The sequence below is a fragment of the Rutidosis leptorrhynchoides genome, chromosome 6, assembly GCF_046630445.1.
Source record: "Rutidosis leptorrhynchoides isolate AG116_Rl617_1_P2 chromosome 6, CSIRO_AGI_Rlap_v1, whole genome shotgun sequence".
In the NCBI taxonomy this organism is placed as follows: domain Eukaryota; kingdom Viridiplantae; phylum Streptophyta; class Magnoliopsida; order Asterales; family Asteraceae; genus Rutidosis; species Rutidosis leptorrhynchoides.
In genome coordinates this window covers 69,947,773-69,999,999 of record NC_092338.1, presented here as the reverse complement: position 1 = coordinate 69,999,999, position 52,227 = coordinate 69,947,773, and the positions used below count along the sequence as shown (strand labels likewise).

The window sequence follows — 52,227 nt, the reverse complement described above, 5'->3', positions numbered from 1 at the left end:
GTGGAGGACCACATTTGACAAAAGATTGTCTCAGTATTGAATTAACAATGGAACAAAGAGAGAATATTTTATACATAAACCAAAGGCCTGGAAATAATTATCAGAATAATTATCAACCGCCAAGACAGATTTACAATCAAAACCAGAATTATAACCGAAATATTCCATACAACAACCAACAAGGTCCTAGCAATCAACAAGTATCCAATAATACTTACAATCAGCAAAGACCTAATTTTCAAAACAAGCCACCACAACAAACCGATGATAAAAAGCCGAATTTAGAAGATATGATGACGAAGCTAGTTGAAACTCAAACGCAGTTTTTCACATCTCAGAAACAAACAAATGAACAAAATGCTCAAGCATTTAGAAATCAACAAGCTTCTATTCAAAATCTAGAACAAGAAGTGAGTAACCTAGCAAGGTTAATAGGTGAAAGAAAACCGGGAAGTCTACCTAGTGATACAAATGCTAACCCCCGGAATGAAACAGCTAAAGCTATTACCACAAGAAGTGGTACAACACTTAAACCACCGAAAATACCTGTAACTTCTGATGAAACTATTCCTACTCCACAAGAACCACAACCTGATCAAGATAAGGAAAAAGAACCGGTAGTTGAAAAGGTTAATGAAGATAACACAGTTAAGATAAACCTTATGTTAAACCATATCAACCACCACTTCCTTATCCGAGTAAAATGAAGAAAGAGAAACTTGAAGCCGAGCAATCCAAATTCTTGGATATGTTTAAACAGATAAATGTAAATCTTCCTTTCATTGATGTGATTTCAGGAATGCCTAGATATGCTAAATTCTTGAAAGATCTAATCTCAAATAGAAAGAAAATGGAAGAACTCTCGGCTGTTACTATGAATGCTAATTGTTCAGCAGTGCTGTTGAATAAGATACCAGAAAAATTATCTGATCCAGGGAGTTTCACAATTCCATGTTTTCTGGGTAGTCTTAGTTCAATAGAAGCATTGGCAGACTTAGGTGCTAGTATAAATCTAATGCCGTATTCACTATACACTAAACTAGACCTTGGAGAATTGAAACCAACCAGAATAAGCATACAACTAGCCGATAGATCAATAAAATATCCTAGAGGGATAATGGAGAACATGCTAGTTAAAGTTGGTACTTTAGTATTTCCAGTAGATTTTGTTGTTTTGGACATGGAAGAAGATTCTCAAGTTCCTCTCATATTAGGAAGACCATTCTTAAACACGGCTAAATCAATGATAGACGTGTTCGGTAAGAAATTGACCCTAAGTATAGAGGATGAGAGTGTTACCTTTTTAGTTGATAGAGCAATGCAACAACCGCAATCTGCAGATGATACATGTTATTATATTCAAACTATAGATGCACATGCAGAATTATTAGAAGAATTTCCAGAATTACAAGGAACAGGAGAATGTTCTTTAGGAGAAGGTAATGAACCAATTGATGAAGCTGAAATGTTAGCCACACTTATAGCTAATGGATATGAACCAACAACAGAAGAAATTCAAATACTAAAAGAAGAAGACAGATATCGATACAAATCATCGATAGAAGAACCTCCGAAATTAGAGTTAAAGCCACTTCCAAACCATTTGGAATACGCTTATTTACATGGTGAATCTGAATTACCTGTAATAATATCGTCTTCTCTTACTGAAAATGAGAAATCACAACTCATTTCTGTGTTGAAAGCTCATAAACCAGCTATTGCATGGAAGATTCATGATATTAAAGGAATAAGTCCTTCGTATTGCACACATAAAATCCTTATGGAAGAAGGTCATAAAACGTATGTGCAACGCCAACGAAGACTAAATCCTAATATGCAAGATGTAGTTAAGAAAGAGATTATTAAACTGCTAGATGCAGGTCTAATTTATCCAATCTCTGATAGTCCATGGGTAAGCCCAGTTCAATGCGTACCTAAGAAGGGTGGCATGACTGTCATTACAAATGAGAAAAATGAGCTTATTCCTACTAGGACTGTAACAGGATGGCGTGTATGTATTGATTATAGAAAATTAAATGACGCCACCAGAAAAGATCACTTTCCCTTACCTTTCATAGATCAAATGTTGGAAAGATTAGCCGGAAATAGTTACTATTGTTTTCTAGATGGATTTTCCGGATATTTTCAAATTCCAATAGCACCCGAGGATCAAGAGAAAACCACATTCACGTGCCCTTATGGTACTTTTGCTTACAAACGCATGCCATTTGGACTTTGTAACGCCCCTGCAACCTTTCAAAGGTGTATGATGGCGATTTTTCATGACATGATAGAAGAATGCATGGAAGTTTTCATGGATGACTTTTCAGTCTTCGGTGATACATTTAAATCATGTCTAGTTAATCTGGAACGAATGCTAATTAGATGCGAAAAATCAAATCTAGTACTTAATTGGGAGAAATGCCATTTCATGGTTAAAGAAGGCATCGTTCTTGGACATAAAATTTCAAAAGAAGGAATTGAAGTGGATAGAGCTAAAGTAGATGTAATTGCTAAACTTCCACATCCCACCAATGTTAGAGGAGTTAGGAGTTTTCTAGGGCATGCCGGTTTTTACCGACGTTTCATAAAAGATTTTTCTAAAATTGTCACTCCTATGAATAAACTCCTAGAAAAAGATGCTCCATTCATCTTTTCAGATGAGTGTATCAAATCTTTTAATATTCTTAAAGAAAAACTAACTAATGCGCCGATTATGATAACACCAAATTGGAATCTACCATTTGAACTAATGTGCGATGCAAGTGATTTTGCAATGGGAGCCGTTTTAGGACAAAGGATTGAAAAACGATTTCAACCTATATATTATGCTAGTAAGACGTTACAAGGAGCACAAACAAACTATACAACTACTGAAAAAGAACTCCTTGCTATTGTCTTTGCTTTTGACAAATTTCGATCATATCTCGTTCTAGCAAAAACGGTGGTCTATACCGACCATTCTGCTCTTAGATACCTATTTTCAAAACAAGATGCTAAACCAAGATTAATCCGTTGGATCTTACTCTTACAAGAGTTTGATATTGAAATCCGAGATAAAAGAGGAGCAGAAAATCTCGCCGCTGATCATCTTTCTCGTCTTGAAAATCCCGAATTAGAAGTTCTAAATGAATCGGCCATACAAGACAACTTTCCTGATGAATATCTATTGAAGATAGATTATAAAGAAATCCCATGGTTTGCAGACTATGCAAACTACTTAGTTTGTGGATTTCTTGAAAAAGGATTATCGTACCAAAGACGAAAGAAATTCTTCAGTGATATAAAACACTATTTCTGGGAAGATCCACATCTGTTTAAAAGTTGTCCCGATGGAATAATACGCCGATGTGTATTTGGAGATGAAGCTAGTAAAATTTTAAACCATTGTCACACAGGACCAACAGGAGGGCATTATGGGCCTCAACTAACAGCAAGAAAAGTTTATGAAGCTGGATTCTATTGGCCTACAATTTACAAAGACGCACACCTTCTTTGCAAATCCTGTGATGCATGTCAAAGGGCCGGAAAAATAAGTCAACGTGATGAAATGCCACAAAATATCATCCAAGTATGTGAAGTATTTGACATTTGGGGTATTGACTTTATGGGTCCATTTCCAAAATCTCATAATAATCTATATATACTCGTAGCCATTAATTATGTATCTAAATGGGCGGAAGCACAAGCTCTCCCAACTAACGATGCACGAGTTGTAGTCAACTTTTTAAAACGTCTTTTTGCAAGGTTTGGAACACCGAAAGCTTTAATAAGTGATCGGGGTACTCATTTCTGTAATAATCAACTTGAGAAAGTTCTTAAAAGATATGGAGTAACTCATAAAATCTCCACCGCATATCATCCACAAACAAGTGGACAAGTTGAAAATACCAACCGAGCTTTAAAACGTATTCTAGAGAAAACCGTAGGATCAAATCCAAAGGAATGGTCCATTAAATTGGAGGATGCACTCTGGGCTTTTAGAACAGCCTACAAAACTCCAATTGGAACCACACCTTTTAGACTTGTTTATGGAAAAGCATGTCATCTTCCAGTAGAAATTGAACACAAAGCATTTTGGGCTTTGAAAACATGTAATCTTGATTTACATGAAGCCGGACGTCTACGATTAAGTCAACTAAACGAATTAGAAGAATTAAGACATGAAGCATACGAAAATTCGTTAATCTATAAAGAAAGAATGAAGAAATGGCATGATAAAAGAATCAGAAGTTCAAAAGAATTTAAAGAAGGAGACAGAGTTCTTCTTTTCAATTCACGATTCAAGCTATTTCCTGGAAAATTGAAATCAAGATGGTCTGGACCATTCATAGTCAAAAGAGTTTTCCCATACGGAACGATAAAATTAATAAATTCAAATGGGATTGAATTTAAAGTTAATGGTCACAGAGTTAAACATTACATACATGGTCCGATGGAAGTCGACAACGAAGTTAATCACAATTTCGACACCACAGCTAACTAAGTGTGGGGAGAATCAAGTCTTTAAAGGATAATATGTATTTCTGTTAGAGTTAGATTGTCTGTTTTCATATAGTTCTCAAAAATGGAACCCGAATGGTCTTTCCCTAGCAGACCCTAAAGAACTAGTCTTCTCCCCCCATTCTGAATTTTTATTTTTTTAGGTTTTTACAAAATGAAGACTGCCTGTGAACTAAACCATGGTCTAATGCTACACGCTTTGATCACTAAAAGAAATAATGACATACTACCAAGTGAAATAGTATCAGTAATCAGAGAAAGAATGGACGGAGTTAGAAAAGAATCCAGATGCGAAGATAATAAGTTACAATTTGGTAAAGGAAAATCAAAATTCGCAGCGAAAAGAAGAGCACGACACCTAGAACGATGTCACAAATGCGGAAAATGGTCACATGGAGGTAAATGTTCAAATAATCAAACCTATTCAAATACCGAATTTGTTACTTTATGCAGAGACGGACCGTTCATATGTTTAGAAGAAAAGACACTGAATGCTCGAGGTTACGCCTATGTAGCCATGGAAAACCAATTAAACCGACTATCTTATGAATGTGATAGATCATATAACTAAGAAATCTATTTCACAGGTATGTCTGTACAGTTTTTATTTTTATTTTTATTTTTTTTTATTTTTAACCTTTTGATAATAAACGCTAATTTGTTCGCTAAAAAGTATTAAATTGGTATTGAATAAAATTAGGTTTGGCGACCGAAATTATTGTTATCATTCAAAAATTTATTACATCACTGCGAAATTTAACGTTTATTCTTAAGGTATAAATATCTTTAAACAATCAACCCAAAATATTTCAAAAATTCGTCATGAGTTAAATTAGGTCTTGGAACCGAAATTACTTTACCGAAAAGAGGGGCGCATATTTTTGATAATATTTGATTGATTAAAGTGGGATAAAAAGCCAAAAAGATTTTTAATTTTATTTTTACCATGTTTTTATAATTAATATTTAAATCTTAAATTAATATTGTAAACTTTGTAAAAACAATATATTTAAAATTGTAAATATTTGAAAAATTAATATAAGTTTGGTATGAATTTATAATATGAATTTTTAAATTAAGTTTGGTGTGAATTTTTAATTTTTAAAATATGAATTTTTAATTTTATGCATTTCAAATTTTAAGTTTGGTGTGAATTTTTAATATTAATTTTGAATTTTATATTTAAGTTGTGTGAATTTAAAAACAAAAATTTACTTTATCTCATTAAGTTAAAAATATGATTATTAAAATTCGTCGTAAGTTGAAGACTAGGTCTTTGAACCGAAATTGCTTTACCCAAGGGAGGGACGAGAACTTTTATTATCATTATTTTTAATCTTATTGAATTAAAGTATGCCAAAAACATTAAAAAACCAAAAATCTTAGCTTTTAAAACAATCGCTACAAAAAGACAAATTTTAAAATTTTGTCGAGGGACGGACTAGGACATCGATCCGAAACGACCTCGTCCTAAATAACAAAGGAAACAAAATTTTAAAATTAAGTACTTAATTGTTTTATAAGTTATTGATTATATAAAAAAAAATATATATATATATCAAACTCCGCGACTCGCGGAGTTTGAAGGGTTATTCACCGCGACTCGCGGAGTTACGAAAAATCAGAAAAAAATAAAGAGCTGGAACAGATCAGTTCCAACCCCAAAACAAAAACATACTGCGAAAAACTGCACGCAAAAACCCGAAAAATACACCCCAAAATCACAATTTTTAACCGTTAATCACCAAATTTTTTACTAAAATCATGTTGAGAAGGATGCTATCTAGGAATTACTCAAGAAAAACGGTAAATTTCTACACCTAAACACCATTTAATCCGAAATTTGGTGTTCTTGAGCAATTTTTTTCCCAATTTGATTTTGATGCTTTTTAGTGTAATTAGGCTTAAATTGTTTATGTATTATGCTTGTATAACCTAGATTGATGCTGTTTAACATGATTAGAAGCCTTAAACTTCAAATTTTGAGTAATCTAGGGTTTGTGTTCTTGAGCAATTTGGGGCTTTTTGATATAAACAGGTTATGGCCGATTTTTGTCATGAATTGTTGCTAAATTAAGTAGTGTAACATGTGTAGGTAGTTAAATGATCCAAACTTTGAGCCTAAACATGATTTTGAGAATTAAAGTGGACTTTTTCAAGTCTAAAAATTCATGAACTTGATTTTTGAAAGATAATGCCATTTGAGACTTGTTTAATTGCTAGTAATGATTATTTTGACATGTTATTTGAGTTGAATGCTTATGAACTTGGCGAACATTTTCGTATATGCTTATTTGAAAAAGTGTAAATTTGATAAAAATGTGAAAATGAGCTTAAGTTTGATATAAATTGATCATGTCATTGTGATTATTTTGATTAATGATTTTGCTGACACTAATGCATATTTGGATGCACAAAAATTGTGAATCTTCATCCCAAGCCCGTAATGCTCCTGCTGAGAATGCGGAACAACAGGAGGTGGATAACTACTACAAGCCGGATATACCTCATCCAGTCATGACCTTTTCTGATATGCACTTGGAAGAGTTGCACCCGAACCTGAGATTTGACAGACTTTGGATAGATTATCCAAAATATCAAAGGGGTTTGCATACTCTTCATTCTAAGGTTGTTGAGGTACCAAGGGTCATAGAATGGGGACCCTTAGAAGCTGTAGAATTGGCCGGGCCAATTAGGGAATTACTTGTACAGAGGTATGGTAATTCTACTTTTAATGACTGGGTACGTTTATTCACCATGCGTAGACCTGTATATAAAGTATGGTGTGAAGAATTGTTATGTAGTATAGAGTTGAATGATCGGGTAGCTAATTTAACCGATCGTTCTTTTATTAGATTTTTGTTAGGCGGTTCGATGCGCCACATGTCTTTACTGGACATGGCTCAGGCTTTACGTATATATACGCCTGAGGAGTTAGCATCTGCCGATTGTAGAGGGTTGATACTAAACGGTAGAAAGATAGATGAAAATTTTGATACACACGGTGTGTGGAGTCAAATGACAAGCCATCACCGTTTCAAAGGGGGAAATTACTCTTATTTGGATATAGATAGAGCCGAATTAAGAGTGATACATAGGTTTTTAGCTAATTCGATTACACAAAGGGGTAAGAACAAGGAAAAAGTAAATGAACAGGATTTGTTTTACCATATGTGTATTCGAGACCCACAAAGCGCTGTAAGTATACCATATTGTGTGGGTTATTATTTATCAGCTATGGTTCGGGGGATGCGACCGCATAGCATAATAGGAGGTGGTATTTTTATTACTTTGATTGGTGAATATCTCGGTGTGGATATAAGTCGGGGGGGATTATTAGTAGAAGAACCAGAACCCCGCGATACTATAGGTTTAAATGTATACCATGGTGCGAAAGTTTTGAAGAGGCGAAATAACGCCGCAGTACAATACCATGGTAGACATCCACAGGTTGAGAGAAACCAACAGCAAGGTAATGTAGGAGGGGGGAATGAGATGCAAGAAATGCAAAGGTTTATAGCTTCTCAGGAATACGAAAATGCTAGACAGAGAGCATTTGAAGATTGGCAAGTTCATCAGAACCAAATCATAGCTCATTGCCAACATATAGGTAGAAACTATATTCCTACACCGAAACCGATCTTCCCTCCCTGGACTATAGAAATGCAACCACCGTATCCTACGTATAACCCTGCCGAAGAATTCTATAGCACCTATGGTTATGCCTGGAACCCCTATTGGTACCAGTATCATCCCTAGTATATTTTTTTTTTTAATTTGTAATTATTGATACGTTTAATACTTTTGTTAATATTGTAATCATTTTTATAATTGTCTAACTTTTATTCTTAGATTTTAATAATTTTTGAATGTGGGGTAATATATCAAACTTCAAAAATATGTATATATGTTTGCAGTTTATCTTATGTACACAACAGGGTAAAACAACGCATTTTCAAAGACTGGCATTAAGTTCAGCAAAAGCAACTAATTTTGACGACAAGATGCAAAATAAATGTGAAATAACAACAAGACGGAATGAACAAATGATGTGCACCATTTATCATTCAGCAAACAAACGCCAATATATTTGGAAACTTTGGTAAAAATTTAATCATTTTCACACAAATCACCCTCAATAATTTAAATTGTTACTGATTTCTTGCAAATGAGGGCATTGCAAGATCTTAAGTGTGGGAAGGGGTTAAATTCTTTCGGATTTTAAAATTTTTTACTTTATACACTTGGTTACCATTAAAAATACTAGTAAAACAGTAGTTGTATTAGAATCTAGTGCTCTCTGATAATAAAGAACAGCCCTAGTCTTATATACTGACTACCCAATTCTAGTAAAAATTTTCAAAATTTTCAATTAAATGAACTCAAAATCATGTTTATACATATTTATGAACGATAAAACTAGGTTTTAACACCGAAATTATTGTTACCTCGGAAAGGACATAAATTGAGAAACAAACTAAAATGTTAAAATTTATTTAAAATGGAATAGAGGACGATAAAAAGGAAAATAAAAGCCAAGTGTGGAAAAATTTACCAAGTTATCTTAAACATATGTCACATATATCTGTAACAAATAACTGAAAATACTTTTGCTTTGGACTAAACTAAACTGTTTTACCCGATAAAAGAAAAGAAGAGATGGATCTACACGATGAATCAATTCCATCATTAAAAGGAAGTAAAGTCTTCCGAAAAAGACACGCGCTTCTTGATTTAGGTCATGAAGTTGTCGTCCAGACCAGCTGTAGGTTGACGAAAAATCTAGAAAAGTCATCACTAAAATCAGCAGGAAATCCACGAACCTCAGCATTAAACAGGGTCGCCAAGTGGTCAGATTTATCCTAACCATGAGAAGGATTTATCTCGTACAATGGGGGGACACCATGCAAATTAGCTGGACAAGACTAATGAATCAGATCCCCAGAAAGGATAATCTCCTTAAAGATTAAAAATCAGCTTTTAAGACTAATATTACTCAATCCTAGAGATTGACCTTAAAGATTGAGAATTACAAACTCATGGAATTCAATGATATCTAAACTCGAGCTTGAACGAGAAAATATTTTGATCAAAATTACAAACCGATTTATTTTCTGAAAACCCTATTTTCAATGCGTTCATTACCATTGAACGTAAAATCCTAGGAATTCACCTGGAATTCATTAGGTCACCTGAACCAAATCGGGTGTCAACCGTAAGAGCGGTGGTTGCATAGCATGGTCAAAGACAGGACCTTGTGCCAGACCGAAAAATCATAAGGGTGAGCTTTACTATTGCTCCTACCAAGGATAGTAATTGCGTTCGACACGTTATAGACCATAATTAAAAGCATGTCAGGGGACATAGCCTTAACAGTTGCTTGTTCAACGCTTTCCTTTACAACCGGACGGTAGTTTACCGAAAGGTAATATACGGGACAAGTGAACTGGACGTGTTGCTTTCCAAATACAAGGTTAGCAAGTGGGTGACACAAAACCATAAGTTTTGAGCTAAAATTTTCAAATCTGAAACCCACCAAACCCACAAAAATATTTTGAAAACACCGGTAAAGGGTTATTCCGGAAAACTTATCTAGGGTAAAAACTAGATTTCAAAAAATCAAATGTTTTCATAAAGATCCAATTTCCTTAATGGATCTAAATTTTTATAGTCATGTGGGACTGTAAACCATATCGTTACTACCATTGTTTATACCACCGTATAAAAATCACTGATGTACAAAGTGTGAAGAATAAAGAAGTGATTCTAGTATTTTAAGACGATATTGCTTGAGGACAAGCAACGCTCAAGTGTGGGAAAATTTGATAATGCTAAAAACGAACATATATTTCATAGCATTATTCCTCAAGAAAGACAAGCTTTTAGTTGAAATTGTTCTATTTACAAGTGATATTCGTTTAAATAATAAAAGGTGAAGACAAAAGACAGATTCGACGAATTGAAGACGCAAACGACCAAAAAGCTCAAAAGTACAAAAGACAATCAAAGAGGTTCCAATTATTGATAAGAAACGTCTCGAAATTACAAGAGTACAAGATTCAAAACGCAAAGTACAAGATATTAAATTGTACGCAATGACGTTCGAAAATCCGGAACCGGGACCAGAGTCAACTCTCAACGCTCGACGCAACGGACTAAAAATTACAAGTTAACTATGTATATAAATATAATATAATATATAATTAATTATATTAATTATATATATATTATATTTATAAATAAAAACCGTCGGCAGAGAAAGACTCCAAAGTTGTGAGCTGTGATTTCAATCTCCGCGACTCGCGGAGTTTGAAGGCAAAAATGCCGCGAGTCGCGGAACCCCAAATTCAGAAACCCCCTATAAAGCTCGCGCATTCTGATCGTAAAATATCATCTTTTTCTTCTTCTTCTCATACGTAAAATATATATATATATTTATAATTTATATTTTAATTTTAATTTTAATTATAATTCTAATAATAAGGGTATGTTAGCGAATATTGTAAGGGTGTAAGTCGAAATTCTGTCCGTGTAACGCTACGCTATTTTTAATCATTGTAAGTTATGTTCAACCTTTTTACATTAATGTCTCGTAGCTAAGTTATTATTATGCTTATTTAAAACGAAGTAATCATGATGTTGGGCTAATTACTAAAATTGGGTAATTGAGCTTTGTACCATAATTGGGGTTTGGACAAAAAAATGACACTTGTGGAAATTAGACTATGGGCTATTAATGGGCTTTATATTTGTTTAACTAAATGATAGTTTGTTAATGTTAATATAAAGATTTACAATTGGGCGTCCCTATAAATTACCATATACACTCAATCGGACACGATGGGCGGGGTATTTATATGTACGAATAATCGTTCATTTAACCGGACACGGGAATGGATTAATAGCCACTAGAATAATTAAAACAGGGGTGAAGTTATGTACAAGGACACTTGGTATAATTGATAACAAAATATTAAAACCTTGGGTTACACTCAGTCGACATCCTGGTGTAATTATTAAACAAAGTATTAAAATCTTGTTACAGTTTAAGTCCCCAATTAGTTGGAATATTTAACTTCGGGTATAAGGATAATTTGACGAGGACACTCGCACTTTATATTTATGACTGATGGACTGTTATGGACAAAAACCAGACGGACATATTAAATAATCCAGGACAAAGGACAATTAACCCATGTGCATAAAACTAAAATCAACACGTCAAACATCATGATTACGGAAGTTTAAATAAGCATAATTCTTTTATTTCATATTTAATTTCCTTTATTTTATATTTAATTGCACTTCTAATTATCGCATTTTTATTATTATTTTATCGCAAGTTTATTTTATCGCACTTTTATTATTCACAATTTCATTATCGTTATTTACTTTACGCTTAAAATTAAGTCTTGTATTTATTTATTATTTTACATTTGGTTTTAACTGCGACTAAAGTTTTAAAATCGACAAACCGGTCATTAAACGGTAAAAACCCCCCTTTATAATAATAATATTACTTATATATATGTATTTGTATTTTTATAAAAGTAAACTAATATAGCGTTAAGCTTTGTTTAAAGATTTCCCTGTGGAACGAACCAGACTTACTAAAAACTACACTACTGTACGATTAGGCACACTGCCTATAAGTGTTGTAGCAAGGTTTAAGTATATCCATTCTCTAAATAAATAAATATCTTGTGTAAAATTGTATCGTATTTAATAGTATTTCCTTATAAAATTTAATAGTATTTTGTATACACCCCCTACGACATCAGTGTACCTGTAACAATAATTAAATTTACTCTTCGATAAATTATTTTGTAATAAATGTAACTTGTAAAGTTGAGCGTTGTGGTCATTTGCTTCTATAAATCAGTGGCTCTTTGTTTATCAAAATATATTATTTTAAATCAGGACGTTTTATGACTAAGTTATATATATTTATATTTTCATTTCGAAATATAAATTTGAACTATTTACTTAATATAGTTTTTCAAAACTAATAATATTCAAATTTATATATCTTGAAATAGTTTAAGTAATAAGAAATATTATTTCGTAACATTTGTATTTTTAAAGTTTAAAATTGATATACTTTATTTATATAAAAAAATATTTACAAAGACATTTTAATATTCCAATTACTTTATATTCCAAATCATTTTAACACAAAGGTTATAATAGTAGAAGTTGTTATGTCATAAGACGTTTTTAATAATAAAAGTCTATTATATCGAAAAGACGTTTTCGTTTAAGAAAGTAAAATCATGTATGAATCATATCAGGTTTCAAGGTTTTAATTTCCATTTTAATCATGACTCGAAGGATTAAGTCTAAAGGAAAATCAAACGTATGGAATCATCTTAATGTAAAATGTCGATCTATTTAACTTGTCAATATCTATTTTCTAATTTACCTATATTCCCTAAATTTCACTTTCACAATACATAATATGTAGGTTAATTAATTTTATCTTATCAAAGTCACGGGGCAATTATTGTAGGGCATGCATTGAAAGTTAAGTAGGAATTTCTACTAACCCTTGTCCAGCTATCGTTAATTGACATATTTGTTCTTACTCGTAGGTCACTAATTATTCCGAATACCGTTAAAAAGGAAAGGTTTCCTAAATCAAAGTGGACCTCTCAACAGAGACTCGTAATCATAATTCAATGTATCTGATAATTCAATCATTTGATATTATCTTCTAATTCCATCGCTAATCATATTGAAACAAATACGTTCAGGTAAAGTATTATTCGTTTAGTACTTTGTTAATGTTTCAAGTTAATATATACACATATACCTATAATCATATCCGTTCATTTAATGGTTCGTGAATCGTTGGAATTTGGTCATGGTTAAATGAGTGTATGAACACAGTTTAAAATTCTTGAGATTCAACTTAACAAACTTTGCTTATCGTGTCGGAAACATATAAAGATTAAAGTTTAAATTTGTTTAGAAATTTCCGGGTCGTCACACTAGCCCTTCTTTCAATATAGTCACCTAGCCCTTCTTTCAAATAGAGTATTAATTTAATTTAATATTAATTATTATTCAATTTTTTGACAAAACATATATTAGTTGATATCTAGTTCTATATATTGTTAATTTATATTGATGATATGTTTAATGTATACATCATAACCATTTATCGTTGCACATATCTCCCACCGCAATGCACGTGTTATCTTTACTACTAAAACATTATTAAAGTTTAGAGTGAAGCCATGTTATGCAGCAACGTGCGAACATTTTTAGACTTGTTTTATTATCTATTTCTTGAAACACTTATTTTATAAAATCAATATATGATCACTTATTTTAAAATAAAAGAAGTATGCAATAATGTATACTAGTCATTGGGTTTGCTCTCAACCTTATAAAATGTTCATTGCTTAATTTTTCAAATCTTCTGTTTCCCTCACACCCTTATCACCACAAACCACCCTTAACCACCACTATTTCGCCACATTCATCCTCATTTATTACGCAACTACTTCCCAATTTTCATCAATTTTTTAAACCCTACTGCAATTATGTCTAAACCAGACTCGAGCACCTCCCAACCCTACACCACCATTTGCTTCCATTTTCAGTTTCGGCATTCCTTATTCACCGGAAATCGCTAACCCGTCTTCGACGACTTTTAGCGATTTCTTGACACAAAACCTTTTCCCTTTCACCTCCTTCTCGCCCCTTCCTGGCGTTTCATGACCTGGTCATACTACTCCAGCGATCAGAAATTCCGCTACTACAACTAATTCTCTGGCGAACAGAGATTTCGATTTCACTGTGGTCGACAGAGATGTTCTTCAGTCAGAGGTAAATCACTCAAATTCAACCAACGGGACAGTTTTTATAGGGAGACTCTTAACACGGTCAATCGACATATGATTGAATCGGTTTTTTCAAAATTGAGTGGTATTTCGGAGATCAGATTTTGGCCCTCACGGAGGTATGCGTTTGTCACTTACGTTGAGAAGGCGAATGCTTTAAAATCCATAGACGAGTTAAAGAGATCTTGTATCTTTGGGCGGCCAATCTCTTTAGGAAGATCAAAACAACCAAAATCCGGCAACTATGTTGAGCCAAGAGTGCCGTTAGCAGGTGTTCATTGTTGCGAAATCTCTAGAACGTGTCAGTAAAGAACAGTCCCTTTCGGTTGCATTTGATTTTGTGGTGAGTTGGATAGTTACAACAACATCATTAATTCTCTAAGATTTTGCTTTGATATCACCACTTGCGAATATCAGGTCTTCCTTATTTCGTTTTGCCTGGATCGAGATAAGAGAAGTAGCCTGATTATTTGGTGAGGTAATTACCATGGATAATCTGTCTTCGAATTTGGATTGTGTCGGTACATTTTTAGCTTTTATTAAGTCAGCGAGCGTTAAACATATACATGAATTGGTCAAGGCCGATGTCGAGGATTTGTTTTGTTCTAGGTGTGATTTTTGGGTATCCTAGATTTCGGATATGCGTTGTGTTGCTCATTATGTTTTTCTTACTTTCGATCACAAATTATTGTTTTCCACCAATCGATCTGTGGTTGCAAGTCATCTATTGGTAGATGAAGATGTTCGTTGTGTTGGGACGATATGTTAGTAATGTGATGCAAGTGATTCATGTTAATGAAGAGAAGGTGGTTGATGCTTTAAACTGACATTGTGATGCTTCATATAGTGGTCAAGTTGAAGTTTCTGGGAAGGTTTCGGATTTGTGTGTTTCAATGCAAAAGAGTGATTCTCCAGTAGTTGCTTCTGTTCGAAATGAGATGACAAATGGGCTCGGGTCTGGTTTTATATTTGGGTTTGTTGACGAGGTAAGTTTCTCTGCTTCTGGATGTTGTTTACTACTGGACTACGCATCGTTCCTGTTGTACCTGCCGCTGCTTTGGGTTCTTCTGGTGGGAAAGCGGTTCCATCGGATGAGCCCGGTTTTATTGAACATTCTTCGGCTCAAGAGCAATTCAGTTTACGATGATGTGTCTCTTTGTTTAGGGGTTCCGGGTTCGGTATGTAAGCGATTAGGTTCCACGGTCCCAGATGGACCTGTTAGATTTGATGAGATTAAGAATAAAATTGGCTATAGTAGTGGTGATATTAAGCATAAAATGGGTACTAGAACTCGAGGTGTTGAAAGAAATGTTTTAGAACCAATCCAAGAGGTTATTTATATTAATGATGGGTAGGAGGCGGAACCATCATATTTAATTAAGTGGTTGGTACAAGCTTAAATATAACATAACATTTGCAGAAAGATTGGCTCGTAAGAAAAAGAAGAAGAAGAAGAAGAAGAAGAAGAAGAAGAAGAAGAAAGAATAATTTTTGGCTAAACGTAAGGTACAGTCGAAAGAAGATAGGCCTTTACAGGTGATAATTAATCGTAGTGGAAGAAGTTATTACGACTGCGAGAAACCCTCGTGAATTTTTAATTTTTTTTGTAAATCATGGTACGTTTTAAATAGAGATGTTTCAAGAGGTTTACTTGGCGAAACTAATCCGAAGTCAAGAAAGAAGGCGAATGAGGCATCTAGTTTGGGTACTTATAATCTTAAAGACAACTTAGATGACATGGATTACGAGGACGCAATTTAGAACTTTTTATTGAGGTCTCAAGATAGTAGAGATGGAGCTTCATCGGCAAACCTGAATGGAAAAATATCTGTGAAGGCTTTCGCGACATTCGATAAAATGATGACACATTTGGCCGAGGCGAGCCAAATGGGTGATGGATGCGCCAATGTGGTATCTTATAAGATAGAGATGGTCCGGGAAGAATATTTTGAAAGAGACGGTTAATGGTAAGTTGAAAAGGGCGAGACTTTGAGGTTGATGGTTGGGTTCGTCTCATTTGCTTTTCGTTTGTTGATTTCATTTAGTTCATTTGGTTTGGCTCATGTTATTTTCGTGTAGTATTTGGTTTAGTATTGGTTAGTTTGTTTAAGATTTATCGGGCTGTTAGGAGAGGCTCATTTATAGATAGTTTCGTTTAGTTAGTTGCTTTCTATGTGCGAGCTGCCCCTTTTTCCACCGAATAAGAATACAAAAGTACATCGGGTTAACTCGAGACTAGAAAACGAAAACTTATCCGCTATCAACAGCTTAGCCAATCCGATCAAACAAGCATTGCAACACAAACCAAAACCTAACGACAATAAAAATCAAACCAAACGACGAGTCAAAAATAAGTAAAAAACTCAACAACATCAAAAGAATAACTAAGGAGAAAACCAGATGAAACGACGAACTGGCGATCCAGCTTGACTACCTTTCCATCAATCTTGTCTCGCCTAAGGCCTTTGCCTGAGCGATTTTCGAACCTATAAATTAAGACGTTTGACGACCCGAAATCAACCAAAATAGCCGAGGAGGAAGGCAAAACGCCCTTACGAACAAGTCCATAAAAACCGACACCTATCTTGTCTGCCTCAATAACCTCCGTAGCGTCCTCATTAGACCACGGATAATTGTGATTGTAAGGTGGAGTGGATGTGGTGTACATTTTGGGGCAAGCCGCTGACATGGCCATGACAGGGGAATGAGGGAGTTGTAATGGGGGGATTTTGTAAGGGCGTTTGTGGGTGATGTGGTAAAATCTGATTGATATTTGAGGTGTAAATAAATTAAAGTTGGAGAGATAAAGTATATAGAACCAATCATGGACTACCACCTCATTGTCACGCTCTCTCTCCTCAGCGTGTTTTGCCGACAAACGCCCGGGCACAAACGCCCCATTCCGGGCGTTTGTGGGGCGTTTCTCGCGCCATGTAGGCCAGATAGGGATCATAAACGTTGCATTATCTATGGTTTTACCAACTGAAACCTTTTTGGAACGCACCTTATTCTTGCATTTACCAACTTCTTTTTACCACGTTGACATCCTTTATGATGTACTCCGTAAGTAATACAATATAGTGCACATCGTTAATGCCATTTAATAAATAAATAGATACAGGGTTTGGTACATTTCTCAATTAAAATCATGATACATTATCAAAACCTTTTAGTTGTAAGTCATTATCTATGAATTATTAGGTGGATTTCATTATATTTTGTTGACTGAAATTGGTATCATACATCTTAAGTTTAGATAATCTTATAAAGTTATATGTATTTCTTTTTTAAAAGGCAAACACACACACTCAACATGATATTTTATACGAATATATACATAATGTTCAATACTCGAACCCTTAACTTCATAATCAGATATGTACTTCTATACCGCCAGACCAATGGCTCTTTTGTATTATGTGTATTTCCTTCTATATATACACTCATTACATTGGAGATCCTACACTATATATTTCATTAAAGATGACTTAACTATCAACTATCGTCTATATTTGACATTGTTAAGTTAGAAAACCTTATGATTAGGTTATGTGTATTTCATTATATATAATATAATACACTTTGTTTATTTATTTGGAAACTCATATATTACTCCGTATATATTACATTACAGACACTTTAACTATCAACTATCAATTGCATTATATCGATCTACATCATGGAGTCAATATATGAACTTGAATGTTCATAAAGATAAGATCAAGTTAATTACTAGTGCTCCAATGGCATTGTGAGTGAGGAAGTGATATCAAATCTAACAACAGAAATATCAAATCTAAAAAATGTGCATTATGAGTTAGGAAGTGATACATAGACAGTTTCTCTGACCCTATATTAAAAAGAGAAGCCATTTTTGAGTATACATGGATTTCCGGCCCGCTTTATTAGCCTACTAATCCATGGACGATTTTCGTTTGAAGTCATCGCGGGTGAACCTTTGTGGCAATGAGAAGAAATGGAAAGTCATTTCTTCAATCTAAGGATACAAAAAATTAACCCTCTATTTATCCGAGAGTAAAAACAGCTTGAAGATGGCCAACGAATCATTGCTTCAACGGCATCCCCTTCACTTTATGTGTTGGGGCTGGCGGTTAGGTCATGGGTTCGAGCCTCGCTCTGCCCATCCTATTTATCAATCTGCCTGAAATATGGATATCCAGATTGACCTCAGGGGGGTTTTCTCCCGGATCCATTCAGGATTCAAACCCGGTCTGCCTGCCCCTCGGGATGGTTAAAGGATCGGGTTCCTGTAATGCGATTCGGGTTTCCTCCCGAACGCGCGTGTGTGTGTAAATGATGAGTGTCGTTGAAATAAATGATACACTGATGCAAATCTTGCCGTTCAAAAAAAAAAAAAAAAAAAAAAGCTTGAAGATGAACTTTTTGAAAAACTAAAGGGTACCTTAACAATGGTTAATATAAAAAGACGATTCTATAGTTACAAAATAATTTTAAATAAAAGGTTTGCAAATTAAATTGTCATTATATTGGTGATCTAAGTTGTATCACCCTTTCTCCTATCACTTCTAATCTGACAAGACCATACTTAACAGGGCGTCGGATGAGTTTCGTCAGATGAGGTGGCGAAAATTGACGATTTTAACGGGGCGTCAGTTCTGACGGACCCCGGGCGTCAGTTATGGCACTGACGGAAAAAAATGTCACTGCTGATATGATGCGATTTCATTGGTTGACAAAACCATGCCGTATTCAAACGGCTATATAGCCGTTGGGGGTCTTTTTTATTATTTTTTTCAATTTATTTTTTCTTGTTTATAAATACCTTACCATATCTCATTTTTACACACCAACACATCATTTTCTATCATTTTTTATACATTATAATCTTAATATTTATATAATTATGGCATCGTAGTTATTTGGTTCCGATTCGGAGGATGTTCGTATTATTCAACTTATTCAAGAATTGGATGAAGAGTCCGAAGTCGAGTCCACGCCTCGTATTCCTAGAGTTCAGATTACATTCCAAGAAAACGTGAGGATGTCGCGCAACGATTGTGGAATGATTACTTTTGTGACACAACAATTTTTTCGCCCAAGAAATTTAAAATGCGTTTTCGTATGCGAATACAATTATTCCTCCGAATAGCGCAAGATAACTACCTTTTCTAATAATTCTATTCCCGAACATTTTAGTTTTCTAATGAAAAGTGTTGATGCTGCGGTAGGCAGTCGTTTACTACTTTACAAAAATGTACTTCGGCTATACGCCAATTGACTTATGGAACCAGCGCCGATATGTTCGATGAATATTTACAAATGAGTAAGCAAACATCAATGATATGTCTAGACAACTTTTGTAAATGTGTCATCGATTTATATAAAAGGCATCAATACATAAGATCTCCACAACACATGATGTTGCACGATTATATTGTGCACACGAGGAGAAACATGGGTTCAAGGGTATGCTCGGGAGTATCGATTGCATGCATTAGAAGTGGAAGAATTGTCACGTTGCTTTAAAATGACAATACATTATGGGTGATCACAAGAAACCGATGATTATCCTTGGAGCAGTGGCATCATATGACTTATGGATTTGACATGCTTTTTTCGGGATGGCAGGTTCCAACAATGATATAAATGTTTTGAATCAGTCCCCTATTTTTGATGAACTAAAGAACGGAACATCTTCATCCGCACCATTTGAGGTAGATGGTCATCAATACACCAAAAGTTATTACCTTGCTGACGGTATATGAAAGGACCCGTCCTAATCCATCCGGACGAAGCCTTCAACAACTGATATCATCACGATGAACTGACGTCTAAATGCCATGAATGACTCCATGTAATATCTTTAAAATGAGCAAATGCACAGCGGAAGATTTCTTTCACACCTGAGAATAAACATGCTTTAAAGTGTCAACCAAAAGGTTGGTGAGTTCATAAGTTTATCATAAAACAATAAAATTCATCATTTTGATAGACCGCAAGATTTAAATCCTGCATGGTACAAATGGGCCCGAACCCTATACCCACCTGTAATGTACATGCGATATCTTTTAAATACAGTACACTTTTCTCGTGTACGAAATCATCTTTTATAAATCTTAGTAACCGTACACATATCTCGTGCACAAAAATAACATACACACAACCTGTGTATAAAATCATTCTCTCGATACATAACATTCATATCAATTGGTGGCAATTATCATGTCCACATAATTCGATGGTGGCAATTATCATGTCCACATAATTCAATAATAATTCGCAGAACTTCTGTCTGCATAATAATTCATTCGAGGAATGTTTTGCTTGTGTCTATCTCGTCAAACATTTATAAAAGCATTTCATGTATTCGCAGTTCAAACTATCTTTCAAAAACATTTAAATAAGGCAGTTATAAAAACAGCGCATGTATTCTCAGTCCCAAAAATGTAAAGAGTAAAAGGGAGCAAATGAACTCACTTATTGTATTTTGTAGTAAAAATACATATGGCGACATTAAACAAGTGTAGGATTGGCCTCGGAATCACGAACCTTAAAAGCTTTCCCTAAAAAAAAATGCTTCAGACAGGGTTTGAACCCGAGACCTCTCGCTTAAAGACCCACACGCTCAACCCTTGCTCTATCCCAATTTTTCTGATTTATTATGCAACTTAAATCTATTTAAACCGAACCATCGACCCAACATTACATTCGGCCCAACTGCACAATTTATATTCGGCCCAACAGAATATTAATTGAATCTCGGCCCAACTCATCAAATCCCACTTACTAATTTCGAAAATAGCCCAACATAAATATTAATGATCCACGGCCCAATAAAAAAACAGTCCAACATAAGAAATTCATGGACTATGGTTAGCTGGTATCCTGAATCGCAAATGGCATCAATTATAAGGAGAAAAAAAAAATAAACGCATGCCTTAATCATCTTTACCTCATCATCCACTATCATAAATCAACATTATCACCAATATTCTATTCCCTTCCCCAACAATCACGGTCCTTGTTATCTTAATATCACCATCACCTAGGATCTTCAAATTTAACAAAATAATAATCATCTCATGCATGTCGGCCATAAAGGAACTTGAAAGTAACAGCAACTTAATTTGATTTAAGTTTATTTAAATACCACGAGAATTTGGAAGAAATTGGGCTATTGTCGAATAAAAAAAAATAGAACAAAAGGTATGCTGGGGCCTTCTTCGAATATTAGAAAATTTGGAATTCATAGTGGAGACCAAAATTAGTTGATATCATTACAGCTCACCCATATCCCTTTATCACTTATTTAACTCAACACTATCATTATCCATATATTAACATCATACCTTACCTCATCTCCATCCTGCTTCGTAAAAAAAAATATAAACATACAGCGGTTTAAACAGAAATGGATATGCGAAGTTGCAGCAGTCTGTTTAGGTTTTTATGGCAGCGTAACAGTAGATTGTTTGTTTTGTTTTTAAGAGAGAGATGGAAAAAGATGAGAGAGGGAGAGAGAAAATATTCCAGGTGATAGAAGGAGTTGGCGGTTCCATGGTAGTCGAGTGGTGGTTCGGTGTAACACTCGAACAAGATCATTAGTTCGAATGGGTATTGGCTTGGTTGATAATCGAACAGGATCTGAAACAATCTTTAAAAGGGTTGTCGATCGCAAGGTATAATATGCAACCGTAGTTTCAACTATATCTCAAAGGAAAAATGAAATAGAAGACAGTTTTTAAATAGCAGCAGTTACCTTGATTAATTAACAACAGGTTTTGTTGATGGTGGCCGAAGGTTGTAGCATAATCGTGTAATGGTGGGTTGATGATGGTAAGGTGGTGTCATGTTGGTGATTGAAGAAACCGAAGTGAAACACAAGGTGGTGGCGATGGTTGATCAAATAAGTTTGAGGGAGGTTTTGTTTTATCTCCCTTTTTCTTTGTACACTCAATAGAATTAGTGATGTTATAGCTAAGTGGTTGATTATACATTGTCAGAATTTGTCCTCGATTGTTTTGTAGTGAAAAAAATTGTCGACAGGGAATCTCGAGCAGAAGAAGAGTTCAAGAGGAAGAAATAGATGAAAAGACAATGTTGAAGTCGATTGGCAACTGATTTTGTTTGTATTGATAATTTGATATCAACGTATAACAAACTGGAGACATGAAATTTTTATTTGATAAAGAAGTGTAACGGATTCGTACGATTGATATATAAAATGTAAGTAATGGGTTAGTACTGTACTCAGATTCGATTTATAAGGTTTTGTAGTAAAGCTTTGCCGATACCAGATATTCGATTGGTACAAAGAAATAAAAAAAAAAAATTAAAAGATGATTATGACTCAACAGAATTGTTTGTGTATGGAATCGTTCAATCAATCCAGCAGGCAAGATACAAAATTAACTACAGCATGAAAGCTATATGCAACAGATTTAGATTCCAGTTCGTACTCCTATAATTTTATATATATAAATAACATTGATATTTATTAATTATAATTATATTTATGATAATTAAACTACTAATATTAATAATAATAATAATAATAATATAATAACTATAATTAAACTTGTAATTTATTAATATTACAATTTATTAATTATGTAATATTATCTTATATAATTACATTTATTTAATATATATATATATATATATATATATATATATATATATATATTTATATTACAAATAATTATAAATCATATATATATTTATTTTAATGGTATCTTAACTATTTTATTTATTATTTTACCTTTTTAATTCCAATTGATTAATGTGTATTTTATTAATATATCTTTACATATTTATTTACACACAATCGTTCGTGAATCATCAGGCATAGTCAAAGGGTAATTGATTACATGAATATAGATTTCAAAATTTTTGAGACTCGACATTACAGATTTTGCTTATCGTTTTGGAATCATATAAAGATTAAAGTTTAAATTTGATCTGAAATTTTCGGGTCATCACAGTATATATCCCGATTGAGGGACACTTATCAAAGGAATGTTGTGTCCCACATATGAGTCAAGGATTAATTTCACAATATTATAAGCTAGTGCTCGAAAGGACATAGAAAGGGCATTTGAGGTTCTTCAATGCTGGTTTCATATTTTAAGACTTGTTGCACGCACTATGAAAGCAAACAAGATGCTAAGAGTAACGGAATGTTGTCTCGTTTAACATAATACTCCTTCCGTCCCATATTAATTGTCCAGTATTCTATTTTGGGATGTCCCAAATTAATTGTCAACTTTCACAAATAGAAAAGAATAAGAAACTTAAGTTATATTATGTCCTTAATGTATGTGGATAAGATTAAAGGAGAAAGAAAAGGTAAGGGTAAAACTGGAAAGTAAACAGAAAGTATAGTTATTTTTATGACATTTCCTTAAACTGTGTGTTTTTTGTCTTTGGACTATTAATATGAGACGGATGGAGTATGATTTTAGAAAACAATGATTTTGAACTATGTAAGTGGGAGGAAAGATTTATTAAGAGGACATGGAGAATCGTCCACAACGTATAAGGAATAGAGGACGAGATCAAGACATCATCACAAGAGAAATAAAAGATAAGGCGGTGCACGACCAACTTACAGACGATTTAATTGAACATATATGAAATTGCACTTCTTGGTCAAAAAAATGATCAAACTGACTCTGATATCACCACATGCACGATTAGAAATTGTCTAAGTCCACATTATTAAATAAGAATTTATAAAAATATGTAAATCCAAATTTTTCTTATATAAAACTCTAAAAACTAAAATTCTTTAATTGTTATAAAATATCTAGATTGGATGTTAATTTTATTATTATTATATTTCTTGCATAGTAATATTTTATGCTATAAATAGACATGTATGGTAGCCATTTAAGGTGCACCATTTCTCTTGAAATATCAATATCAATATTTCTTCTCTCCTTCTTCTCTCTTTGTTCTTATAACCATTAAAGGTAGTTATAAGCCTACTGAATTATAACACGTTATCAGCACGAAGAGCTTAGTGTAATCAAAGGATATCTCAAACGATCACGAGTCACTAATCAAGGTATGAAATTATTAATAATTTTCAGACTCGGACATATCAAATTTTGGACTACTAACATTTTGAACTACTAATTTTTATTAAGTTCTTAGTGCATTTGTATTGTTCTTATTATATGGTTGGCTCTGCCACCTAAATTATATATGGTCGACACTGTCGCCTAACTATCATTTATGTAATCTAACTTTTACTAACTTCACTAACATTTATATTTATGTTATTTAAGTTATATATGGTCGGTTATACCACCTGAATTATATTTCTGTAATCTAACTTTTACTAACTTCACTAACATTTATATTTATGTTATTTAAGTTATATATGGTCGGTTATACCACCTGAATTATATTTCTGTAATCTAACTTTTACTAACTTCACTAACATTTATATTTATGTTAATAAGACCTCATGATTGTACGCAACACGTCATTTGACAACACGGTACTTTATGTACGCAACACGTCATTTGACAACACGGTACCATGGGTCGAGATTAATTCCGATCAATACGAATATGACGGGGTCTTTATATGTTATCTAACATTTATGATTACTTATGCAATTAATCATTATTTATTTCATGCATACTAATGTTTATTCTTAAATTTATAATTTTAAAAGTTAAAATAAAAAAATAGTTTGTATTTTTATTAAAAGTAAATCTTAAAAGTTAAAATAAGAAAAAGTAGTTTGTACTTTTATTAAAAGTAAATCTTAAAAGTTAAAATACAAAAAGTAGTTTGTATTTTTATTAAAAGTAAATCTTAAAAGTTAAAATAAGAAAAAGTAGTTTGTATTTTTATTAAAAGTATACCTTAAAAGTTAAAGTAAGAAAAAAAAGGGAATGGTAAAATGGAATAGTTTTTTGTCAAAAATGAAGTATTGAAAATGAAGTGGTCTCCTTCTATAACTAAAAAAAACTTTTTTCCAAACAAAGGTAAATGAAAGTAGGACTTAATACAAGAAAAAAGTAAACATCTCCTAGACGTGATAAAATCTATCAATGATAAGTATTAGACTTGATGAGCTAAATGTGACAAAAATGTTTCAACATGTCTTATGTTAATTTTCTAAAATAAGTTATTATTATTCCGAGTTTAACACATATACATATGTTAATTAAAAACAACCTTTTTGTTCTTATGTAGTGTTGGGTTGCAATTTTGGTTGTATGCCATAATTCCATCCAGTAGAGTGACAATAGAAAACTTTTGATGATAATCAATAAAAAACTTTTTTCCAAACTTGTCAAATGTTTTGTTAAAAACGTGACCGTTGAAAAAAGGAGGTTGAATAATAAAACTTAAAAAACAAATTATTTTTTTAAGAGTGTGCATCAAAATGGCACGTTTAATAATGGGGAGTAAAAATATAGTCAAATTGTTTCAATGAACAAGGGTTCAATTGGATGTCTCTTAAAAAAAAATCCGCGGGTACGGGTGATGGATCCAATGGATCCGCATCCACGACCCGCGGGTGCTATCCCTAATTGTGACAAGTACAAATCAACTAAAAGTCTAAAAAATAAATGCTCTTATAGGGACCAAATGTTCACAATAATTGCCTAAGCTAGATATGAAACAAATAGTTCATAAAAAAAAGGTCGTTGTGCGTTTTCGGGATGATAGCCGAAATACACTTACAAAAGTAGGTCAGCCGTCAATTCTTTATGGCCATATCAACGTAGATCAATAAAATCATTTATGGTTTTGATAAAAGATTAATTAAAAATTAATTGTTTTTTTGGTTTTGGATTCTCGGTAACAAAAGCAAAGGTTGTTTTTGGTTGCCACAACAAACAAGACAGAGGTTGTTGACTTTTGTTGTTAAACATGGCACAAGTGAACAATAACAATAGATTATTGTTTTTGAAAAGAATAATGATGCGTTAATTTTATTGTATAAAATAAAATTAAAGAAAATGGTTTTCATTGATGACTATGAACAAACGCAAACAAAGTGTTTGTGGTATTTGGTGATTAAAAAAAAAGTGCATCTAAAGCTTCTACTGAAAATAATATGCAGCTAAAGCTTCTACTGAAAATTAATGTGCAAGGTACAACGTATAACTATATGGTCAAATTTATTTGAGCCTTCGGAGTCACAAGTATATGATGTATATATATATTACTCAATTAACAAAATAGTAAATCTAAATTAATTCATATGAATAGTAAAACGAAATTAATTAATTTACTATTCACATAAAAAAGCGCATATGATAAAAAGCGCATCGCATATGATAAGCGCATATGATAAAAAGCGAATATGATGAAAAGCACAACGCATATGATGAAAATCGCATATGATTAAAAGCGCATATGGTGAAAAACACAGCGCATATGATTAAAAGCGTATATGGTGAAAATGATATATAATGAAAAAGCACATATGGTGATTTATGAAAAAAAAAAAACACATATGTTGATTAATGGAAAGCACATATGATTATTAATGAAAAATATATTGTGAAAAAGAATCACAAATATTTCTTGAAAGAATTCAAGGTAAGATATATGAACCAATTCATCCATCATGTGAACCATTTTGATATTTCATGGTTCTAATAGACGCATCTAGCGGATGGTCTCATATTTGTATGTTATCAAGCCGTAATATGGCATTTGCAAAGTTTCTTGCACAAATTATTAAATTGAGAACACATTATTCTGATTACACCATTAAAAGGATGAGACTTGATAATACCGGTGAGTTAACATCTCATGCATTTAATGATCATTATATATCTACAGGGATTGTTGTTGAACATCCAGTTGCTCATGTGCATACACAAAATTGGTTTAGCTGAATCAATAGATAAACGCTTGCAGCTAATAACTAGACAATTGATAATGAGTACAAAACTCTCGATATTTATATGTGGACATGTAAATTTACATGCTGCGACATTAATTCGCATTATACCATGTGGAAGTCATAAATATTTTCACTTACTACTTGATTTTGGCCAAGAGCCAAATATTTTCCACCTTATAACATTGGTTGTGCAGTGTATGTTCCAATTGTATCACCACAACACAATAAAATGGTTCTTCAAAGAAAAATGGTAATATATTTTGGATATAAAACATCTTCAATCATAAGATATATTGAACCCATGATGGGTGATGTTTTTACAGCACGTTTTGCTGATTGTCATTTTAATAAAACATTGTTCCCTAGATTAGGGGGAGAAAAAAAAATAAAAAATAAAATGATGCTTCATGATGTGAACATCAATTAAGGTATATTGAACTCGCACAAAAGAATGTGAAACGAAAGTTCAAAAATAATGCATATGCAAGAACTTGCAAATTAATTACTTTATGCATTTACAGATATAAAAAAAGTGACTAAATCATATATACCAGCGATAAATGCTCCAGCTCGAACTGAAATTCCAAAAGCTGGCAATAATGTCACTGTTGAGTCTTTGTCACGCATTAAACGTGGAAGATCAATTGGTTCCGAAGATAAAAATCCTCGAAAAAGAAAATCAGCTGATAATGAGGTAAAAGAAAGTGTTCAAGAAGAACCACAAATCAATATTCCTTCTGCAGAGGATATTGATAAATGTAAATACTAAAATTGCGATAAACTATGCAATATTATGGAACCGAAATGAAATTAAAATCTCTATGAGATATTTTCATATAATGTTACAATGACATCATGAATAAAGATGATGATCTGGAACTAAAATCTGTCATTGAATATACAAAATGGACATGATTGAGCTCAATGGAAAGGAGCAATACGAGCTGAATTAGAATCGCTCGATAAAAGAAAAGTTTTCGGATCAATCGTTATCACTTTTAAAGATGTGAAACGTATGGGATACAAATGAATTTTTATCCGAAAAGAAATGTGCAAATGAAGTTACAAGGCAAAACTAGACTTGTAACTCAATATTTTTCACAAAGACCAGAAATGAATTAGGAGGAAAACTTATCCTCCTGTAATGGATACAATTACTTATTAGACACTTAATCAACCTGGTAGTTATTTAAATGCATCTCATGAATGTTGTTACTACTTATCTGTATGGATCACTTAATAGTGATATATATGAATATACCTAAAGGGTTAAGGTATCATAAGCATCTAATGTAAAACCCAAGGAAATATATTCCATTAAATCACAAAGATTTCTAAATGGGTTTATACAAATGGTTATGTCAATGTTCTTAACATCATATGAACAAATAAAGAAATCTATGAAATCATTCAACTTCTAAAGAATTATTTTGAAATAAAAAATCTTGAAAAAACCAAGTATTACCTTGGATTGAAAATTGAGCATATGCCTAATGGTCTACTTGTACATCAAACAACTTATACTGAAAAGATTTTAAAACATTTTTTTTTAAAGATAAAGCCAATTGGTTGTTAGATCACTCAATATTGACACTGATCCATTTCATCCCCGTGAAGATCATGAAGATATTAACGGATCAGAAGTTCCATATATTAGTGCAATTGGGACTGTTATGTATCTTACAAATTGTACAAGACCTGACATTTTTTTGCAGTTAATTTGTTGACAAGGTTCAACTCAGCCCTTACAAAAAGACATTGGAATGGGATAAACACATATTTTGATACCCTCGAGAAACTGCTAATTTAAAATTATTTTATTCTAACGTTTCAAAACAAGATTTGGTTGATTATGTATATGCAGGTCATTCATCAAATCCTCATAAAGATAAATCTCAAACTCGATATGTATTCCTAAATGGAGGTACCACAAAAATCATGGCGTTCTTAAAATAAACACTTGTTGCAACATAATCAGATCATGACGAAGTGATTGCATTATATGAAACTACTCGAAAATGTGTTTGGTTGAGATCAATGACACAAATCATTATTGATTCTTGTGGACTAGAACGCTATAAAAGACTAACAACTATCTTCACCAACAACTATATATGAAGATAATGCAGCTTGCATAATACAAATGAAAGAAGAGTATCAAAAGTGACTGAACAAAATATAAATACTGACGAGGCGCCAAAGCCATAGACGGTCTTAACGGTCATAAGTTTGATGGAAAAGAATGGTATGTTGGTAAGGCTCAGAAAAAACTACAAGGGAATAGGAATTGAAACAAGGGTTTGAGCAAACCATGAAGGAGACTGTAGACAAATCACAGGGGCTAAACTTGTACATAAAAGATTTAGATGATACAGTTTCAGATGAAAACCTCAGATTCTTCTCATATACTCAAGATCTCGTAAAAGACAACCAGATTAAAATGAGATACGTTCAATCAACAACTCTGCTGATCTTTATACCAAAGCACTGCCAACTGCTATTTTCAGAACACACGTTCATAATATTGACATGAGGCATGTTCAGAAGATGTAACAACTCAGACGTTACCTACTCGAGGGGGAGTCAACTCTATGCTGCACTCTTTTTCCCTTAGCTAAAGTTTTATCCCAATAGGTTTTCTTTAGCAAGGTTTTTAACGAGGCAGTACTAGTTATTCTCTAATAAAATTGTCATCCAAGGGGGAGTGTTATAAAATATCTAGATTGGATGTTAATTTTATTATTATTATATTTCTTGCATAGTAATATTTTATGCTATAAATAGACATGTATGGTAGCCATTTAAGGTGCACCATTTCTCTTGAAATATCAATATCAATATTTCTTCTCTCCTTCTTCTCTCTTTTTCTCTCTTTGTTCTTATAACCATTAAAGGTAGTTATAAGCCTACTGAATTATAGCATTAATAAAATTCTAAAACGAGAATTTTAATGAAAAATTTGGTGATTAATTAATAATTTCAACAACTTTAGAACAGAAAGTGATTGATTTCATACGGAATAAAAAGGTAAGAGGAAAAGCAAATAGATATAAATAGATGAGATTGGCCACGTATCAGTAGTCGGGTCCATGAGCTGACGGAGGCTCTATCACACGTTCATCTTCTTCCTCAATATATCTATATCTTTATCTATTGATTATGCTAATTTCAGGTACCTTAAATTATTCATACTACAACAATTTCATTTTGAACTGTCCTTACTATTTTTACTCATGTCATCATCACCTCACTATAAGCCTGAATTAAATACTACTACAACTCAGTCTTCGTTCTCACTATATAAGTTAAAATTATTATGCGAATTTAATTGTTTTCATCTTCTGTAATTGCACCGCTTAATTAGGTTAAATTTAGGTGCAATGAGCGGTGAAATTGAGCTTGAAGAAAATAGTACAGGAAACCCTAGCGATACCGATCCTTTAATTGAGAATCAACAAAATGCTGATTCGAGTCAGGTGAATCGTGATGATGTTGAAGCTGGATCAGTCGTAACTTGTCGCATTTGTCTCGAATGTGATGGCGATGAAGGTGAATTTGATGTTAATTGTTTATAATTTATTAAGTCTAGTGTGTTTATATGATTCAGTTTTTGAGTTCTATACTTGTTTAGTTATTATATTTGTATATTATTGTTTATGATGATGATTAAAACGAGTTCGTAGTCATTATACATTTATTGTATTTAACTCCTTGTGTGACAGATTACTTATATGGTTGTTTAGTGATTATATGTAAATTGATTATATGATTGTTACTGTAAGTATTAATAGTAACACGTGATTGGTGTGAAAGAATATGTAAATTTGAAATGTGTTTTTTAATTAATTCTGAATTTATTGGAAAATTTAGTGTAATATATCATTTATGGATGCTTTTTGACAGAATTATCAATTATTAATCTGTTCATTATGAATATACAGTACTAGTGAACCTTGAGTTTTGCTTTTGAACATCTGATTAGATTATGAACTCTTTTAAGTTTTAATGTCGTCTTGTATACATATCGTATAAGACTGATTGTGAATCACAGAATTTATGTGTGCTTTCTGTTGAACTAGTTGTTATCTTATAGATAAAGATGGTAATGTGGGCATGTAAACACAAGGCTTACTCAATTTAGAGCAGGTTAAGTGTTCTGCAAAAAGTATATGTAGCTGTGATTATGTGGCTAAATACAAATTTGATGATAAGATACAATATTGTGCCTTGATTTCACACGAAGAATATTCGGAAGGAAATGAGATACCTGATAATAGTAATTGTGTTGGCAGTTTTTATTGTTGAGTTTTATATAATTTGTAAGCCGACTTGATAGCTGGTTTGGAAATATCTTCTTAACCAGTAAGCGCTGAAGTATAAGCATTTTAAACCTATTTATTTATTTCGAAACTGCATTGCTATATCCCTTTCCTTTTTGTATGGCTCAGTTTTATCATAACCGCAATCTTTTGAGATGTTTTTAAATCTGTTGAAATTAATAAGCGTGTTTCAAAAATCCGTCAAAGTATTATGTTACTTCAACATCAGGTTGTGTGCTGTTGGCGCCGTTATTTCCAGTTCAGGATAGTGGCGTTGCTTTCTATTTTTTTGTGCTTATTTTTCTGACTTTTCCAGTTAGACATAAATCCCGTTACACAATCACTTTTGACATTAAATGTTTTATTTCTTTCTCGACAGATGATGATCTGATATCTCCATGCATGTGCAAAGGCACCCAGCAGTTTGTGCATCGTGCATGCCTTGACCATTGGCGATCTGTCAAGGTATGGTCAATTAATTTTATCTGGAACAATATTACTAAGTGAGACAGTTTTAACTTATAATGCATTTATGTGCTACTCTAAACAGGAAGGGTTTGCCTTTTCGCATTGCACGACTTGCAAAGCTCAGTTTCATCTTCAAGTTGTTGAGATAAAAGACAACTCCTGGCGCAAGATAAAATTCAGGCTATTTGTTGCCAGGGATGTTTTCCTTGTATTTCTTGCTGTACAGACGGTGAGAATACTTTTCTTTTCTTACTAGCTATTAGAATGTATAGTATCAACTATTATCTCTCTTTTTTTGGTATGGTATCATTCTTATTAAAACTTTCTAATTTACATTGACTTTTGGGTACATGATCCTTATGTGTGTCATAGCGTCACAAGACTAGTCTTTTTTTTTTTGGCAAAAATAACGTGGGCTCATATAGAAATGAAAACATTTTCCAAAAGAAAACGTTCTCAAACAAAAGATACAACAAGACTAGTCTTTTGGCTGAACCGTTGTTGATTACATTTATTGCCTTGCATCTGTTGAGGTATGAATCTTATGTGGGGCAACCATGATGATAAAAAGTGATTTCAAATGCATCTGAATCTTGTTTATCACTATCACTTATTGTTTATTACGTCATAATGCACCAGTATTTGTTGTACAATTTCTTCTTTTGTCATTTATAACAATGCGTCATTGTTAATGCATTATATTAAGAATGTTTGTATATCGTTCTACATAAATTTGCAATCTTTTGGGGTAATCTGTTTTATGATCATGAGATCCTAAGTGTATCCTCCGTGAAGATTTCACCATTCTTGGACTGCTTCATCAAGATTAATTTTGACGTGGCTTAACTTATCTATTTATAAAGTTTGACAACGTAGGAAAGATGTTTTGAACTTGAGGTGCAGCCTACCTGATAATTGGTTTGACGTCATCCTATTGTAAAATGGTCCATCTTCTTGCAACACGTGCAGCATGATTATTATTTGAAATGTAATTTGGCTATCTTTATATATTTTACCACTATTGTATTTTTTATTAATCTGTAAGTTCACTCATACAGGTAATTGGGCTGATGGGAGGTCTTGCCTACATTGCCGACAAAGATGGATCTTTCAGAACTTCTTTTAACGATAACTGGGACCGTATATTATCAACTCATCCTATACCATTCTACTACTGTATAGGTAATGTTTTCCTTTATATGGTAGAAAATATGTGAGCAACAATTATTCTGACCCTACCTGGACTCCCCCGGGAAAAAGAAAAGGAAATATTATGTGCTATATATAAAATGCTGCTTAATATAGTAGACAATATAAAACATGGTGAGACTATTCGTTGGGTCACTGGCATTGATGGTTAGGTTGTCTTTCAATTGTACACCTTCATTTTTTTCTAAATGAGTGTGAAAAGATGAGAACTTTAATAGATTATAAGATATAAGAAATGACGTGCGTCCTTCCACACGTAATTATAAAATTAGTGTTGGATATAAAGTTAGATTTGAATGTACCGGTGTACGAAAACGTCACAAAGAGATGCTGACATTCAGTTGTCGTTCAGTTTCTTATTGTAGAAAGAAATCCATCTTAATGCATCACTATAATTCCTTAGTATAATTGCAACAGTTATAAGTATAGGCAAGTTATTTGACCACGTAATATTGTATCTTCAGTGAGTTATCTTCTCCAAATTGGTAATGCGTTTATAAAGTCGGTGAACTTGTTAGAAAGCCATTACTTTTAAATTTACGAATCAACCAGAGCATAGATACGTGCTATTTTATTATCATGTGTTTGAACTTGGTAATAAAATAACTAAAATCAACTCTACTGGGATAGAGTTGAGATTTTGAACCCGATTACTTATGAACGGGTGGGGTCTGATTATGTGTTAATTGTAATCGGTTAGATGGGTAAAATGCAAAGATATATCTAAAAAGGAAACCGCTCAATTGGGTCGAATGTCGCCAAAAGTGTATTCTTAAAGAATACAACCTATGAAAATAATTGTTCCTCTGTATTCAGGGTAATTGTTCCTCTGTATTCAGGCTAATACAATTTCAGTTTATTTTTATTGTAAAATCATATCCCATCAGGGTGATGTGTGTTATTATGTTGGTTTGCTAAATCAGTTGTGGCTATTTACCAGGGGTTCTTTTCTTCTTTGTGCTGATTGGCTTTTTCGGGCTCATAATACATTGTTCATCTTTCAACAATGATCCGCGTATGGCTGGCTGCCAGAACTGTTGTTTTGGGTGGGGAATCTTGGACTGTTTTCCTGCCTCAATGGAAGCATGTTTTGCCCTCGTTGTTGTATTTGTAGTTATATTTATCATTCTCGGTATCGCCTATGGATTTCTTGCTGCAACCATGGTTATTCAAAGGATTTGGCAGAGACACTACCACATCCTCACCAAAAGAGAACTTACACAGGTACCTACCATATTAGTTTTCATGTTAATAAGCAACATCACAGTCCATGTAAATCATAAATCATCTGAAAAAAATGACACTGTTATCTTAAGAAAAGAGTACTGGAATATCATATGGGTTATCTAGTAACTTTCATAATGGAAGGATAAAGTTTTCTTTGTGTAGAAAATGATAAGAAAAACGAAGTTGATTTGCCCCTGTACCAGGTAGCAATAATTTAGGACCCTGTAATCTGAGGTGGCACTAATGGTTGGTGATAAACAGGTCAAAACTTGTTTGGGTCGAAATGACTATTTTTTGCAATAGTTGTTTCTACACGGAACACTTCTAGTCTAATATTTCACTTTTTTCTATTAATATGGTTCGTTAAACATTAATGCAAGTATTACACTATCTCAATAATAATGATTCTGTTTTCTTGAATAAATTGGTTTAGAAGGTCCTCTGAATTAACGTCTTTGTATATGTTTGACCTATTTTGCTAAAAAATAAAAAATTTCACATGCTTTGCCAAATAGAGTAGACATATCTTGACCCATTTGTATGTTCATGGGTCAAAATTGCTGCCTCTACTTTTAATAGTAAAACTACATGATAAGAATTGCAAATTATTTGATCGTTTGGCACCTCGATGTCCACTCATCGCATCCTGGGGTTTTTCAGATGCTTTTCACAATTGTGGTGTTTTAATGACGTGTGTGTCCCTATCATAACGTTGACAAAGACATTCTGTCAGCATGCTTATCTGGACATTGTAATCTATATCCTGAACTACCATCTATGTTCATTTCAAACGCTTCCCTAGTTATCAATCTCCCTTTTTCCATATCCTACTTAATAACTGCCACACTCCAAACAAAGTATCAGAATTGGATCCAAATTGGTGCTTCTAACTTTCAATATCATGTAGATTCTTTTTTATATAAAAACCATCCTGTTGGTTAAACACAGATAACATACATTTTTCTTCTATTTTTTTCTTTATTTATGTAGGAGTATGTGGTGGAGGATCTTCATGGACGTTACACCCCTCCAAAACTGGATCCACAACATGCCGAACGCCTAAGGATGCTCAAGCTTCTGTAAGTTTCACATTAATGTCCGTTTAATACCAGACCCACCTGATATATGTAGATAATAGTCCATTATACTATTCTAAGTCAAGTACTACTATATGCATGTAGCTGTATAGGTAAGTTTTCTGAAAAGAATGCATGATGAAGTTTGTAATATAAATATATCAGGCATATACATAATATATGTACAAAATATATGATCGTTCAGGTGTTTATTTTGTGTACTTGCAGAATCACATTATCTACTTGCGTCGTAGTTTCTTTCTGAGTTTGACATGAAATTATAGCCCTATCTGTAATATCATAACAACTGACTTACGTCTCAGAGTTAAAAAGTAATATATGATTGCTTGCGCAAATAATATAAGTAATTAAATGATACATAAATTATAATCTAAATTCTAATGTTATCTCATCTTTTCATTTCCTATCTGATTTCTCACCTGTCCGCTTTGTATCAGAAACGAACACCAGGTGATCACCATCTACAACTACTTCTATTTCATCTATTTCCACCCCATCTTTGTTTACTACTTTTGAAGCCAAAAAACCATATTTCTTCACACCAATATCCAATAATTCCTGGAACGTTTTCGGTAACAAAACTAGTTTCCCTTCAATATCTCCTTTCTCAGGGCAACTTATAACCACCCTACCAGGGGTTTCACTCCCACCATGAGCCACTACACTTTTAAGCCTAGGTCCCACCAAGTCTATACTGTTATCACCTTCTCTAGCATTCGACATTATCCCAAATAGAGAATTATGAAAATTATCACCTCTTCTTCTCCTACGTGATCCGCCAACTGACCCGTCATCGACATCTTGCGTGCCAAACTGGACCATTGACGGCTCACTTTTAATCCTCCCAAGAAACTTCACGCGTTGAGTATCACGGGCCCGCTTCTCCTCAGGGATTGAAAGGAGCGGTGCTGTTCTGTTGAACTGGGGGTCACTTGTGAACTTTACAGTAACAAAGAGGTTTATTATTTCTTCGTGACCTTGTTGTTCAGCCAAGTCTCTAGGGGTCCAACCTTGTTGATCTTGTTGGTCAATGTTGGCTCCCTTTTCTAGTAGAAATTTCACCATCTCAATGTTGCCTTCAGTTACTGCAACATGAAGAGCCGTGGATCCGTCTTTTCTAACACGAGTAATATCTCCTCCATGGCGAACTATTTTTTTGAGTAAATTCAAATCGTTTTTTTCGGCTGCTATGCATGAATACTGAGCTACATCACCAGATGATAGTGTGGCACCATTGTCTGATAAAATTCTGACCAACGATTCGTGGTTACCGATTATAGCTTCCCACAATGGAACATTCCCTTCTGAATCTGTGTAGGTCAATGTAGAATGTAAATTGAGAAATCAATATGGATGGAATACAGATTAACATCCAATTTAAAATAAAAGAAGGATAAAAGAAGCACCTGAGCAGTTGGGATCTGAACCATAATCTAGCAGCAGAAGCACACAGTTCACACTTCCTTTTGAGGCTGCTATGTGCTGAGAATAACAGAAAACATATAGATAATCAAGTTAGGTATGTATAAGTATACGTCATGAAGTGTGAACTGTGTTTGAAGATATTACTATTGTGGGCATGTGCTTACCAAAGGCGTTCTTCCATTGCTGTCCGACTCATTTGGATCAAGACCTTTCTTTAACATTTTCTGCAACAAAAGGTCATCTCCTCTAAGTGTAGCGAAACACAAACTTAATGGCAAGTCCATCCTACCACGAGCCAGCATGTTCTCTATCTCCAACAACACTCCTTCCATAAGTGGATCATTTCTTTCCTTCAAATGCTGTTCTCAGACGAAACGAAAAACGATTCAGATTTTACTACTAATCATGCTATTAGGTTAAATACTACCTTATGTCCCATACTTATTGCACATGTTGTTGTTTAATATATGAGCTTAAAGACTAATCATATAGCAATTTACCTCATGGGACACATGTATATATATGTCAAGTGTATATACCATGTGAGTTGGGTTACTTTATAGGTTTGTTTTTCTTTTAAATATGACAAAAGAAGGGAGCTAGGACAAACCTGGAGGAGATTGTTCATGATAACAGCCCCATCACCAACGTTGGCTTGAACAATATTCATGAACGTGGTACGGTTTAACCTTAACAACTGGCTTAATCTTTTGGTGCGAACAGTGAAAAGTTGAGGTCTATAACAAAGAACCCCAATTTCACCACAAAGGTCACCAGGTTTTGCTTCACCTACAACCTGTTCTACTCCATTTTTCATAACAAGTAGTTCCTGATCAAATCATTCAAAACACCTTAAATCAGATGTGGCTCTAAGAACAGATAAAGTTTTGTTAACATTATTTTAAGCGATATTAGGAAAATGTAATCAACACTCACTACTGCTCCTGTGACAAGTATGTAGAAATCTGTTGGTGCTTCATTCTGCAAAATGACATCTTCCTTTGGTGGAAAATATTCAGCTTTCATTTCTGAAACCTTCAAGTAATCAAATCAAATTCATTATCAAATTGAAGATGAAGATGAAATAATTTGTCAAGTAAATATACTTGTATTGTATGTGATGGAACATACCAGCTGAAAGAGCAAGTCGTTGGACACATCATGGAATAAGTACGCCTTGTCTAGTAGCGAATAGAAAAGGTAATGAGAAATGCTTGATCGTATTGCTTTGGGGAGTGAATCGATCGTCTCTTGTTGTTGAAGCCCCTCGGAGTCAATTCTAAATTTGAGGCACAAATGTGCAAGCATCATATCTTGCAACCGAAGGGGCAAATGATTCCTAGAAGCAAAGTTCGAGGCAGCTTCAATGGTGTCCCTCTACCAATTAATGCAAAAAATCAAAAAATAATTAAAAAAGTAGTCGAATTTTATGAAAACATATAAAAGTTCAAAGTTCAAAGATGCTCACAAATTGTCTTGTTTTACTGGTTCCGTGGACAACCAAGTTTGTCATATTTCCTATCAGATACGACGTCAATCCAAGATTGAAAAGCATGTAACATATGACAAACATCATTTCCCTTCTATTCTGAGCATGCAAATCGCCATATCCCACAGTTGTAAGAGTTGTGATCGACCAATACAATGATGTCACGTAACGTACAACCAAGCTCTCTTCTTTAAAATTCTCGTTATCATACCCTATCCAAGTCCTAGCTGGATTCGGGTAATGAGCAGCAAGCTTGTAGTAGAAACACCCGGCACAATGTAAGGCAAACAGAGTAACCTACAATGATCATAAAAACAAATACAAAACATTAGTCCACAAACAGTTAAGCCTTCATTCTTGCTGGTATGTGAATTTACATAAAATCACACTAAATGTGATTAGTACTTACAAAAATAAGCTTAGCACACCGAACCCAAAAGTAGTTGAAGTTCCTATCTTTCTCCAAACTGTTTCCAAAAACATATAAAGTCAATATATGTATGCTTTACTAGAACAATTGGAGTAAAGGTGGTAATTTTTAACTGTTCTGTTTGGATTATGTTTAAGTTGAATCTCAAACGGGTCAAATGAGCTAAAAACATCATTTAGTAGAACAGACAACGCACGAACGGCCAAAAGTAGCCAAAAGTGCAATTTTAATGTATACAAACTTTTAAAATATTCAGAGTAAATTGTTAGAATATTCTGCATATATTTACTTATAAACATCTAAATGGACAAAAAAAAAAAATGTGAATCAACCCAAACCCAATTTACCATGTTATCCAACCCACCTATGTTGTGAGCTCTACCACAAAGTATAATGTAATGTATGAATCAATGAGTAAAAATAATTGATATTTACAAATGTTTATTAAGCATAAAAAAAACATTTTTGACTAAATGATTGTTGTAGTACCTGGCAAACATGGCACTAACTCTGCGTAGACGCCATAGTCTAAACATGTTGAATAATCCATAAGATTGAAAGGATCCGGTGGAAATTTTTCGGGCTAATTCAGAAGGAATTGTGGAAATAATGTCAAAAGCCAACCAACTGCTTGTATATCTCCAAGCAATCTTTTTACGGTTGTCCACAAGAAGATGGGTACTTTCGTCGAGGTACGCTACGAAGAACGTTAGGATTATATCAATTGCAAAGAACGCGTTGACAATGTTATCAATTATTGAAAGTGGTCTTCTTGGTTCTTCAAGGAAACCAAATTCGAAAGGAGACACCCAAGCGGTATATAGTACCAAACCTACTAGATACGTCCCCCATATCCTGGTTAAACAGTTATATTCGGTTATAATAGAAACATAAAAACTATAAAAAAAAAAAAAATTAAAAAAAAAAAATTATCTTCACTTTGTTTGACTACATTGAATAAACTGATTATAGATGGTATTTCACAGATAAGTATATACAGCTAAGTAGCTAACATTCATTGTTTACTTAGATAATATTAATGTTACGCATAGAAGACAAAAGTGAAATTCAAACAAGAAAAACATCATCAATTCCTGAGGATATAATTGTAATTGATTAAATATAACAGCAAAGGGTATAATTATCTAGAACACTCATAATATTCCACTATAAATGTACAGATAAGTTGATTAAAAGTTGGCTACACTGGCCTTGTGGACACGATCTATGCAAAGTCATTGTTTTCTTCCAAAAAGAGTCAAATTTAGACGCAAACACAAAGAACAAATACTCATTTCGTTTTCATATGATTGTTAGATTCTATAATCTTAGATAGTAGATAATTTATTTATAAAATTTTAAAACGTATGTCTATGTCTATTAATCAAGTAAAATCGGATTACTATAAGTATGTTATAAAATATCTAGATTGGATGTTAATTTTATTATTATTATATTTCTTGCATAGTAATATTTTATGCTATAAATATACATGTATGGTAGCCATTTAAAGTGCACCATTTCTCTTGAAATATCAATATCAACATTTCTTCTCTCTTTCTTCTCTCTTTTTTCTCTCTTTGTTCTTATAACCACTAAAGGTAGTTATAAGCCTACTGAATTATAACACGTTATCAGCACGAAGTGCTCCGTATAATCAAGGTAAGAAAATTCTTTAACGATATCTTCTATTATTTACAATGGCGGATCCAATATGCGTGGGGGGTGTTGAGCCACCCTCAACTGTGGTGGTGTATATGATGTCTAATGGTACTTTAAAAATGAAACAATGAAAGTTCCGAAACTTCCGGTCGACAATTTTGGGTCTCAGGTACATGTAAAGTTATACTTCTTAGATTAGTGGAGATGATGGGTTTCTTTTATTACAAATTTCATTTTAGGACCTTTAAGTATTATCTAATATATTATTTTGACCCCTCAAATTTAAAGTTGATCAATTTAACTCTCATATAAATGAGTACGGACTAGGAGTAGGATTTAGTGAGAAACCAAAATGATACTACAATAAAATTTGAAAATAATCAAAATGTTACAACAAAATTTAGAAATAATCGGGTTTAACCTCCAATTAAGTTTAATACGGAGTATATCACAAAGTTTTTATACATTAGTATTTTTTCTAGAATATATTTATTTATTTTTTGTTTAAATATATTTATATAAATTATTACCCCTTATTTAAAAGGTAAAGTTTATAAACAGTCAACTTTCTAATTTCTACTAAATTTATAAGCATAAGAAATCTTAAGAGTTGATTTTTGTGAATAAATAATACAATATTTTGACCTGCATTTGTGGAACTTCAAAAGAATTTTATATTTTTCGCTTTTGAGTTATGATACATATTTTGATGTTTTTATTGTTAACAGCAAAAACATATTTTGGTGTTATTATTTCAAATTAAATTATGCCACCCTTAATCAAAATTTTTAGCTTCGCCTCTGATTATTTATTAGTAAGGTAAATATTATTATCATCATAACTAAAATTTATATTTATGTTATTTAACTTATATATGGCCGGTTATACCGCCTGAATTATATTTCTGTAATCTAACTCCTAACTTCACTAACATTTATATTTATGTTATTTAAGTTATATATGGCCGGTTATACCGCCTGAATTATATTTATGAAATCTAACTTTTATTAACTTCACTAACATTTATATTTATGTTATTTAAGTTATATATGGTCGGTTATACCGCCTGAATTATATTTTCTGTAATCTAAATCTTATTAACTTCACTAACATTTATATTTATGTTAATAAGACCTCATGATTGTACGCAACACGTCATTTGACAACACGGTACTTTATGTACGCAACACGTCATTTGACAACATGGTACCATGGGTCGAGATTAATTCCGATCAATACGAATACGATGGGGTCCGTTGTCAGGTGGTATCAATTTTAAATGACTTCACTTGTTTGAATGATATTATGGTAAATGTCTTGATAAGGTAGTACACATGGTTGGTAATAAGCATAACAAAGAAAAAAAAAATGTAAAAAGACTGAGTTCATTAGGATCTAGTACAACCACACATATATTTGATGTGAGATGTCACAGGTTTTCACATGTCATTCTATAAGGAAAATATAAAAATAATAAGGATAAAATATAATTAGATACCTATGTACTAATAACAGTATAACACGCTTGAATTTTAGAGCGACTAACATAAAATCATTTTTTACCTTTGAGTCAGGGACGAATCTTTGGGGTGGCAGGGGTGGGCAGTGGCCCCTCCAAAAAAAAAAAATTGTCCTCTTAGTGTAAATTTTATTTTCTGGGATCTAAAATATAAATATTTTATATAATAGCCCCTCCAAAATTTTAGAATCTTTCTAATATAAGTTTTTTGAAATAATTTTGGTCCTCCCACTAAAGTCGTTCAAGATCCGTCTCTGCCTTGAGTATCTAAAATATTACAGTAATAAAACAAATATTTGAGAGATAAATGCCATTTATCTCTGTAAAATTTTATCTTAATAAAATAAGTGTTATATTTTACTCTATAAAATAGAAGTTGTCTTGCGGAAAAGTTTAAAAATGTAACAAGAAATTTATCTTAGTGACAAACAAACAAAAAAATGTCACATCAAACTATGAAAGTATGTACACGAAACAAGTTATCAATGAAAATTGAGAAATACAAGAGTTACGTGATATTTGTTATTTATTTTATAAATTAAATAAATATTTTGATGGGTATGTTTACAAAAAGAAATGGGAAAGGACATGTCAATTTACGAATCGTAGCGTATCTTGTGGGTTGGGCCTAATGTTGGTATAAGTTTAGACAATAAGGTTAAGAAGGTGGGCCCATTCATGAATTAATGGGGACGGCAATTACCAATTGGTTTTCATTTTCTAAAACTTCTTTGTCCTTATTTTTTTTCTACTCAAACATATCAAAGAAAAATAAAAACAAAAAAAACATACCAATTTTAAGAAAGAAAAAGCATCTTTTCTATTAGTTAGATGATTTTTTAAATATTTAATGTTATTATAAATATTCTAAATCTAAATATTAGAGCAACTTGATTGTATAACCAATCTATACAAGAAAAGTGTCTTGTTTAAAATTTGTACACGTTGTTTAAATGATTAATCAATATTAAGAAATAACATAATTCATGTATCAATGCAATATGATTAAAAACGCATATGATGAAAAGTGCATATGATGAAAAGCACAGCACATATGATTAAAAGCGCATATGGTGAAATAGAATATATGATGAAAAGCGCATATGGTGATTAATGAAAAAGCACATATGGTGATTAATGAAAAACACGTATGGTGATTAAATGAAAAGCACATATGGTGATTAATGAAAAAAAAATATTGAGAAAGAATCACCAATGTTTCTTGAAAGAATTCAAGGTTATATATATGGACCAATTCATCCATCATGTGGACTTCATGATTCTAATAGAAGCATCTAGCGGATGGTCTCATGTTTGTGTGTTATCAAGCCGTAATATGACATTTGCAAAGTTTCTTGCACAAATTATTAAATTGAGAACACATTATTATGATTACACCATTAAAAAGATGAGACTTGATAATGCTGGTGAGTTAACATCTTAAGCATTTAATGATTATTATATGTCTACATGGATTGTTGTTGAACATCCAGTTGCTCATGTGCATACACAAAATTGGTTTAGCTGAATCAATAGATAAACGCTTGCAGCTAATAACTAGACAATTGGTAATGAGTACAAAACTCTCAATATTTATATGTGGACATGTAAATTTACATGCTGCGACATTAATTCGCATTATACCATGTGGAAGTCATAAATATTTTTACTTACTACTTGATATTGGCCAAGAGCCAAATATTTCCCACCTTAGAACATTGGTTGTGCAGTGTATGTTCCAATTGTATCACCACAACACAATAAAATGGTTCTTCAAAGAAAGATGGCAATATATTTTGGATATAAAACATCTTCAATCATAAGATATATATTGAACCCATGATGGGTGATATTTTTACAGCACGTTTTGCTGATTGTCATTTTAATAAAACATTGTTCCCTAGATTAGGGGGAGAAATAAAAAAAATGATGCTTCATGATGTGAACATCAATTAAGGTATATTGAACTCGCACAAAAGAATGTGAAACGAAAGTTCAAAAATAATGCATATGCAAGAACTTGCAAATTAATTACTTTATGCATTTACAGATATATAAAAAAAAGTGACTAAATCATATATACCAGCGATAAATGCTCCAGCTCGAATTGAAATTCCAAAAGCTGGCAATAATGTCACTGTTGAGTCTTTGCCACGCATCAAACGTGGAAGATCAATTGGTTCCGAAGATAAAAATCCTCGAAAAAGAAAATCAGCTGATAATGAGGTAAAAGAAAGTGTTCAAGAAGAACCACAAATCAATATTTCTTCTTCAGAGGATATTGGTAAATGAAAATACTAAAATTGCGATAAATTATGCAATATTATGGAACCGAAATGAAATTAAAATCTCTATGAGATATTTTCATATAATGTTACAATGACATCATGAATAAAGATAATGATCTGGAACTAAAATCTGTCATTGAATATACAAAATGGACATGATTGAGCTCAATGGAAAGGAGCAATACGAGCTGAATTAGAATCGCTCGATAAAAGAAAAGTTTTCGGATCAATCGTTATCACTTTTAAAGATGTGAAACGTATGGGATACAAATGAATTTTTATCCGAAAAGAAATGTGCAAATGAAGTTACAAGGCAAAACTAGACTTGTAACTCAATATTTCCCACAAAGACCAGAAATGAATTAGGAGGAAAACTTATCCTCCTGCAATGGATACAATTACTTATTAGATACTTAATCAACCTGGTAGTTATTTAAATGCATCTCATGAATGTTGTTACTACTTATCTGTATGGATCACTTAATAGTGATATATATGAATATACCTAAAGGGTTAAGGTATCATAAGCATCTAATGTAAAACCCAAGAGAATATATTCCATTAAATCACAAAGATTTCTAAATGGGTTTATACAACCGGGACGTATGTGGTATAACCGATTAAATGACTACTTGATAAAAAAAAAGGGTATACTTATAAACTTATTTTGCACGTATGTTTTATAAAAAACAATGTTTCGGATATCTAATCGTAGTTGTTTATGTCAATGTTCTTAACATCATATGAACAGATAAAGAAATCTATGAAATTATTCAACTTCTAAAGAATTATTTTGAAATAAAAAATCTTGAAAAAACCAAGTATTACCTTGGATTGCAAATTGAGCATATGCCTAATGGTCTAGTTGTACATCAAAAAACTTATACTGAAAAGATTTTAAAACATTTTTTAAAGATAAAACCAATTGGTTGTTAGATCACTCAATATTGACAATGATCCATTTCATCCCCGTGAAGATCATGAAGATATTAACGGATCAGAAGTTCCATATATTAGTGCAATTGGGGCTGTTATGTATCTTACAAATTGTACAAGACCTGACATTTCTTTTGCAGTTAATTTGTTGACAAGGTTCAACTCAGCCCTTACAAAAAGACATTGGAATGGGACAAACACATATTTTGATACCCCTGAGAAACTGCTGATTTAAAATTATTTTATTCTAACGTTTCAAAACAAGATTTGGTTGATTATGTATATGCAGGTCATTCATCAAATCCTCATAAAGATAAATCTCAAACTCGATATGTATTCCTAAATGGAGGTACCACAAAATCATGGCGTTCTTAAAACAAACACTTGTTGCAATATCATCAAATCATGACGAAGTGATTGCATTATATGAAACTACTCGAAAATGTGTTTGGTTGAGATCAATGACACAAATCATTATTGTTCTTGTGGACTAGAACGCTATAAAAGACTAACAACTATCTTCACCAACAACTATATATGAAGATAATGTAGCTTGCATAATACAAATGAAAGAAGAGTATCAAAAGTGACTGAACAAAATATAAATACCGACGAGGCGCCAAAGCCATAGACGGTCTTAACGGTCATAAGTTTGATGGAAAAGAATGGTATGTTGGTAAGGCTCAGAAAAGACTAAAAGGGAATAGGAATTGAAACAATGGTTTAAGCAAACCATGAAGGAGACTGTAGACAAATCACAGGGGCTAAACTTGTACATAAAAGATTTAGATGATAAAGTTTCAGATGAAAACCTCTGATTCTTCTCATATAAGACAACCAGATTAAAATGAGATACGTTCAATCAACAACTCTGCTGATCTTTATACCAAAGCATTGTCAACCGCTGTTTTCAGAACACACGTTCACAATATTGGCATGAAGCAAGTTCAAAATATGTGACGACTCAGCGATGTCTACTTGAGGGGGAGTCAACTCTATACTGCACTCTTTTTCCCTTGACTAAAGTTTTTATCCCACTGGGTTTTTCTTTAAGCAAGGTTTTTAACGAGGCAGTACTAATTATTCTCTAATAAAATTATCATCCAAGGGGGAGTGTTATAAAATATCTAGATTGGATGTTAATTTTATTATTATTATATTTCTTGCATAGTAATATTTTATGCTATAAATATACATGTATGGTAGCCATTTAAAGTGCACCATTTCTCTTGAAATATCAATATCAACATTTCTTCTCTCTTTCTTCTCTCTTTTTTCTCTCTTTGTTCTTATAACCACTAAAGGTAGTTATAAGCCTACTGAATTATAACAAAGTATAGTTTTTTTATGATTTGTACTCCCTAGGATTAAATTTTAGTAAGAATATCTACTAATTAGGTAAAAGTCGGTAACTTTGTCAAAAAGTAAGTACTATTAGTAGACACAATCGTGATTACTTTTGAACACGTTTATATGTACTGTCTAATACACTTTCGAAACGTACAATCACGGAGATATTTATAAAAAGTGAAACTTAACAAATACGAGTTGTAATAGTTTTAGTTATTCATTTTGAAATTGATCAACTAATATGTACCATCCAATCAAACCTACACAAGATTCCTAAAAACTCATGCGAATTTAGAAGACCAAAAAGCTTCCCTTCAAACTTGCCAACCGAATCAACAATTATCTCCATCCAAACCGGTCCTTTTATAATGCACTCCATAATTTATTACGTCTTAAAACTGATATTATATACCAAATTTCACAAATAACTTATACTCCGTATATAGCTAAATTATAACACGGAATAAATTACCCCCTACATCCCCCTCTCATTTCTAAGTCCTTTTTTTGTCAATTTTAACCGTAAATATTTTTATATGTGTTATATATTACTCTGTATTTGACGATAATTATATAAATAAAACCGCGTTTAATTTTATCAAATACTATATATATCACACAGATAAAGATATTTACGATCAAAGTTGACGACAAAAGACTTTGAAAATCAAATACAAACATAACTATATAGCCTCACGTTGATAGAGATCAATCAAAAAAGGAAATTAAAGCATAAAAAATTAACCATGATGTTAAGTCCCCAACTAGATTGAACAGTTGGATTTGAACTAGTCCGACTAGTCATGGACACAAAGTTGTCAAAAGTCTAATATGGTCAGTCAAAGTACGATTTATTTGATCAAAAATAGTCAAAGCAAGTCAAATATAGTCAAAGGTCTAATATGGTCTGTCAAAGTCCGATTTATTTGATAAAAAAAGTCAGCGTAAGTCAAATATAGTCAAAGTTGATCGACGTCAACGGAACTTGAAAGCTGTGAAACCAAAATCAGAGATAATGGGAAGTTAATGTATAATAGAAAAAAATAATCAAATTTTTTTTAGCTGTCAATGCAAAGTCTCCAAGCTATTTGACTACTAGACAACTAAAAGTTGTTATGCACTTACAACACAAAACTAAGGTGAACGTTACAAAATAACTACATCTATGATTCTATGATTAATTAATTACATTAAATATTTAATCTTACATTAAAAGTTTAAATATTACAGTTACAATTACAACTTACGATGATCATATTCAATATTCTCAGTAGAATTAACAAACAGTTAAAGTATTTAACGTTTTACGCTAACTGCAGCAGAATCAGTAGAACATTACAGAATAATTTAAATTTTTTAATAATACTATTCTGTATCTCTCTAGCAATATTAACTATACATACACAACACACATGCATATGCAATATAGGTGTAATATATACATATATATCATAATCACGTAGTACAGAATTTACGTGTACTAAAACTTTTATTCAATAAATTTTATGTTTAAATTGTGAAGCACGTTTAGAAAATTATACTAATTACTAATTATAAATTAATATGCTGATTCTAAATAAAAATACCTGTATTTGCGATCATGAGGTGAAATAATGAAGTTACGAAGTTTAACGCGACGATTACTACGAGCACCGAGTGAGGGTAAAATTCCGGTAGTTAAACTGTATTGACTGCCGTCTCTTGATATCTGTTCGAGTTCATGTGCGTCGCCGCACATTGAAACCCTAAATGCATTATACTTTTTATTTTTGTTATTTGTACGACAAATTTCCTCCATTTTTAATATTGGGATGACTTGTAGTCGCTACATGTTTGTATGTATATTTATATAGAGACGATGATGACGATGGTAGAAGAAAGATACTCTGTATAAGGAAAAAAATATTTGTAAACTGGGAATTGATTTGTGTGGGTCCGATTTTTTTTTACGCGACTCTTCCAATTTCCAAATTACCGTGGGTTCTCGTAAAGTCGGTATTACCCGCTTTAACTTTTATTTGTGATCCCTGCTATTGTTAGGATGTTACATTTTAGCTTTTTATTTTTATTTTTATTATTATTATTTTTAATATATATATATATATATATATATATATATATATATATATATATATATATATATATATATATATATATATATATATATATATATATATATATTAGTATAAAACGTTGGATTTTTTTGGTTAGTGAATATTTTAAACTTTTTTTTGTTGATTTTTCTTCTACTTATTAATTTCTTTATTCATTTAAACTTATATGTGTAATGTATTATGATGATACGCATATAAATCATATTTCTTAATATGATCTATTAACAAAATATCGGAGATGGCCTATGGGCGAGACCGGGACCACATTCCGGGACAAGATTAAGTGGACTATCTGCCAAATCACAAACTTACCGGATATTCTTCCCAGGATTTTTCGCCTGAAAAGATAAAACGGTATGTAATCAGACGGGCGACAACGAGGATGTGAACACATAAGCCATCCAGAAGATAATCCGAAAACGCTTTACCGTAAGGATACACTTGAGAAGACTATAGGTCATGTTCACATGTAAGCCCTTCCACCCGGATAACAACATTGTCTACCCGGTAATCTGCTCCCAGACGAGTAAGTCGTCCAAAAGATTACTCGGGTATAAGTTTCCGTGAAGAAACACTTGAAGAAACTAGGCCATGTTTACATGTAAACCCTTTTCACCTGGTAAGTATAGTGCCTACCCGACGCCCGACAATCTCCTCCCGGATATGTAAACTGTCAAAAAGATTGTCTGGGTACAACTTACCGAGGGGAAATACTTGAGAAGATTCCAGGCCAAGCATAAGCCTTTTCCACCCGTTTCATAGTATGTTGTCTACCAGGTAGCCTGCTCACCGATAGCTGCATAAGACAAAACACACGAGTGGAGCGTATATGCCACTTCAGCCCGTAAAATAAGGAAAGTTTGTTAGGATTCGTTTGTTACGCTCATGAAAGAGATCAAGTGCAACATCATCATTCCCTCTAACAAACTTCTGGCGCCTATAAATACACCCCATGGGTCATTCATAACATACAACGTTATTACCTTAATGTTACTCTGCCAAAATCACTATGTGATATCACTCATACGATCAAATCAGTTGGATTTCGGTTGTCACCGGAGTTCAATTACCTCATATATTAATTTATTCAATCTAATTGAATAAGTTAATCCGAATGATTATTTTACACCCTCGTGAATATCATATATATATATATATATATATATATATATATATATATATATATATATATATATATATAATATATAATGTGTATGTATAATAAAATAATAATATCGTAGAACTTGCGGGCATGGCCCAACAGTTCCTCCCATGTTCTTTGAGTCATGGGATAGGGAGATGTCATGAGTTTGATCCTTAGGGATGAAATGATTTTCTTTAAACCAATTGAACACCAATAATGGTGGTATATATTGACCCTATAAGGAGGTTTTACCAGATTCGTTCACGGACCTCTACCTGGAACACTGCCCAAATGGATGTGTTCCGAGTACCGTCGATCGGGTTCGGTTCCGCCCGAACGTGTGTGTTACGTGCAAATGATGTGAGTCGTTGAAATAAATGATCTACCGATGTCAAAAAATCACCGTTATAATAATAATAATAATAATAATAATAATAATAATAATAATAATAATAATAATAATAATAATAATAATATCTTATTTATTTTTCATGTGTACATAACTCATACTTGTGTGTGAGTGTGTGGAAGTTTGTAAGAGTTCTCTTAGCTCTATACCAAAGTTAGTTATTCATAGATTTTCAACCATTCTATTTTTTTATTGATATCAAATTATATATATATAATTTGTAAGTAGTATTGTTTTTTCACAAGCTCAACAAAGATTGAAACATTAAAGGCGTATATATTTTAATTTATTTCTTAAAAGCTCACAATTAAAAAGTACACATTGAAACATAAACACTCTTATAGTTGATAATTTCGATTAATTCTTGAATCACATAATACTTTCTTAATTAAATATTCTGACCCTTATAAGCTCGGTTTCACGAAACCTAACATGGATAAAGACAATAACGGTTATCTTAATCATAGGCAAGAAGAATTTAAATCGGATATTAGAGATGATATCTCAATTTTTGTTTATATGAAATGAAATCAAATGCGGCAAAACAAATTCATAAATCGGTTACATTTGACGGTTGATATAAAAGGGTACAAATCTTCATTTTGGAGAAAAAATACCATTCACAATTCGGCATGAAAACTTTTAGGACGCAACTTTCGTTAAATGGGTATGGTATTGGTGTGCCGCCCCTTAACCCGCGCAAGGGGGCGCAACCTCATTGACCCCGTTGTTTTCTCGACAATATCGAGTTAGCTTTTTTATGCGTATACTACATACTAACAAAACTCGTTATTAAGTATAACAGATAACAATTGCTTGTAAGTACTAAAACAATTATTATAAGACACTAAACAAACCAACTAACACTATATATTCTAATTCTAATTAAATTATTGATTAAAGCACACTTCTGAAAAACACATCTTGAAGTAAACGGAGTCATGAATGAAATTGGCATTTCAAATAAGGTTTATAAGAACCATCCAAGTTTGTCTTGAGTGGTATGAGGTGGGATTCAACTAGGGGTACCGCCAACCCGGGTTCAATTCTTACATCAAGTAGAGAGTTTTCAACCTTTAATGGTACTGCCAACATCAATGCGATTTATGAAGGTCTTTAGGGAGTTTTTTTCAACCTTCGATGGTACTGCCAACATCGTCGCGAATTGAGTTTCCTCCTAACGCGTGTGTGTGACAAATGAGAGCATTCGATGTCGTATCGCCGTTAAAAAAATGAAGGTTTAAAGGAGTATTTGTAACTTGAAACTACAGGGGCTAGGGATGCAATAAACACTCTATGGAGGATTTAAAAACGCAAAAAAAAAAAAAAAAAAAAACAAAGCAAAAGGAAACAACGTTATAGATTGTAAAGTTGCGAGAGACCGCTTTTCTTACCCCATGATGATTTTAGATTTTATTTCCTATATTAAATTTCTCGAAAATTAATTTATTTACAATGTTAAAATTGCAAAGTTAGTTGAATTAATTACAAAGTTTTAATTATTTTATTTTTATATCAATTTTTTATTTAAATTTAGCTAGAGTGTTTATTCATGGCAAAAATAAGTTATATATTTAGCAAGAGTGTTTATTAATTATACTAAGATTTTCGTGCTTTTAAATTATTTTATTATTTAAAAATATATATATATAAATAGTAATGTCGTCTTAAATACGGGCTACAAGATTATAAATTTGGAATTAAAATGAGTATTGTACCCATAATCATAGCCATAACTATAATTATAATCATAACCATAACCTTAACCTTAAAAATTATGATTAGTGTTCTCCAACAATTATATATTAACTAGTTTATGAGCCCGTGCGTTGCACGATATTTGTATAAATTAGTAGTCGATAACATTAATATTGATAATTATCAAATATATAAAACAATTACAATAAAAATTCTTTTAGTACTGA

At 32.6% G+C, this 52,227-nt stretch overlaps 2 protein-coding genes across 3 annotated transcripts; one reads left to right on the top strand and one right to left on the bottom strand.

Annotated features, from left to right (window-relative positions):
* Window positions 1–30,250: 30,250 nt before the first annotated feature.
* Window positions 30,251–35,739, top strand: LOC139852981 (uncharacterized). 2 transcript variants are annotated; one of them, XM_071842338.1, is made up of 7 exons: window positions 30,251–30,388; window positions 30,581–30,765; window positions 31,915–32,000; window positions 32,086–32,232; window positions 33,062–33,185; window positions 34,153–34,436; window positions 35,430–35,739. In XM_071842338.1, the coding sequence occupies exons 2-7, from the start codon at window positions 30,597–30,599 to the stop codon at window positions 35,520–35,522; spliced, it is 903 nt and encodes a 300-aa protein (XP_071698439.1). In that variant the 5' UTR covers window positions 30,251–30,388; window positions 30,581–30,596; the 3' UTR covers window positions 35,523–35,739. The 2 variants fall into 2 exon arrangements, with proteins under 2 accessions (XP_071698439.1, XP_071698440.1); XM_071842339.1 differs by lacking the exon at window positions 30,251–30,388 and having other exon boundaries at window positions 30,405–30,765.
* LOC139852980 (potassium channel AKT1-like) lies at window positions 35,717–48,433 on the bottom strand. Its single transcript, XM_071842337.1, has 10 exons — window positions 48,222–48,433; window positions 39,370–39,735; window positions 38,860–38,917; window positions 38,430–38,747; window positions 38,093–38,338; window positions 37,898–37,996; window positions 37,572–37,790; window positions 37,126–37,320; window positions 36,943–37,018; window positions 35,717–36,846 (listed from the first exon to the last, which is right to left on the bottom strand). Exons 1-10 carry the CDS (start codon window positions 48,431–48,433, stop codon window positions 35,933–35,935), a joined length of 2,703 nt encoding a protein of 900 aa, XP_071698438.1. The 3' UTR covers window positions 35,717–35,932.
* Window positions 48,434–52,227: the final 3,794 nt, after the last annotated feature.

Bases quoted from the DNA above. Each gene is read 5' to 3' on its own strand.
- LOC139852981 (XM_071842338.1), top strand. From the start codon at position 30,597: ATGAGCGGTGAAATTGAGCTTGAAGAAAATAGTACAGGAAACCCTAGC. The intron at 32,001-32,085 runs GTATGGTCAATT...TACTCTAAACAG, and splicing joins ACCATTGGCGATCTGTCAAG to GAAGGGTTTGCCTTTTCGCA. The intron at 33,186-34,152 runs GTAATGTTTTCC...GCTATTTACCAG, and splicing joins ACCATTCTACTACTGTATAG to GGGTTCTTTTCTTCTTTGTG.
- LOC139852980 (XM_071842337.1), bottom strand. From the start codon at position 48,433: ATGGAGGAAATTTGTCGTACAAATAACAAAAATAAAAAGTATAATGCA. The intron at 38,918-39,369 runs GTACTACAACAA...TTTTGGAAACAG, and splicing joins GTTAGTGCCATGTTTGCCAG to TTTGGAGAAAGATAGGAACT. The intron at 37,321-37,571 runs GTTTGTCCTAGC...GTCTGAGAACAG, and splicing joins TCATGAACAATCTCCTCCAG to CATTTGAAGGAAAGAAATGA.